The 72,089-nt window shown below is 36.3% G+C and overlaps 1 pseudogene; it reads left to right on the top strand.

The window, feature by feature from the left end:
* The first annotated feature begins 70,344 nt into the window (after positions 1-70,344).
* Positions 70,345-71,610, top strand: LOC123815882 (annotated as a pseudogene).
* The last annotated feature ends 479 nt before the right edge of the window (positions 71,611-72,089 follow it).

Below are 72,089 nucleotides of genomic sequence, written 5' to 3'. Positions count from 1 at the left end.
TTTGAGGGGGGGGGGGGTAATATAGAGTTGTCTTGTTTCCATAATTTATTTTGTGTATGTATATCTCTGAACAAAAAATTCCTCTGTTATTGGCCACTCTTATCCCTCAGTTTACAAACACATAGGCCTATGGATGCATTAAGTGTGCTTATACCCATTAATAGATTCTAAAGAATTGAATTAATTCTCTCTCTCTCTCTTTTTTTTTTTTGGATAACTCAGATTCTAGAAGGTTCTTTATTTATCTCCTTTAATTCTTACAGGAACCTGGCATGGTATATATTATTATGTCCATTTTAAGGGTAAAGGTGACATACCTTGACCAATGTTTAAAGCCTGTAATTGAGCTTAGGTTTGAGTTGAAGCCTCTTATCTCCGAAGTCTGCCCTCTTTCCATTGCCCCATTGATAATTCAGTCAACTCAAATCTAGGTTAGTATTTCTTAAAATAAGGTCTTTAAGAACCACCTTCATCAGAAGCACCTGTGAATGTTTATCAAAAATGCAAACACTTCTGCCTGACTTGTGACCTAGTGCACCAGAACCTTAATCTCCCTGCAGGAATTTCATTCTCCATGCCTCCCTTTCTCCCTTCATTCCTTTCTCTTTCTTTTTCCCTTCCCTTCCCATTCCCTTCCCTTCCCATTTTGCCTCCCCTGTCCCTTCTTTGCCTCTTTTGTTCCTTCGGCTAAATTTGTTTGCGTGTCTCATGCTATATTTAGTTTTTAAAAAAGTTTTTCTATTAAGAACATTTCAAAGATATACTAACATAGAGAAAATATTATGATGAACTGCCATATATGCTATTAAGACTCAGAATGACCAATATTTTGCCATTTCAGCTTCATCTGTATTTTTTTATTTTGCTGAAAAAATTTTAAAATACATGTTTTAAAAAACAAAGGCATTTAAAAATAAATGCCAGGAATTATGTCATTTTATCATGATATACATCAATATGAATTTTTAAAAAATAGTCATCTACTTACATAAAACCATAACCTTATTATATCTGACAAAATTAATAATTCACCATATAGCCCATATATTTTAATTTTTTAGTCTACAAATGTATTTTTTGCAGTTTTATCAAAATTAAGATGAAAACAAAGGCCACACATTACATTTATTTGTTATGTATATTCAGTATCTATCAACCATCTCTCCAAACACCATAGATTTGTTTTGAACTTTATGTAATAGAAACGTATACATTACCATGCTTTAAAAATGTTAAATATGCTTCAGTGAATTACAGTCATTACACTTAGAATGTCTTTTTGATACTCAAATTGTTCTATATTTGGATATTTAGACAATGGGAGATTTTTCTTTGTTGGCTGAATTCTGGATCCTTTTGATAAGACTTTATTAATTGTTTATATGTTCTTTGCTTTCTGGAATAATAATATGTTCCAAATCCTTCTTAAATATTTCATGTCTCAAATCTGGATTTAGCCATTCTTTCAAGGAGCTCTGGTTCCTTTCAGTGGAAATGGTATTTAAATACCACAGTTTGGTACTAGAGAGTCTCATTCAGTTAAGTGGTCATGCTCCCAAGGCTCCGCAGAAGAAAAAGCTTGAAAGATTTCTCTTTGAAAAGACAACAAACCTCACATTTATACAGATATTACCAATTTAATTGTGAAATTACAAGAAATGTATTCAATATATTTCATTTAATATGTGAATCTCTTGTCCTTTACCAGAAATTATGTTTTTCATCAAAAAAATTTTCTACCTTATAATTTGTTTTTTATTGTGGTAGAATACACAAACATAAAATTTACTACCTTAGCCATTTTTAAGTGTACAGTTCAGTGGTATTAAATACACTCATAACTTGCTGCCATTACCACCAATTATCTTCAGAATCCTTTTCATCTTGTAACACTATGTGTGCATATCCATGTGTGTATATGAATGCATGTATGTGTGTGTGTGTAGCTGATCCTGGGACAATATGGATTTGAATTATGTGGGTCTACTTATATATGAATTTCTAAAATAAATATTGCAAGTATATTTTCCTTATGATTTTAAAATAATATTTTCTTTTCTCCAAGTTTACTTTATTGTAGGAATATAGTATACAATACATATCACATACAAAATATGTGTTAACTGATTATGTTGTCGGCAAAGCTTCTGTAGGCCATTAGTACTTAAGTTTTTGAGGAGTCAAAAGTTATATGTGGACTTTTGTCTATGGGGTGGAGGTTGGTATCCCTCACCCCTGTGTTATTTAACAGTCATATATACATATGTTTTGAGGGGTGCAAAATAAATTGACACACAAAACCTCAAAAAAGTCAAGAATGATGTTTTGAGGTAAAATTAATATATACTTAGCTGAAGCTCAAATTCATTATCCTTCAAATCTTTTTAACTTCTCTCATACTTCTAATTTCAAATTTGACAATTTAGAGTTTTCTGGAGATTAATATTCTTTCAGTTTTATTAAAGAAAAATATATTTAAAATTGGTCTATCAAAATATATCTTAATTCCCTATATGTTCCATTACAGACATTTTAATAAATGAAGATTGAATATTACAGTAACAAACTTCTAATAATCAAGATAGCCTGGCCAGGTAGCTCAGTATTTTGGAGAGTCATTCCAAACAACAAAAGTTTGTGGGTTCAATTCCCAGTCAGGGCATTTACCTAGGTTGCTGTTTGATCCCTGGTTGGGGTGCACATGGTAGGCGACCGATCAATGTTTCTTTTTCTTTCTCACGTAGGTGTGTGTGCGTGTGTGTGTGTCTCCCTCCCCCCTTCCTTTCTCTCTAATGTCAATAAATTTGAGGATTATAAAAATAAAAAAATAAGTAACAGGATGTGTTTCAAGCTAAAATTCAGAGAAATGCTTTCTTTTTAATGTGAGAATTTAATCCAGACATAATAATTGTGATGACTATAGAATTTGACTCTGTAAAGTAAAATTTCTGTTTAGAGCAAAGCTGATTTCATCTGCCTGCTCTGAAAATCAGCATGACTGACAGACTCAAATAAATAATCTTAGGCATCATTTTGTCCAATTTCTGTATTTTCTGAGTGTAAAATTATTGCCCATATTGATTTCCTTTGGCTAAAAACCTTCAGAACATGCCTGTTGTTGAACGATTCGGGTTTACATGCACTGTAATGAGGGGTTGTGAAAGACCACAGACCTGGCCACAGGAAACCTAGTGGCATCTCAGTAAGAATGCCAGAAAGGTTTTTAAATGGGATTTCCATGTTGGTTATGTGATTTGGGGGAAGATTTAAGAAACCCTAAATCTTTGTTTTCAGGCTCTATTCCGGATTTGATGTGCTGAAGAAATAGGACTATTCTATGATAGGGTATCTTAATAAATTTTATCTAGGAGAAGACTAGAGTGAAACTAAAGCTATTTAGCAGGACTTATTTTATTAAAGACAGAGAGATGTTTGATTGTTTTTTGGTTTAGATAATCTTTAAACTTCTGTGTTCAAACACAATCATACAGTGGTCTTGTTTCTGTCTCAGTATCATGGTCAGAGACTGTTTTGTCAGATGTTGATGTTCAATGAAAAAGTGTTCAGGGCAGTTTCTAAGTGTCAGGGACTGCTTTTTTTCTTTTTCACTCTAAATAATGCAGAAATTTTCCTTTTCTGTTCAATTTCACACAATATACCTTTATTAGTAAGAGTAACAAGTTCCAGCTGCTGTAGCAAACAATCCCAAAATCTCAGTTGCTTAACACAATAAAAGTTTCTCATGCACAAAAAAATACAATACAGGTATTTATTGGGCCAGTCTTCAGGCTTCACCTGTTTCATGCACCACATATGGCCATCCTCCCATGTGACTTCCAAACTTGCCACAGGAGGAGAAAAATGGAGAGAGCACATTAGAAAATTAAATTCCAGCCCTGGCTGGCGTAGCTCAGTGGATTGAGCACGGGCTGGGAACCAAAGTGTCCCAGGTTCGATTCCCAGCCAGGGTACATTCCTGGGTTGCAGGCCATAAACCCCAGCAACCGCACATCAATGTTTCTCTCTCTCTCTCTCTCTCTATCGCCCTCCCTTCCCTCTCTAAAAATAAAGAAATAAAATATTTAAAAAAAAAAAAAGAAAATTAAATTCCTCATTGCAGCAGTGGCACACTTTACTTTCCGTATATTCCATGGGCCAGGTTTTGTCACAGGATCCCATGTAGCTTGGAGGGGGTGTATTAGTGTTCTCAAGAGAAACAGATCCAGCAGGAATGTGTATGTGTGAGCATGTGTGTGTGTGTCTGTGAGTATAGGGACTGTTACAGCTTGTTTTATTTTAAGGAATTGGCTCTCATGAGTATAGAGTCTAGAAAGTCCAAAATCTGCAGGCTAACACACTGGCCACCCAGAGAAGAGCCCATGTTTCAGTAGAAGTTTGAAGGTTATCTGTTAGCTGAATTCCTTCCCACTCAGGGAGGTCAGTCATTCTATTCAGGTCTTCAACTGACTGGATGAAGTCTACCTACATTGTGGAGGGCCATTATCTTTACTCCAAGTCCACTGATATAATTGATAATTTTATCCAAAAAACACCCTCACAGAAACATGCAGAATAATGTTTGACCAAATATCAGGGCACCGTGGCCAGCCAAGCTGACACATAAATTAATCATCACAGGGAGGTGTGTGATTTCTGTCTGGACTGTTTTCCAAACCACCGGGCACAGGCAGTTCAGAGCATGAGTCTTTGGTTGCTAGCCAGCTTCTTGCCAAAGTGCTCCTTTCACTACAAATGTATATTTTATAAACATTTTCATTCACTCTAACTCAGTGCAAACACCTTATATTTATTTAGCAGTTACAATTTTATTTTCAGTGTAATAGGTAGAATGGGGATTGTTATTTCCATTTCACAGGTGAAAAAATAGGCAGGCTGGGTTATGGAAAGGAACATAATAAGGAAATGAAAGACCAAATCGAGAAGTTCAATTTTCACTCTTTTTATCTGCCATAGACACAGACACCATAGACACAGACACAATAAAACAAATCAAAGTGAGTAAAACAAATTATTTCTGCCATTGATATGTAGAGGAAAAGATTTGGACTTACATCATCTGCTGATAGGAAAAAATATCTGCAGCCTCACATAGCTTTAAAAGTGAAAATAAAAATTGTTGACATAGCATAATACTTTCCATGTCCATCCATGCCGTCACAAAGGGTAAGATTTCCTTCTTTTTTTTACATCCAAGTAGTATTCCATTGTGTAAATGTACCATAGCTTTTTTATCTACTCATCTACTGATAGATACTTGGGCTGCTTCCATATCTTGGCTATTGTAAATACTGCTGCAATGAACATAGGGAGCATATATTCTTTTGAATTAGTGTTCCAGTTTTCTTTGGATAAATTCCCAGGAGTGGAATTTCTGGGTCATAAAACTGCTTCATTTTTAATTTTATGAAGTCATACCATACTGTTTTCCACAGTGGCTCTTCCAATCTGCATTCCCACCAACAAAGCACAGGGGTTCCCCTTTCTCCACATCCTCGCCAGCAGTTACTGTTTTTTAATTTATTGATGATAGCCATTCTGACAGGTGTGAAGTGATACCTCATTATTTTTAATTTGTGTTTCTCTGATGATTAGTGACATTGATCCTAAGTAAAATAAGCCAGTTAGAGAAAGACAAGTACCATATTATTTCACTCATATGTGGAATCTAACAAACAAAATGAACTAACAAGCAAAATAGAGACTCATTTATAGATGTCTGACAGCCATCAAGGGCATGGGGGATGGATGTGTGGGTGGAGAGATTGAGCAAGAAAGAAAAAAGAGAAAAAACACATGGACATGGACAATGGTATGATGACAGCTGGGGAAGCAAGATGGGAAGTAGAGGAGAGTATGGGGAGATAAATGGTGATGGACAGAGACCTGACTTTTGGTGGTGAACACACAATACAGTGTACAGATGATGTAGAATTGTGTACCTGAAGCTTGTATAGTTTTGTTAACTAGTGTCATCCCAATAAATTTAATAAAAAGGAAAAAAATGTAATTGTTATAATTTCAATCCTTATCATAAGTCTAATTGTGATATCATGTACTATTTAGGCTTTCTGTAGTTTGTTTTTATGAGGAATGGTTAATCTGAAAGGAAACAAGGTGGCATGATGTTTGAATTAATTATATGTAGGGATTTTAATAAATTGAGCTCCCTAGCATGAGTCTCCTAAAAAATGCATAGTTGTGAGCAAACCCAGTGGACCTATCAGGCTTTGTAACATCAGCACTAGCCAATTGCCCACTTCAGGGCTTCAGAGCCCATGGCAGAATCACACTGGTGGTTTCTGTATTGCTTCTTAGAGAGTGCCAAGCAGGCCACTGAAACCCGTCTCAGGAGAATCACAGTCTTTATAGTGATTTCAAACATACATGTTATGTAAGTTGAATAGTAACAGTCTGATTTCACTGTCTTTGTAATTCCTTTAAAGGTAGCATATCCCTGGCATATAGAGGGTGCTCGTAGTAAATCAGAAACATTCCAGCAGGAGAGAATTTGGTTCAAAATGACCCCCTATGGCCTTGTGGAAAAAACATATTATAATGATAGCAGAAATTTAAAACTGTCTCTTCTCATCGTATCAGTCTTCTCCCTTGTAGCCACCTTTTACTAGCAAGGCAAAAAGAGTAGGCAATTGATAAAAGATCCCTGTAACTTTAGTAGGAGATAGAAGAAACTGATAGTGAGCTATTAACCCCATTCATCCTGGCATTTGAACTGACACTCAGCATGGGAGGGAAAGTGAGACAGGAATGACAGGGCTGATGAGAAGAGGGAACCAGGTACCAGCAGCTCAGAGCTGTGGAGGACTAATGCTTGCGGATGGATGATTGTGTGTGTGTGTGTGTGTGTGTGTGTGTGTGTGTGTGTGTGTGAGAACTATAAAACATCAACAAATTCCCTAAATTGTCCTTTCTCTCCCCAGTCCTTTTTATTGATTCATGCTTGTTCTGTATTCATATCTGCTGTTAAGAAAGACACAAAGAAAAAGGCGACTGCAGGTAGAGTCAGTACTTGAGATAAAAAAAAAAACAGCATTATTTGCTTTGTTGTCAAGTTTCACTGATTTAGAACAAGTGGCAGTTTCTCTGTCTCCAGCTTTAATTATGTTTGCTGTCAGAGACCAGGAAAGGACAAGACATCAACTTTATTTTAAGGTGGATCGAGTATCACTAAATGTCCCCAATTCCTATGAACTCCAGAATTACAGTTTTCTTTAAAAATACTACATAGTATACTTAAAGTTTTTTAAGTTTGACTTACTGAGTTCTAAAGTTATCAATTTACTCAATTGGTAAGATGTTAGAATGGGGACAGAACTGTAATAATTAGGTGGCATTTCAGGAAAATACACAAAGAGGTTTTATTGTTATGATAAAAAGTCCACAGATTAAAAATTAAATATTTTATTCACAGGTAACATGAAATAGACTTTAGCAACTTTTGTTTAATACTTTCAAGAGAATCACTTTCTTATACATAGAAATTCCATTGTACTTCCAAGTATTTGCTCAAGTAACTAATGTGTAATAAAGATATATTCTTCTGTGGACTTTACTTTTTAGGTCTGTATTTAGGTTTTTGATCCATTTTGAGTTAATTTTTGCATATGGTGACAATTAGCAGTCTAGTTTCATTTTTTTTTCTTGCATGGCTTTCCAATTTTTCTAGCACCATTTATTGAAGAGACTTTCTTTTCTCCATTGTATGTTTTTGGCTCCTTTGTCAAAAATTATTTGCCATATAAATGTAAGTTTATTTCTCAGCTCTCCATTGGTTTGTATTTCTTTTGGGGGGGGGGCAATACCATGCTGTTTTAATTATTGTTGCTTTGTAGTATAATTTGATTACATAGAAAACATAGGTACTAAACTTATGGACCTTGGTCTCAGAGAGGATTTTTATAAATTTGACCTCAAAGACAAAGGAAGTAAAAGCAAAAATAAATGAGACTATATCAAACTAAAATTCTCCTGCACAGCAAAAGGAATCATCAACAAAATAAAAAGGCAGCTAATGAAGTGAGAAAAGATATTTGCAAACAATACTCTGGCAAAGGGTTAATATCCAAAATATGTAAACACTCATACAACTCAATAACAGACAAGCAAATAATCCAATTAAAAATGGACAGAGGACCTGAACAGATAATGGACATATGAAAAGATGTTCAACTTCACTAGTTATTGCGGAAATGCAGATCAAAACTGCAATGAGCCCTGCTTGGTGTGGCTCAGCGGATTCAGTGCTGGCCTGCAAATCAAAGGTCACTGGTTCAATTCTCAGTAAGGGCACATGCTTGAGTTGCAGACCAGATCACCAGTAGAGGGCATGTGAGAGGCAACCACACATTGATGTTTCTCTCCCTTTCTTTCTCCCTCCCTTCCCCTCTATCTAAAAATAAATAAAAAATAATGTCATGAGATATCACCTCATACCTGTTAGTGTGTCTATCATTAATAAGACAGGTAATAAAAGTGTTGGAGAGGTTGTGGAGAAAAAGGAAACCCCATTCTCTGCTTGTAGAAAAGTAAACTGGTAGAGTCACTAAGGAAAACAATATAGAGGTTTCTCAAAAAATTAAGACTGGAGTTACCATATGACACAGCAATCCATCTCCTAGGTTTCTTCCTGAAAAATCTGAAAACATTTATCCATAAAGATATATGTATCCCTGTATTTACCGCATCATTATTCATGGTGGCTAACACATGGAAACAACCTAAGTGTTTTCTGATAGATGATTGGATGAAGAAAATGTGGTACATGTATATTATGGAATACTATTCAGCTGTAAGAATAGATGAAATACTGCCATTTGTGACAACATGGATGGATCTTGAGAATATCAATGTAAGTAAAATAAGTCAGATAGAAAAAGTTAAGAACCATATGATTTTATCCATATGTAGTATATAAAACTGCAAGCAACAAATGAGCAAACAAGATAAGCAAACAAACAAACACAAAGTCGTAGACATGGACAACAATCTGGTAGTTACCAAAGGGAAGGGGGTGGGGTGTAGTTGTGATAATGGGGTCAAGTATATGGTGACAAAAAGAGATTTGACTTTGGGTGGTAAAGACATAATGCAATATACTGATAATGTATACAGATAATGTACCCTTGAAACCAATATAATTTTATTAACCAATTTTACCCCAATACATTAAATAAAAAATTAATTTTTTCTCATGTAAGATTAAGATGAATATTCTCGTTATCTGTTCAAATTTTAAACAAAACATTTAACAGTATGATTGTTAGATTTGGATGGATTTTCTAAAAATTTAAACCATTTTCTTTAAATTGGTGTATGTTAGCCAATTGACCAGTAATAAATTAAACCTTGATTCTGAAAAAAAAATCTATAATCCAGTGTATACCGATGACTATAAAAAATTATGTTTTGAATTTGATTTTATAACTTTTTTGCTATTGGATTTCATAGATATATAGGATATTCCTATTCATATTTTCATCATCTAATAAGAGGACTTATGTTTTTACTCCCCACTCATTCCATAGTTGATGCTATTCAAAGGGAATATCATTCAGAAGAACTCAATATCACATAAGACTACACACAAAATCATTGTAGAAAAACAAATATCATTTTGTTAATGCAAAGACTGTATTCAAAAAGGAGCAATTCAGCCAGTGTGGGTTGAACAGAATGAATGGTAGAAGTTAGAATACATAAGGCATTTAAGCCATGGTTAGGGGTTTGAAATTTCTTCTGAATAAGTTGAGAAAAGGGAAAACATTGGTAACTTTCGAGCAAGGAAGAGAAATGATCTGATTTTTATTTTAAATTGTTCACTCAGGCTACTTTGTAGGAAACTACCTGAAGTGAAACAAAAGTAGAAGCAAGGAGAAGTGATAGGAAGCTCCTGGAATGACCTGAGTGGTGAAGGGGTATGCACAGAGGCATGCTGGATTTGGCATGTTTTTTCAAGATAGAACTGTCAGGACATACTGATGGATTTGTTGTTGTTGTTGTTATTGTTGTTGTTCAAGTACAGTTTTCTGCCTTTCCCCCCCACCCCAGCCCAACACCCCAGACCTCCCCACCTCTTTCCCCTGTTTCCATCCCACCTGTTATTGTCCATGTGTCCTTTATAATTTTTCCTGCAAATCCTTCACCCCTTTCCCCTGAAATTCCCTCCCCTCTCCCCTCTGGTCACTGTCAGCCTTCTCTCAATTTCAGTGTCTGGTTATATTTTGCTTGTTTGTTTGTTTTGTTGATTAGGTTCCTGTTAAAGATGAGATCATATGGTATTTGACTTTCACCATCTGACTTATTTCGCTTAGCATAATTCTTTCCAGTTCCATCCATGCTGTTGCAAAGGGCAGGAGCTCCTTCTTTCTTTCTGCTGCATAGAATTCCATTGTGTAAATGTGCCATAGTTTTTTGATCCATTCATTTACTGCTGGGCACCTAGGTTGCTTCCAGCACTTGGCTATTGTAAATTGTGCTGCTATGAACATGGGTGCAGAGGTTATTTTCGATTGGTGTTTCAGGGTTCTTAGGGTATAATACTAGTAGTGGAATTGCCAGGTCAAAAGGCAGTTCCATTTTTAGTTTTCTGAGGAAATTCCACACTGTTTTCCATAGTGGTTGAATGAGTCTGCAATCTCATCAATAGTGCAGTAGGATTACCTTTTCTCCACAACCTCTCCAACACTTGTTGTTTGTTGCTTTGTTTATGATGGCCATTCTGACTGGTGTGAAGTGGTATCTCATTGTGGTTTTAATTTGCATTTTTCTGATAGCCAGCAACACTGAGCATCTTTTCATGTGTCTCTGGACCCTCTGTATGCCTTCTTCAGAGAAGTGTGTGTTCAAGTCCTTTGCCCATTTTTTAATTGGGTTGCTTGTCTTAGAGTGGAGTCATGTGAGTTCTTTATATATTTTGGAGATTAAACCCTTGTCTGAAGTATCATTGGCAGATATGTTTTCCCATATGGTTGGTTCTCTTTTTATTTTAATACTGTTTTCTTTAGCCATGCAGAAACTTTTTATTTTGATGAGATCCCATTTGTTTATTCTTTCCTTTATGTCCCTTGTTTTGGGGGACATGTCAGTAAAAATGTTTCTGCATGAAATATCTGAGATTTTCCTGCCTATGTTCTCCTGTAGGACTTTAATGGTATCATAGTTTAGATCTAAATCTTTTATCCACCTTGAATTCATTTTTGTATATGGTGTGAGTTGGTGCTCGAGCTTCATTTTTTTGCATGTAACTGTCTAGTTCTCCCAATACCGTTTGTTGAAGAGGCTATTTTTACTCCATTTTATACTGCTGCCCCCTTTGTTGAAAATTAATTGACTTTAGAGACTTGGATTTATTTCTGGGCTCTCTGTTCTGTTCCATTGGTCCATGTGCCCATTTTTATGCCAGTACCAGACTGTTTTGATTATAGTGGCCTTGTAATACAGTTTGGTATCAGGTATTGTGCACCTCCTACTTTGCTCTTCTTTCTCAAAATTGCAGCAGCTATTTGGGGTTATTTATGGTTCCATATAAATTTTTGAAGTATTCTATATCTGTGAAATATGCCATTGGTACTTTAATAGGTATTGCATTGAATTTACTGATGGGTTTGATGTGCCATGCAAAGAAATGAGAATGAGTAAGATGACTTTTCGGTTTTGAGTTTGTGCAAATATATGGAGTGTGGAACTAATTGATTATAAGCCCAGACTAAAAATTTAGTTGACTTAAAATTATTAAAACATGCAAAATATGACATTTTCATTTAATACTATTACTTTAAAAAGCAAGATAGGTCTTCTACAATGTATGGTCAACTAATTATCATGCACTGGCATTAAAGGCATATCATTAGAATGTTTAAGATGGGAAGATCATTTGAGCTCTAAAAGACACCATGCTTTCTTTTAACCCCTCTGTTGGTGATACAGTTAGGATAGGCAAATAAATACATGGGCAATAAGACTGACTCATATGGCATTATGGTCTTTGTTTCTGTCCTGCACTAACTTCATATTTTTCTTTTTTTAATATATTTTATTGATTATGCAATTACAGTTGTCCCATTTCCCCCCTTCATTCCCCTCCACCCTGCACACCCTCTCCCACCCACATTCCCTTCCTTTAGTTCATGTCCATGTGTTGTAAGTTCTTTAGCTTCTATACTTCCCATACTATTCTTGCCCTTCCCCTATCTATTTTCTACCTACCCTCTATGCTACTTATTCTCTGTACCTTTTACCCCTTTTTCCTCCTCCCTCTCCCCTGTTGCTAACCCTCCATGTGATCTCCATTTCTGTAGTTCTGTTCCTGTTCTAGTTGTTTGCTTAGTTATTTTTTGTTTTTGATTTTGTTTTAGGTGTGGTTGTTAATAACTCTGAGTTTCCTGTCATTTTACTACACATGTTTTTTTATCTTCTTTTTCTTAGATAAGTTTCTTTAACATTTCATAAAATAAGGGCTTGGTGATAATGAACTCCTTTAACTTGACCTTATCTGAGAAGCACTTTCTCTGCCCTTGCATTCTAAATGATAGCTTTGCTGGATAGAGCAATCTTGGATGTAGGTCCTTGCCCTTCATGACTTGGAATACTTCTTTCCAGCCCCTTCTTGCCTGTGAGGTCTCTTTTGAGAAATCAGCTGACAGTCTGATGGGATCTCCTTTGTAGGTAACTGTCTTCTTATCTCTTGCAGCTTCTAGGATTCTCTCCTTCATTTTACCTTGGCTAATGTAATTATGATGTGCCTTGGTGTGTTCCTCCTTGGGTCCAGCTTCTTTGGGACTCTCTGAGCTTTGCCATATTTTTCTTTTAGGGACTTTTACATAATCAAGCAGCTATATTTCATTCAGGACCCTATTAGTATTTTATTGTGTTCTCTGGATAATTCAACCTAAGAAAAAACAGTTTCCTATTATAGCTCAGTATTTCCAATCGATACTGCACTTGGCCAAACATGAAAACAAATTCACAGGCATTGTAGATGTCCAGTTCCCCTGTATTCTTAGGTACATTTTATTTTATTTTATTTTGAAAAATATTTATTATATTTTTAGAGAGAGGGAAAGGGAGGGAGAAAACGAGTGAGAGAAACATCAATGTGTGGTTGCCTTTCATGCACCCCCCACTGGAGACCTGGCCCACAACCCAGGCATGTGCCCTGACTGGGAATTGAACAGGTGACTCTTTTGTTCACAGGCCAACACTCAGTCCACTGACCCATACCAGTCGGGGCTATCTTAGGTAGATTTTATATTCAAAGAGCTAAAATAGAAATGTGATAGGTCTCTGTTAAGTTGCAGAATGAGTAGTGTTCTGAATCCCAGAACTGGTTGTTATTTCTGTTCTCCAATTTTACTTTTCTGTAGAAGGATAGCACATAATATGGCTGGCACTATATGTTCTCTCCAGGCTTTCCACAGATGATGAAGAATGGTAAATAGCTCATTTGACCCTACCTTGTGATAAAGATGATACACACTGCCTTGTAGTCTGAACATTGATGTGCAGAGCTATAATCACATCTGACTGGTAGGCAGACCAGTTGTCTCATCTTCAATCTCTCCTGTTGTATTGCTGTAAAGTGCTGTCACAATGACTGATAGAGGGACCGAAGCTATAAATTCAGGAGAAAGATTCAGTTATATCAGTGGAAATGGTATTTTTCTTGTAGAGTAATCCGTATGCATGAGTAGAGTGGAAAACCAAACACATATGAGTGGTTTCAGGATATAAAGGAAGACAGTCTTAGTGTGTTAAAATCTCTTTACTACTCCCTTGTGGATGCTCAAAATTATACAGGTGAAACAGTAATTTTTAATTCGAGCCTAAATAAAGATGCAGACAACTTGAATGAATATCATGTTAAATTCACATGGCCAGGAATCAGGGTTTTGAGATAATGGAGAATATAAACCTATTAGACACCTTACAGCTAGGAAAATGGAATTGTTACCAGAGCAGGGGGAAAGTGTACTGAAGAAGGAAAACCTTCCTATTTCATAATTTTGTTTTGGATTTATCCTATAATTTTTGCCTGGGGAACATATTGCCCCTAGAGTTAAGTTGTCTGCAAGCATCTGTGATTTTGTTCTTGCTTTCTTCAAACTGTGTAACATGTAGCCAAAAAAAAAAGTCATTAGAAAATATACCTATATTTCCAACTTAGTTTATTACTACCAATTTATCTGTTTCTGGAAAGTTTTCTACCAATGAGGAGTCCTACTATACATGGTCAAGTAGTATACTTTACTAACATTTGACAAAATTTCCACCTGGCTAGTTCAGAATATCTTTGCCAAGTCCTTGAACATTGCCATGATAGGCTAAAAACACAGGATATAGAATCATATCTATTTTAGAAGGTAAATTAAGTTCATTGAACTTTTTCTCTAGGCTTATTTCACTACAAAGACAGCTTGAACTCATGAAACCAGTTGGTTGGGAAAGATAAGTTCTATTTCCTGGCATACAGTTGCCATTTCTACACTAACCTGTTTCACCATATTTGAATAATAGAAATAGCATCTCACAGTGATTTTATAGTAATCAGGTAGATTTTTAAAAGGTCATGAAAAGGGGGACAGACACTTCTGCTTGGTAGAGTAAGGAGCTTGATAGACTGCTTAGCAAACAACAATTTGATGAAAATTATTTTAAAAATTAAAGTTTTTAAGCTCTCCTTAAGGCATACACAGAATGATGAAACATTCATTCAGGAAATTTTATTAGATCTCAGTAAGAAAAGGAGAGTTGTGGCATTTGAGTCATCACTTTCTCCCTATCTGCTCCCTGGCTCCATGTTACAGAAACTCTACCCCAGGTGTGTACAGACAAAAAGAGACGGGATGCCTTTTTCTCTGACTCCTAGTCTGGGGCTGAAGTTTCCCCTGGAGGGACAGGCTGCTATTTTGCATTCCTCACAGCCCAGGTTGCAGGTAGGTGCACTGGCTTTTCCTTCCCTCATCTATCCACTGCTTAATGGGCAATAGCTTTACCCCAGCCTGAGCCTAACATTGTTATGAAAATGCAAGAGGCCTGGAGCAGCCAAAATAATTTTGAAAAGGAACATTGGAGTATTCACACTTAATGATTTAAAAATTTACTAGAAAACTACAGTAATCAAGACAATGTTGTACTGGTAGAAGGATAGACATATGGATCAATGGAATAGAATTGAGAATCCAGAAATAAACTCTGACATTTACAGTGAATTGATTTTTGACAAGTGTGCTAAGACAATTCAATCAGGGAAAGAATAATCTTTCAGTTTATAGTGCTGGGAAACTGGATATCCACATGCAGAGAATGAAGTCGGACCCCTACATCATAGCATACACACAAGTAACACAAATGGGTTATAGATCTAAATGCAGGAATTAAAGCTATACAAATCTTAGAGGAGAAAATCTTCATGACCTCAGGTTAGACTATGGTTTCTTAAATGCAACAACAAAAGCATTAAGTGACAAAATCAATTGGACAGCTTCAAAATTTAAAACTTTTGTGCTAAAAATAGTGCCATTAAGAAAGTGAAAAGACAGTTCATAGAATAGGAGAATTTTTTTGCAAGTCATATATCTGATACGGGGTTTGTATCCATTAATTACATAGAACTCATATTTAATAATAGAAATACCCAATAACCCAATTAAAAAAACAAACATAGGATCTTAGTAGACATTTCTCCAAAGAAGGTTTATGGCCAGTAAGCACTTGAAATGATGCTCAACATCATTAGTCATTAGAAAAGAGCAAATCAAAACTCCAATGAGATAATTCTTCATGTTCAATAGATGGATATAATAAGAAAAGCCAATTGCAGCTATTGCTGACAATGTGGAGAAATTGGAACTCTTGTACGTGGCTAGTGGAATTGTAAAATGGTGTATCTCTTTGGAAACAATCTGGCATGTCCTCAAAATGCTAAACACTGTTTAGAGTTCCCAAATGTGATCTAGCAATTATATTTTTAAGTATCAACCCAAGAGAAATGAAAACATATATCCACATGAAAAAACCTGTACAGGAATGTTTAGAGTAGCATTATTCATAATAGACAGAAAATAGAAACAACTCGAAGGTCCATTTACTGATGAATGGAGAACTAAAAGGTAATATAACCATACAATGGGATATTTTCCAGCAATAAAAGGAAATGAGGTACTGCTATACTCTACAAAATGGAAAAAAACTTAAAGACATCCTAAGTGAAAAAGGCAATCACAAAAGACCACATATGGTATGATCATATTTATGTGAGTTGTCTGGAAGAGGCAACTTTACAGAGAATGAAAATAGGTTAGTGGTTGTCTAAGGCTGGGGGTGGAATAGGGTAGAGAGGGATGAAGGTATGTGCTTCTGGGTTTTTTTCTTTTTTTGGCCATACTAAAATGTTCTAAAATTAGATTGTGATGATGGTTACATAACCCTGTAAGTATAGTAAAATTATTGAATTGTACACTGTAAAATGGATGAATTGTGTGTTTATTAATTATATTTCAAGAAAGTTTTCCAAAAAGTAAAAATGCTGGCATTATAAAATTTATGTGAAACAGCCAAGCTTTTAATATTGATGTACTTTTAATAATTATGTTTATCTTACCCACAAGGAGAAAGGCAAAAAGTCTATTTTTCTTTCAGAGATGATTTTTGGCTTTATAAGTAAGTTTAAGTGATTAAACTTTAACTTAAAGAAATTAATTGAAAACCTAATAGGTTTTCTCCTTTGGCATATTTCATATTTTAATGAGGGAGTAAGTATATGGTAAATATATGGAAGAAAAATAAGTCTATTTTTATTATATAGAAAAGTTTAAAATAGCACCTACATCTGTGCGACTTGGTAGAAAACAGATTTTAGTACCTACGACATTTTATTGAACAGACTTCTTAAACTTATTTTTTGAAAAAATGAGTAGCTTTTCATCCTACAAGCAGTTTTATAATTTATTTTCAATTCCAAGATTATGTTTTGCCAAAGCTCAAACTGACTAAACAATTAGAAATGAAAATCTACATTATAATTCTAATGTGATATGATGCTTGCTATTATTGAAATTTGTTGAACTCACAAAGTTAAATCCTTTAAATTTTACCTTTCTTTTCCAGTGTAAGGCCATATACTTATGTTTCTGTGCCAGTCACAACTGCCAGGTGACTGTGACTTCAATATAAACTCAAAGCAAATGAGACCAATTGAAGATTTGAAGAGAATGCATATGATCTAGTTGATTACATTTTAAATAAAATCTAACAATTAAAATAGTAGATATTAAAAATAAGGAGAATTTTCATTTGAAGAAAGACCACCAAAAACAAAATACTTTCAATCTGAAAATATTTTTAATAATCAGTATTTAACTCAATCTGGTGCCTCCTCAAGTCTGACCATAACTCACACTGAAATTTTGGTTATTGAGAAGAAGGTTCAGTTGTAGACCTGGTTGGTGTGTCTCCTTGCCTGATTCTGCTAGGTCCTGCTGGTCAAGGCAGTCTTTAGAATAATAGTTAGCAAACTTGTTTTTTTTCTGTGAAGGATTAGATAGTAAATTGTTTTTGACTTTGTGGGATAGGTGTTCATAATAACAACTCAACTCTGCCTTTATAGTGTAAAAGGAACTATAGGCAATCTATAAATAAATGGACATGGCTGTGTTCTCATAAAACTTTATTTACAAAAACAGGTGAGTAGACCATAATTTGCCAACCTGCTTTAGAGTTGATTTTCCTTGTAATTCATGAATGTCTCCCTATCGTAAGTTGCTCTTAGATGAGTCTATCAGGAGAATGATTGATTCCTCTGAATATGGGACAGGGGAGTGACCTCATGATGATGTTCATTTACTTAGGACAGCTAATATCATCACTGTATACAAAAGCAAACACTTTCTGGGTAAAAGATCTATTAGTTCAGGATTTTTCTGTTAGAATATTCATCACTTTGCTCTTTATTTTCAGGTTCTTAAATAAATTAAAAAAATTCAGATATTATAATTTCTTTCTTTTGACCAGAATGTTTTATATTTGCATTTATTTTTTAGGTCTTTAACAATTGATTGATTCCTGGGCTGCCAAACTTAGCAAATAAAAATATAAGATTGTCAGTTAAATTTGAATTTTAAATAAATATTGAATAGTTTTTTTATTACAAGTAAGTTTCATACAGTCTTTGGGGCAACCAAATATAAAAATCTGTTGTTTGGCTGAAATTAAAATTTACCAGGGCATTGTGTATTTTGCAGAGCCACCCTAGTTTGTCCTCCATCCCAACACTTTCAAAAAATAAATTTTTTCATTTAACATCATAGGGGTTTCATCATCACCATTATTAAAGCTTGCTCCAAATGTGCTTTCATCTACTTTTCACATATTTGGCTAAAGTGTTTCTTTCCATAATACTCTAAGACTCTCTAATGTAAACAAAGTAAGTTATACATGTTATCCTTCCTCAAGGAGATTGCCAATTGTTTCCTATACATACTTTGCTTCCTGTCTCCTAGTTTTCCTAACTACCCAACTAACCAACCAAACACTCTCTTTATATGTGCCAGTGTATTACATCTCCTATTTATTAACTCACCTACTTTTTTCTTAGTATTTTACTTTTTCCTACCTAGACAATGGTTTACACCTTGTACCTCCTGCATCAAGACAAAAGCGAGACACAGATATTATAAAACTTCCATTAATATTTAAATTTTTTCAACACAGTACATGTATATTGCTTAAAAAATAAAATAATCCTGGTAGGCTAGTATTTAATAATAGCAGTCCCCTACCCCTTCTCTTCTATCCTGGTTTCTGCTAACTTGAAATGATCATGTTCACATCTTTTTAGTTGATCGATTATTCTAATATGCCTTCTATTTATATTGCAGTTTCTTGATTTTTCAATTTTATATATTATTTATTAGTCTCATGTTCCTCTTCTTTTTTGTTCAACACAGTTATGCTATAATATTTGGTTATATCAACATTCAATATTTACATTCTTATAATCATTATTCAAAGATGACTCAAGAAGTGTTCTTTGCACTTTTTCCTTTTAATTTTTTGCCTTTTTGGAGTTAATGTTAAAGTTTAATGTTATAATTTATTTCATTTTCTTTTAGTCTATTACTAATTAATCTGCACTCTACAGAGACCTCTACTAAATTTTGTAAACATAGTAGATATTTCAATAGCCACATTTGCATCTGGGACACATCTTTCCTGGGCCTCTGTCCTCCCATTTTAATTGTGAATTGTTGCTTTCAACATCTGTTGCACAGATTTGTCGTGTGCACTTCCTTAACCATCAGCCTGCACAGTCCTTCTGCCTCATCTGCTCTATTTCTTGTTTCTTGGATCATTTTGGTTTATTCCAAAATTTTGTTTTGTTTAGGTTGTGTATGAGGTTTCCATGAGTCACCTACATGGAGATGTGTAGTGAGCAGTTAGAATGAGCTTTAGTGTGAGGTCTGTTGTCTAGGTAAGCACTTGCCAATTATTAATATATAATCTGTGCAGACAATAGAGGTCATGAGTGTATGTATAATTACTGAGAAAGAATGTGTGGTTGAAGAAGATTTTCTAACAAGGATGAAATCTAAATGTATACTGATAGTTAAGGAACTGGAAGTAGAAGGCCTGTAAATTAGACTGAGATAACCCAGGCAGGAATATTAAAGGAAAGTCAAGGAAATGCTGGGCAACTGAAGCCAAAAAGGAGAAAGTGGTCATCTGAAAAAAAAATACTGTTAGATGATGATGTTTGTTGTGTTTACCAGCATACAAATCACTGCATGATGAGGGATGATTTTAGTGGTTGGATAATTAAAAAATAGCGAAGAGTCATGATTGTAGTTAAATGTCAACTTGGAGTTAGAACAGGAAGAGTTTGGAGATACAGGGAGGAGTGGAGAAAATCAACAGTGTAAATTACAAAGAAAAGAATGGTTATTAATGCTTGTAGCTTTGTAGGTTTGCAGTTGGAAGTTCAAAGGGGTTCCCTTATTTCTATGACCAAAAAAAAAAGGGTGAGTCCAGTTGAGATACAGGGACAATGGGAAGTTTTGTGAGGATAAGAGAGTGAGTTAAGAAGTACTATCAGAATTTCCAGGGAATATAGTTGATGTTTGTGAGCTCTTTTTAATTTGATCAATCTATATATTTGTAGGTATTTTATAAGAGAGTTACAGAGGAAGAGAAACATTTTTGTTCATCTAAAGTAAGGTTTTGTTGGGTGTAGGGAAGAAAGGGAAAATGTAGAATGAACACTGAGAATACTAAGTATCAAAAACAGTGAAATCAGTAGTGATTATGATAAAAGGAGATAAAGTAGAAGGGTCACTATCCTAAGGGTCCTAATGAGGTTGAATAATTAGCATAGTAAGGAATGATTAAATGGATAAACTTGGAGGATAAAAGGCTGTGTTCAGAATGTGAGATGAGTGAATCCATTATTTCAGAGGAGAAACCGATTCAGGCAATGAAAATATGTGTAAGTGCTTATGGAATGTGGGGCTGAAGCAGCATTGAAATAATTAAGGTGAGATAGTGAAATAACTGTTCGGCTAGGTGTGTGATTAAAAAACTGATTGGACAGATGGGTCAGTTGATCATACATGTGAACGTTAAGATAATCCAGGTTGATCATAGGCCATGTAAGAGAAGAAGTTTCAAGGGTATATCATCAAATAGCATGCTCCTCAAATGTGTAATGGTCTGTGAGAAAGAGAGCAGATGATAGACCTGGGATCCTGATTCTGAGGCATATTTGAAGGAATAAATCAACACATTGCTCATGAGAGTGCTCAGTAAGAAATGTTATTGTGGAGTGTATTAGAATAGGTGCCATTAAGCTGCTGAAATAAACGGAACTAGATCTCAGGGGTTTACAAAGCAAAAACTTAACACAGAAAAGTCACTGTTAGGTTGACTGATTCTCCAGGACAGCTGTCTCCAAAGATTAAATATTCTGGCTTCCCAAATTCGTGCACTGAGGCTGGCATCAAGAGTTTCAAGGGATGGGCAGATTCATTGCAAATGTTGTAATATATAGGGGTTTTGGGGGGAAGTTTTCAACCTAGTTCACAGCAGTGATATAACTGCTAGCTTAGCTATAGTCTATTCTTATAATTTTCCCATGTATTTATTTCTATTGTGTATTTTTAAAATTAACTTTTACTGTATATTTAAAGACATATTAACTTGTATTTATTTTAGTTTTAATATTTTCAAATTCAATTTTTTGCTTTTATAATTTTTATTTCTACCTTTCATTTTCTCTGTTAGTCTCTATTTTGATCTTTCCTGTATCACTTGGTCCTGCTTCCTAAAACTTATTTTCTTTCCTTTCCAATGACCCTGGGGAAGTTCCATTCCTTGAGTTCATGAAGAGCAATGTAATCAGTAAGTCTCACTTTGACAAGATAAACAGACATGAAAATAAAAAGTCTTGAATCATGTAGGAGGGCTAAATATTAAAAATTTAAAATAAATGATATTATTCTTTTAAATTAATCTTGCCCTAATTGTAAGCTTCTTGGTTTGAAAATACATTTCATGATAAGTTAATACCTTAAGAAAAGTAAAGTGAGAAAAGTTATATGGGTCATGGGATCACGATGTTGTCATCTAAGTCCTTGAGAACCAATATTCCAAAGATAATTGTGTATGGCCTACCCTATACTTTATGCGGTTCTTCAGAATTTCTAAAGTGATTTTTAGCTGTGACAAAGTGCCGTTCTGAGACTGTCATATTGTTAAATGTTAAACTATGAATGAATACATGAAAATCAAAAGGGTTCTAAACTGTACAAATTTTTAATAAGCCTTGATAAAAAATGATTTGTTTTAAAGTCCATTAGAATAATGGATGCAAGTGACTTGTGACACTAATTTTTTCTATACTCACTTTAGTTCATTCTTTGTAACCCATATCAGTCACCCTAATGGTTCAAAGCACTAAAATTTCTGCTAATTAGGGACGACATCATGGTTAGCAGTGAAGAGTAAAGCTGAGAAGGAGACAGTTTAGTAAAGTACTTAACAGAAGTGTGGAACTATTTCCTACCCAATGGCCTAAAGTCTGTGAATTTAGAAAGTTTTCTAAATTGTGTGTACATGTGTGTTATGTGCCATCAAGTCAGCTCTGACTCCTAGTAACCGTGAGAATGAATGATGCCCACAATGTCCTGTCCTCAGCAGCCCTGCTCAGCTCCTATAATTCATGCCTCTGGCTCCTTTTATGGAACCCATACATCTATATTTGGTCTTTCTCTTTTCCTGCTGCCTTCTAAATAGAAGCATTATTGTCTTTTCTAAAGAACCCTGCCTTCTCATAATGTGCCCAAAGTTACAAGAGAAAATATGGTAGAAATGAATTGAAGAAAGAGAAATAGTTCAGTTGTTTCTTTTAGATTTGAAACCAACTTAATATGACTGCCTAAATGGAAACCACTCACTAGAATTGACAATTGGTGTCTTGTCCTCTGATACCACATCAAATTGTTGAGAGGCTCTTGGTAAAGGGCCAGATAGCACATAATATGTAAACTTTCTCCTTAGTATCTCAAAGTGTTTAGGAGCTAGGATACTTGGCATGTGGTTCTAGCTCTGCCAATGATCAGGTAGGGGACTTGTGGGGTCTTCCTGTATCTCAACAGGGAGCCATGTGCTAGTAGCTATAGCCTTTCTGTCAATCAACGCTCTTTGTGCTTCTAATCCAGGTGAAACATGCACAAAGCCTACCCTTCTGCTGGTCAGAGTGCTTTGAAAATATTTATGATTATTTTTCCCTTTATTTTTCCTTTTCTTTTTATTTTTCCTTTTCTTGTCCTTTTATTCACTTTCTCCTTTTAGTCTAAAAATATTTATTGAACAAGTCCTCTGCACTAGACATTGTGCTAGCCTATGAATATTGCATTTAATTCTGAATAAAAAACATATCATTAAACATTTATGACACCACTTTTAGTTATAAGGACTTTAAGGTAGATGGCTCTGTTTCTTTCTATCTCCTTGTCTCTGTATCTCTCTGTCTCTCCCTCTCACACACACACAAATACACACACTTATGCACAGAAACAAAATTAAAGTCAGAGCCCTGCTGTTTCTACCATGCAATCCTGAGTGATTTATGGGATTATATTACAACAAGAGATTGTTGCTCACTCTGCAAGGTAAAGGAATTTATGTAGGACTGGCTTCATATTTTGTACTTAAAACAATGAAAAAGAATATCATTAATCATCTTATCTTCATTTGAATAGTCATTAAAGATGCTATCTGAACTGCCTGCCACATTCCCAGGTGCACAGTGGGCCTGATGACTACACTTAAATACAATTACTCTGTGGCTTCTGTCTATACACCATGGTGCACTGACAGCTGCTGCAGCACCCTGCTCAAATATGTGGTACTTTATCATCATTTTTGATGCCATGGGGGTTTTGCTCTGATGTGTATCACATTTGTCCTGGTAAGTTTGTTTATTACTCATAATCCTGTGCCTCTACTTTTGGTTCATTATGACTTGAACGAGTTCTTGTGTTATTTATGTTAGATCCAAATTCCCTAAATAGGAAACATTGGCTTAGGTTCAGTTTTGGATACAATGATGCTATCTGATTTGCTTCTTAACAAAAGCATTCACTTTTTTTTCTTTCTCTCTCTTTTCCTTCCTTCCTTCCTTCCTTCCTTCCTTCCTTCCTTCCTTCCTTCCTTCCTTCCTTCCTTCCTTCCTTCCTCCCTTCCTCCCTCCCTCCCTACCTTCCTCCTCCCTTCCTTTCTCTCTCTCCATGATACCATTGGAAAGTATTTTGCAGAATTTAGGCACAGTTTCTTTTGCATTGTGTTTTAATGAAAATGCTATGTTCCATGGACAATTTCCTTGATCTCTTCTGGTACTAATGCATAATTGGCAGATTTATTGTCAGTTCATAGTACTGTATTTAACTCTGCAAATCTCTGTATGATTAACAGCACACCATATGCTCACTTTTGTGTACTTGGCCACCTTCCTGGATGACTGGCTTTTGTCTGCTGACCTGGAAAATGGAGATGATAAAGAGCACAAACTCTGTGCATGTGTCTATGCATATGCATGCAGATGTGTGAGATCTTAAAAGTGTGTACAGCTTTAAGGACCAGTACCTTTGTAGAAGTATTTCTTTTTCCAAAATTGGTGAATTTTTGTGCATCCATTTTAATGTTGAAGATAAAAGAAAATATGCAACATTTTTAGCATATTATGCTTTATTATTTCAAGAAAGGTAAAAAAGCACCTGAAATGCCAAAAAATAAAAAAGGATTTGTGCAGTATATGGAGAAAATGCTGTGACTGACCGAACATGTCAAAAGTGGTTTGTGAAGTTTTGTGCTGGAGATTTCTCACTGGACAATGCTCGTGGTTGCATCACTGTAGACCATTGAAGCTGATAGTGATCAAATTGAAATATTAATTGAGAACCATCAATGTCATACTATGCAGGAGATAGCTGACATACTCAAATATCCAAACCAATAAAGTTCTTGGTGAAAACAAAAATGTGTATTTTATTTTATAGGAAAGACCACACGGATTTTTCAGCCAACCCAATATTATACTTGTGTGAGTTCTGAACCTCTCCCAGATGCGTCCCAGTATTGGCTTTGTCTTAAGTGGGTGCTTTTTTGGGGGTCACTTTTTAATTTTTACATTCTACTCACCAATTCTAGTTTTACTCCACCAACCCAAATTTGGTGCTAATTGCACCATCAACTATTATGCTAGCCCCTCACGTAGGAAATAAAACCTATTTAAAATCCAAAAGTTCACTAATAATCCAAAGTTACTAAAACAATAAAGGAAATAATAAAGCCCAATTTAATTGATATTTACTGAACAACATGTGTAACATAGTGAGTGCTAAGTATTACCTGAGGAAGGATAAATAAGTGAGCAGGAGCTGAGGTCAGGCGCAGAAGGGCTGACTTGTGTAATTCATTCTTGCAAGAAGCCATAAATCATGGAGGTGATCAGATATTACTAGAAGTGGGACTGTGGCTTAGATCCTGTGATTAATGACATTTAGGGATTGTATTCTATGTAGATAGAACTCAGAATTAGAACTATAACTATACAAAATAATCTTTAATGGTGAAATTGTAAAGGGTTACGAGAGTGGGTTGACTGAGAAAGGTGATGTAAATGACAGCAGCAGGGTAGAGCTAACGGAGGCAGGAAAGCTTGTGTTCTAGCATTTCCGCCACTCTTTCCAGTGCAGGTGCTCTGTTTGGCGACTTGAGTCACCTGATATGAAGGATATGGATTCTGGAGAAATGGGCCTGTCAGACAGTAGAGTTTGATAAAGCAAATGGAGGTATACTGAGAAACTGATTTTATAATCCAGAAGTGATACTTTGATTATTAATGTATTTTTCTAGATCTCTCTATGAGTCATCCAAATTAATATTTTCAGAACTGACTAGTGAGTCAGGATAAAATGACCAATAAAATATAAAGCCATAGAACTGGGAATTAGAAGTAGAAGACTGCTTCACCTGTTCTTACTGGAAGAAGTCATATAGAAAGATATCTCTATTTTGATAAAAGAACATGACATACTCCACCCATAGATTTCATCTAAAGAATTGTTTTCCAGTCTAAGGACTTTATGCTACAGTGTAGTTTTAAAACATGCACCCCCTCTTTTTTGATGCTTTCTATTCCAGTTATTCCACAGTATATTCCCCCCTTTAATGAACATGCAAAATGTACTACTTTAATATTACATCTTCATCTTGGTATTGAAATTGTAAAGCCAGTAGTCTATTAGTTTGACCATTCTTTGTCCCAACTATCTCAGAAGAAATCGAAGTATAATTTGTAAGTGCTTTCTAAGGCAGACTATAGGATCTTCCTGGAAAAGTTTGAGACGTTGCTATAAAGGAAGAAACTTTTGCTTCTTTGATTAGTAAATACCAATTCCATTATAAATATACATGCATGTTGACCTTTAAGTTTGTTTTCCGGAATAAAAATTAAGTAGAGCCCCCATACTGCTGCACATGCTGTGAAGGTATTTTGGGGGCACTGGAATGCTAATGGGTATATCAATCTACCCACTTTCTTTCAGAGCCTCTGCATGGAGCCTTATTTCTGGCTCCTCTGTTGTCCTACAGCAGAACTCATGCTAGTCAGCAGGCCTGGGGTTTAAAGATTTCTTCATCTGGAGCTCTGCAAGCTCAAAGGAAGAACAGATTAGAGCTTTAGACAAAACAAATACTGAGAGGCTTATAAAGTCTTCCCCCTTTGACTTGAAAATAAATATTCCTGTTTTGTGAGATTGTGTGTACATCCATATAGGTTTACATAATATAGCTGCTAAGTGGAAAAAAACACCATTTTTTTTTCCATAGAAAAGACTAAATTTCATCTGTGTGATTTTGAAGGACTCAAATATGGTGCTGCCAATCAAAACACAAAATGACATGGCATATTATAGCATTTAAAAATGTGTTTTCAGTTTCCTTGTACTGAACTTTACTCTTCACATTCTGCAGGTGCTGCATAATTATTGCTTCCATGTGCTGCCATGTCAGAGTTGGATACTGTGCTGTTGTCTTTATATTTCATTGTATATATTATCTATGCAACTTTACAAGAAAGATCTTATTTTCCCAATTTAAACAGAAGATACAGAACCTAGAGAAGTTAAACATAAATTCTAGGTTCAAATTCTGATCCCCCACATACTCTCGGTATATTCTTAGGGGAATATCTTAACTTCTTTGGGCCTCAATTCTTCATCTGTAAAATGCACACAGAATATCTTCACAAATCATATTTAAGTTGTGAAGATAAAATTAGCTAATTGTATGAATAGACATGTATAAAACCTTTAAAACCCTTGACTCATAGTAAGCATGACATAGTGGCTTTTCTTATTATTATAGCACCATAATTGATTATGTTGTCTATTTCATAAACATTTAATAGTTTTTCAGTTTTTAAATACCCAAGATAGCAGAGAATGAAATGAAACTAAAAATCCTTGTTCTCATGAAGCTTCCATCCTAATAGAGATGGACAGTTAATAAAGAATATAAGTAAACTCAGCATTATTTATAATAGCCAAGTGCTGGAAATAGCCTAAGTACACATCAATAAACAAATAGATAAAAAAACTGTGGTACATTTACAAAATGCAATACTACACAGCAGAAACTGCTCTTCATGACATCATGGTTGGAAATGGAGAGTATTTTGCTAGGTGAAATAATCCAGGCTGTGAAAGATAAATACCATATGATGTCACCTATAAGTGGAACCTAATCAACAAAACAAACAAGTGAGCAAAATAGAACCAGAGACATGGAAATAAAGGACAAACTGACAGTGACCAGAGGGGAGGGGGCAGGGGGATAACGGGGGAGAGAAGGGGAAGGGTCAAGTCAAGGAACATGCATAAAGGACCCATGGACAAGGACAATGGGGTGTGGATTGACTATGGGAAAGGGGAGGGGGGTAGGTGCAGCAGGGGAGAGCAATGGGGGGAAAATTAGAACAACTGTACATGAACAGTAAAAAATATTAACCCCCCAAAAAGAATATGAGTAAAATACATATTATGTTATATAGTGAAAGTTCAAAAGAGAAAAACAAAGCAGTGGGAAGTGATAGGGTCAGAATTGGGTTTTCTGTTTTTAAATATGGTGATCGGGAAAATCTCTTTGAGAAGAGAGCATGTGAACAGAGACTAAACATAAGGAGGTGAGGCGGAGGACTGAGTCCTGAGGATGCCTGGGGAAGAGCATCCCTGGCCATCAGGGCAGAGAGAGCAAACACTCCGACGTGAAGCACAGCTGACAAATCTGAGGCAGAGGAAGATGCCCAGCAGGAAGGTAGGGAAGTGAGGTTATAGCAGATGAGAGTCATCAGAGAGCCATGGCATGAGGTCCTATAGGGCCTGCGAGGCCATGGTAAAAACAGTGCCTCTTAATCTTAGTAAGAGGGGAGATGTTAGAGACTTTTGAAAGAGTGATAAAAGCTGACTTAAATTTTCCTAAGATTCCTGTGGCGACAGTGTTGAAAATTCAAAGAAAGAGACAGGGAGACCACTTGAGAGGCCATTGCAATAATCTAGGCAAGATGTAATGGTGGCTTGGGCCAGAATAGTAGTGGTAGAGGTGGTAAAAGTGGTTGAGGTCTGGATATATTTTGAAGTTGGAGTTGTTAGGATTTGTTGTTGGGTAGGATGAGGTAAAAGGGTGTATATGTGTGAGACAGAAGAGTCAAGAGTGTCTCCAGGGTTTTTGGCCTGAGTAACTGGAAAAATGAAGTTGCTTCTCACTAATAAAGACTGTGGTAGAAAGTTTGGAGAGAAGGATCAATTTGAGAGTTCAGCTGAGGAATTTAATACTTAAGATGCCTATTAGACATACCTGTGGAGATGCTGAGGGGGCAGTTTGAAGTTGAGAGACAAAGACCTGGCTGAAGATTAAATTCGTGAGTCATCAATTAGAGGCACTATTTAACACCTTGAATGAAAACACTAAGGAGTAAGTGTAGAGAGAAAATAGATAAGATTTAGAGAGCAAGTCCTAGGTTATTCCATTATTAAGAGGTTGGTGAGCTGAGGAGAAATTAGCCCACAGACTAAAAGAAGTACTTGGTGCATATGAGAGAGTCAGGGCACCGAGGAGTTCTAGAAACCACGCCATTGAGAAGTAATGATCATAAGTTCAAATGCTGCTGATAGGTTAAAAAGGATGAGAACTGAGAACTAATTTAGTAATGGTGAAGTCATGTTGACAGTAAGAGTAAGAAGAGTTTTGGTGGAGTCATGGAGGCAAAAACCTTATTGGAATGAATTTTAAAAGAAAATAGAAGGAAGATGGAGATAGTAGGCACAGGAACTTTTTTCTATGTGTTTACTGTAATGTGAGGGAGAGAAAATGATCTGCAGTTGGCAGAGGGGGTGAAATCAAGGGACATTTTTTGTTTGTTTTAGTGGGAAAAATAATACCACGCCTGTGTGGTGATGGAAGCAAGGTACTGAATAAAGTAACCTTAATAGTGAAAAAAGGAGAACAAAACAGCTGAAACCATTATTCTCAAGCATACAAAGTAGAGGAGTTCACTTTAGCTAGGAACACATTAACAATTAGCTTAGTTAATTTATAGTAACGGGAGAGAAGGAAGAGAACATAGGCAGATAGGTAGCTGGGTGTAATAGTAAAACTTGTGAAAGTCATCTGGTTATTTCATTTTTCTCAGGTAAAATAAGAATGAAGTTTAGGAAGGAAGGATGACAAGGTAGTTCTGGATTACCTGTGATAAAAACATAAGCAGTGGTAAAAGGCATTATGAAATTAGTCCTGATGGTCCCACGGCTATACCGGACCATGCCTGTGGAGGCAGCACAAGAGGATGGCTGTCTTAGCCGGAGTTGCAAAGTGTGGGTGTGACATTAGGCAATGAGGATATGAAGGACAAGGGTTAGGCTTACTTTTAGCACTTGGGTCCCCCTGGACCATGGAATGAAAAGCTGGAGGAGGGCAGAGAGTGATGATCTTACTTTGATTATGTAGGTCTCCCTGTGTGAGGTTTCCTCTTGGTCTTTGTTGTGGAGAACTCTCCTCCATCCCATGGACCTGTAGTTCCTTAGTACTTGGATTTTTAGGGCAAAATCGATAGATATGAATAAAACATAAAGGGATTTAAATAGTGAAGTGATGCTACAGTGGTAATATTGAGTAGTCAGTGTCCTCGGGCTAATGAAGTGTGCAGATCCAGGGAGCTTCTGTTTTGGATTAGTTTCTCATTTGTACTTATTTGATTCATAGCATGGGACCAGTCCCTTTCCATTTCAATTAAATTGATTTCCATCATTTATCCAAACAGGAGAGAGAATTTTGAAGACTTAGGGAAACTATCTGTCATTAATGAGGGACTACAAGCTATTCACTAAAAGTAAAAATATTTGATTCATAAAGTAAAACAGTATTCAAACACTTCATTATTTAAAAGTAACTAAAAATAATGAAACTAATATTTTTATGCTGAGCAAGTGTCATTATTTTATAGTCAGAGATCTTATATTGTATATTAAATTTATAAAAAAGCAAAGCTTTTTGTGGGTCTCCATATAGAGTGAAAATAACCTTTGATTTTTAAAATGGAGTTCATGACTATGTTCCCAGAGGAGGGGTAATAATGAAGATAGTTAGCAGTTGTTACATGGGTATACATGCCAGATACATTGTCTCTTTTATTTTTTTAAATTATTCTGGGACATGGGCATTATTGCAGATGAGAAAATTTAAGATCAGACAGATTAGTTAATTGCTCAAGCTCAAACAGCTAGCAAATGGTTGACAGGGACTTAACAACAAGTCTGTATGATTTCAAAGTCTGCCAATATCACATTTTTTCAACCCCTTTTGTCTTGAACTTCTCACTGTAGACAAATCATACAGGACAGCTTCATGAGTAAGCAGGGTACATGATTACTTGTGGTCCAGAAATTAACTCTACTTCCTTTCAGTTCATCATTATAATTTCAATCTTTTGGGTCATAATATTTTAGCCTTTGAGAATCCATTTAGTCTTAAGATGCTATTACTTGTGGGAAGGGTCATTCATTCAGCCATTATCAGCTAACATCTTTATTACTAGTCAACTACATAGCATTAATTACCAGACAGTTTGCCTGCGGAGTGAACACATTCACCGAGGACAAGATCTGGAGGTTGGAGAGAATTCTGAGGGAAATGTGCCAAGAGGAAGGAAATGTAAACTGACTGGAAGGTTGCAGGGCAGACATTTATGTACTTTGCCTTTTGACGGAGTATCCTCTACCAGGTAGGTCACAGTAGAGAATTTTATAGCCAGAATAGTCCTTACAGGTCAAGCACTTTAATACTCTTATTTTGTAGATCACAAAGCCTAGCTTCAAGATCACACAGCAGGATGGAGGTAGAGGTAGGATTACAGTACTCAGACCAGAGCTCCTCCCGGGAGGCTGTGGTCAAGTCATTGTCTTTCAATCTTAAGGCAGTCATCCTCCATCCTGTTTTGGAATCTGAGCCGTGTACCTCTTCAAGGTTTCTTTGAAAAAAGAAGCACTGAACTGCTCTTTAGTTTCCAGTCCCTCCCCACCTTTTTATGAGTTCCCACCTCTTTATGTAGCCCAATTTCAAAACCACTAATATATAAACTTTAGCCCAAACACTGTGCAAGAGAGAATCAATTACTGCCACACTTGCAGGTCTAGAAAAAAGGATGCAAAACTAAATTGCACGATCTTGCTTGAAACAGTTCCCGTTGTCAGTATTAGGGATCTTGTCAGCAGTAAGAAAGATTGTGCACCAGCAGCAATTCCAGAAATGCTCAGAGGCAATTAACTCGCATCAGCTATCTCAAATTCACTGTCTTCCAATAAGAACTCAAACTCTTCTTTGTTCTCATTTTCTGGCAAGGTTTTGGCTTTGGAGTATGAACAGAAAACAATAGATTGTACTGGTGCTAAATATACAGAAAATCAGCTTTTGCTTTAGAAGCTATATATGGAAGCCTATGAAATCTTTTAACCAAGCAGTTTTTTTTTTACTTTATTTTTATTGTTGACTCTATTACAGATGTCCCCATTTCCCTCCCCCACCCTTTGCCTGCCACCCTCCCTAAACCCCCCCTTCCCTCTCGCCATCACCGCACTGTTTTTTGTGTCTCTGGGTTATGCATGTATGTTCTTCAGCTAATCCTTTTACCTTTTTTCATCCAGCCCTCCCTTTCCTCTCCCCTCTGACATCTGTCAGTTTGTTCCATGTATCCATGCCTCTATACTCTAAACTCCCACATAAATTTTATTGGTTTCCAATCTTAATATTTTGTTCATATTCTACCAAACAAATAATTGAGTTGATGTCTACAGTCAACCACCATTCATGTAATGAGGTTTATAAATTCTCATTTATCTACTATGGATACTAAACAAGACAGAGATAAGTAGAATTAATGTCCTTTGAAGTTATGCGGAATTTGAAACTGTTGATGGGAATTTACCTATGGGTTAGTCACAGGTAGTTATAGCCAGACAGTTATTGACCTTTGCATCTACATCTAGTCTTCAACTTTGAGTCCAGCTCAAAATCAGACTGAACAAATTGACAAAGGGGTCTAGCACTCCACTGTCATTTTATATAGATGGTTAGTCTGCACAGAGAAGGGCATGGGAAAGTTGAGATGTGGATTACAGAGTTCTAAAAAATGGTAGCAACATAATCTAATCTCATTCTTGAAGACATTTTTGATGGTAGAGAAAAGGGAAGGTAGGATTTTTCTTTGTCCCTAGTAAAAAAGAATTATTAATAATGGTGGAAAGTGGTGTCTATTTCCTCACATGATTGACACATGTATGTAAGTGTAGTTCTAGTTGTGGCTATTGGCCCAGTATTTCTGCCCAGTTAGCTTCCTAATTCCTAGGACATCTATGTTACAAGCTGACCATTGCATTGGTACTTAGATATTCTCCTAACTCCTTTTGGAAACCACCCTGCCTTTCTGCTGTTCAGGACCTCATGCGATCCCCTCCCGTTTAGTGTGTTTAGATCCGGTGACTTATTTCTAATGACTAGGATGTTGCAAAAGTGATGGATGTCACTTCTGTGATTAGATTACAAAAGATTGTGACTTTCATCAGGCTGGCTTTCTCTCTAGTCCTCTCACTTGCTTGGCCTGATGAAGCAAGCTGTCATGTTGCCCATGTGGCAAACCGAAAACAACAGAATGAACGACAAGGGAGGCCTTAGGCAAATGTGCAGGAAAAACTGACCTCTCAGTCAAATAGCTACAAGGAATTCAATTCTTTTAGCAATCCCATAAAGGGCTGAGGAAGAAGGTTCTCAGCTGAGGCTTGAGATGACAGCAGTCTTGTGAGATTCTCAGAGAACCAGAGAACTCAGATATCCTTCCCCAGATTCTTGAATCACAGAGTCTATGACATAATTAATGCTGTTTAGAGCCATTAGGTTTTTGTAGTAATTTATTATGTAGTAATAGATAACTAATGCATGCTGTAATTAATATTTCTGATTTCTTATGAAGGATATGGAAAATATAGTCTCTCTCAAAATCCACTTTTATCCCTTAATTTAATAAATGTTTATTAAACACCTGTTGTGTGCTAGGGAGTTTTAGATGCTGGATGCAGCAGTGTTTGCACAGACACAGAGCCTTGTAGAGTGGGCATGATCTACTTAATCCCAAAGCAAGACTTTTGCAGTTATCAGTATTTTCCTAGACACATTCAATTTTCTTTATTCATTCACCAAACCTTTATTGGATGCCATTTCCAGGAAATCAATGATGAGATTACTGTATCATGTGAAAAATAAAAATTAACACACACAAATTACTTGTAGTAAGACAAGTATTATAAGAAATAGGTGTTTAATCTGTGATGTCACTCTGTTAGATGTTCTTGACTTTAGTGATTAAGTAGGTGCCTTTTCTGAAAGATGATGAAAGAGGAAGAGCAGATTTAGGTTTAAAGCAGATGAGTTTGTTTTTGATCTATTTGAATTTGTGGAATATCCAGGATTAACTGAAGAACATACACGCATAACTCACAGACAGAGACAACAATGTAGTGATGGCCAGTGGTGAGGGCCAGTGGAAAGGGGGTAGCGAGGGATGTGTAGGGGCAGGCAAAGAGGGGAAAATGGGAATATCTTTATTAGTGTCAACAATAAAAATATAGTGAAAAAGTTTAAGTAATGGCATATCAAGAAGGAACTCAAGAATGGACTTTGTACTGGAGATAAATATTTGGAAGTTGTCAACATGTAAATGGCAGTTGAAGCCATAGTGTGGAGGGGCTTGTCCACAGAAATATACAGAATATAAAGGAGCACACATATTTAAAGAGTAGGCATCTGTGCCTAATAAGTGTTGAATAAGTATGAGGGCAACCAGGAAGGAGTATCTTTATATACCAGCAGAAAAGAGGATTTCATGAATGAGAAAGTACAGTGTTCAATGACATCAGGGATTCTGGAGAGTGTGAGGTCAAGGCTAGGTGTGCTTTTCATGTAGGAAAGAGGAGAGATGGATGCCCTTGACTGATGGTACTTTAGTGAAGTGGTGAAGGCAGAAATGAGAATGGGGTGGTTTGAAGCATAGGTGTACATGGAAAAGTTTATAAAATGAAGCTTAAAAAGTTGGATTTAATAATCATAGGTAGGTCTACATTAGTTGATTATGGAAGCCTTTTCACATTTTCTGCTTGGATGGAAATGTGTTATTTTAGTTGCAGAAAAAGCAGAATATGACAAATTTATGGTTTTATATAGTGAATTTCATATTTTTTTGAAGTTTTATCTTGCTTCTGACAATTAAAATACAATATTTTGATTGGTGCCTACACTGGATAATTACACTGAAATTTAGCAATGTTATTTTATCATATGAAGGCCCTCCTCCACCTCCCTGACTCTATGCTTAACAAAGAGTGATAGGAAAAACTTGAATTTGGTCTTTTTCATCCATCCTTAACAAATCTGAATTCATTTCTCCAGATAGATTGAAACAAACACACCTAGAATAGGAGGCAGGCAAGTCTCAAAAGAAGATTTTTGTGACATTATGAATAGTTTCTGTATTTTTTTTATAGTTAAAATGCAATTGATTTAACAATGGGGGACTGATGGTAAAGAGAGGAAGTCAAACTCTGTTCAAAATTAATTTAAAAAATAAAACAAATAGCACCACAAGTCTGCTGTCAGTTGGGAGTGACAAATCAGCACTTAGGAGTAGCAGAGACAACATCCATCTGTACTCACAGACATAGTGTAAGCTAGTGTTCTACAGCTGACTGACATCTAATACTTAGATACTAAGTGGTGTTTCCATTTTGGGTGTGTGCTTTAGAGCTAAATGGGTGGTTATACATCACCAGAAATTAAGGGAGAGCCATTTTATAGAGAGGTGTCAAGGTTGCTTCAGTGGTCTCTCAGGTGCCCCTCACAGGTGGGGTGATATCACTGCTGACAGTGTGGGAAAATGAGGACAGTGGGTGGAGAGACTAGTGAATTAGTGTATCTGTTAAAATACAGCTTTTGATTTTGTGTGAACAGGAATAGATTTTTCTCCTCAGAACCCACCATGCCAATGGAAATGGACTTGACTAGGTAATGGGGGACCTTTATGTGTTTGCACAAGTAGAGAAAGGAGCCTATATCCTCATGTCTTACAGAGAAGAATGAGGGAAAGGTAATCGTAGTTCTATAAGTGTAAACAGAGGAGATGAGAACGTTTTGGAACTAAAATATGTACAGGTTAAATTATTACTAGACAGAGGGGGCCAAAAATAATATAAAGAAGGGTTTTTCTACCTCCCACATTTTTATAAAGCAAGCACTTATTTTTAATTACACATAGTTTTCTTCTTTGTTAAAAAGTTTTTTCTTTCGCTTCCCCTTTCCTCATCCTCATCTCTGTTTTATTGAAGGTGGGGTAGCTGAGGTACTGAGATACTGGTTGTCAAAATAAGATAGACAAGAGGGCAGATGTGAAACCTTTTTCTTCCATTTTACTTGACAGAAAAGAATAAAAGGTAGTAAAGGAAGGTAATAATTATTGACCCTCAGTATTAACTTTGTTCTCTTGGGTAAGCACATAATTAGGTTGTTCTTTAAAATGTATATTATGTAGTTGGCAGCAGGCTCTAGTTCAGATGGGATAACTCCTTATGCAGACAGCTTTTAAAATTCACATCATGTACCAAAGGAACTTTTCTGGTCTATTGGGTAAATATGTATTAAAGTAATTTTTAAAATACTTATGTACTCAGTAGGCTGGAAGTGGTCAATGGTTTAATGAATAGTCATGCATTTTTAAACGTGTATTATTATTTATGCACTGACCCAAGTGAGAAAGTCTTTTAAAAATGGCATATTCTTGATGACTGTGTAATTTTGCCGTAAAATCTTGAAAGTGTTTCATGAGAACAGGAGCCAATTTTAAAATTGCATTATCTCATCGTCCCTTCACCTCATCATTCCTGCCTGTTCTTTCTCTTATGGGATGTATTCTAATAGGCTCATTTATGGCTTCCCTGCTGGCCTAATTTCATTTTCATAGATTAAAGCTGATTTACATTTGAATTGCAATTTTAGTGTAGAATTTGTCCTATGTTGATTCATAACATCTGGCACATAGTAGGCACTCAATCAATATCTATTGAATGAGTTGTTTTTATAGTTTGTAGCATTCTTGCAAGCAAATAGCCTTGCACCTACTATGTATAAGTGCACTGCTGGGTATCAGTCTAGTACAAAGTGCCCACTGTATGCTAAATGCAGTGCTGGGTATCAGTCTAGTACAAAGGTAAGACATCTGCAGGTCATAAATAGATCCAAGCTCCACTTTCATTCTCTTCACTTGCCAGCTGCCTCTTCTTTGACAAAGTAGCTCTCTCTGCATCAGTTTCCTCATCTACAAAAGGGGAACAATAGCTCCAATCTGGCAGGTTTCTTAGAGAGGTCGGTTGAAACTTTATACGTAAAAAGCTGAGCACAGTACCAGATACCCAGTGAGCTCTCAGTCAGTGCTTTTTCTCTCTTAATTTGAGTTTCTATGCAGAAGCATGAGAAGCAGTCATTTCTAAACAGCAGAAGCTTCCAAGCTCCATAGTGCCCTAATCACAAATATCAAGAAGAACATTTTGATAACTCCTTAAACAGGTGCCATCCTCTAGTGTCAGGAACAGGAGCATTCAATAATTGTCAACATCCCATTTTCAGAAAGGGACCTCCTATGGTCACTGAACTCTGTATTAACACTCATCTGAGGATCCTAGATTCATGTGTGCTCATTTTACTTCCACCTCCCAAGGTGTCTTCACCCCACTGTTTGGGTTCTCTCCTTCCCATGCTCACAATCTGTGGAAGAAGAGGAAGTCAGACCTCCAAGTTCCTTCTGAATTTCAGAAAATTCCATGAACAAACAACCCTCCCAAGAGCAAACAGGGTAATGATAAGCACTGCAGCACAGCACAGTAAATAGTGCCTTGAGAATAAGCATTATTAACATGCTCACTGAGCTGCCTCAAATCCTATTTGGAGGGAGGCATGGCATAAATAAATAAACATGCTCCCTGGATCTTTACAGTTGGAGGTTTAGTGCTAGAACAGAAACTATTCACGTGTAACTTCTGAGCCTCTTGCTTCAGGATAAGAAAGGGGCTTTCACGGAGTGTTCTTGAAGGGTACGAGTAGAGGTGGTAAAAAGAACTTAACATACATGGCATGAATGTGTTTAAAATGGGGGCATGCAAAATGTACCTAAGAGAAGGGATAGAAAAAATTGTTTTATAAGAAAGGCAGGTGCATGCCAGAGGCAATGATATTGTGTGATACGCAGGGATGACCTAGATGCACTCAAAATCTATAAGCTCAGATAAGAAGGGTGGTTCTGGAAACAAGACCAAGAGGTCATAGGTAGCCCTAGGAGATCACGATTTCTTAAGATAAATGTGAACAAAGCAGCAAGAAGGTAGAGATGTGTCTGTTAGTGGAATACTGATAGGCATACTTCAATGCAACTTGCAGAGTCTTTAGGGTAAAGCAAAAATTGAATGCACAATTGGTTAGAAGTAAATCATGCCTTGAACAACCTCCTTGGACATTTCTGGAATCTTGTTCATTAGGCAGTGCTTTCTCTCCTGGCTTCTGCCTGGCTGTGGAGGAATCAGGTTATAACCTCAGATTTGATTTATTCCCTTCCTTCCTATTCATGGGAATTAGCAATTTCTGCTTCCTTTAAGAAAGAAGAGATTTGTTCCTTTTTGTTTAGCTGAAGAAAGAAATTATATCAACAAGAATATTGTCTTTACATGGCTTCAGTGATTTACCAGGTATGTTTGAACCATTCCTTCCTTCTTAATGCTGGAGGCCTCACACCACAGGGATGCTTAACAACAGGAAAATAAGAGGCCTCATCTGTTGGGGAAGAGACTTTTATATAAATTACTTGTCCCTGGCAGCCCTTCTGACCAGTCTTGTTTTTATGGTATTTATAGTTTCTTTGGTCTAGAAAACAGATACCCAAATATCTACTGGCTAGTTATTTTTTTAAATGTTTATTGATTGATTGATTGATTGATTGAGAGAGAGAGAAATGCTGATTTGTTCCACTTATTTGTGCATTTATTGGGGATGGAATCCAATATACCTTGGTATATTGGGATGACACTCTAATCAGCTGTGCTACCTGGCCAGGGCCTAGTTATTCTTAGTTAAGTCTGACAAGGTAAAACACAATCTTCTCTGACCACTAGATGGCAAGGGCCTGGATGGTAAAGTCAGCTATTAAGTAAACCCTGAGACTGATGGCAATTTCTGAACCTTCAATGGCTTCTATTGGTAGAACTGAGAAGGCACAAACTAGCCAAAACCGAGGTAGGTCTAGGGCAGTATCTCTGTTCTTTATCTGTGTTTCTGTCCCTTCTTTATTATCACTTAGGGCTGTGCCACCATAATGGGGAAAATAGGGCAGGCATGCTATCCCGTGAATTATAAGAGGTTGTGGGTTTTGCAGTAATGGTCAGAAGTCACAGAGTATAGAAGTGAGTGGTAAGACAGAGACTGAGCTACGTTTAATTTGAAAAGAGTGACTAAACTAGAAATACAGGGAATATGTACAAATGCCACTTTTTTTTTTAAGGCATGAGATCCTTTGCACGTTTGAGGGCAGAGGAGAAGCTTGTTCACAGGGTGGTTGGGTGAAGGTGTTAGCATGAAAAGGGAAAAGTAACTCCTAACTCTGCTGATGGTTAGTTCTGAGACCATAAGAAAAATATCTATTCTCACATATTTTATTTTTAATTTTTATACTAAAATTGGTTGTCATTTTAGGTCAACAGTTTGTGCAAGGGGTAAATATCAGAATCTCTTGGGATCTTTTTTTGAATTAGTGTGAAGTTTGAGGTTGAAGCATGTGTATATTTATAAAGCTTCCTAGATGATTTGGATATGTCGTTTCTGTGGGTAAGAAGTCCAGGCCTATTAGCTTGGTTGGGTCATCTCCAAAGACTTAAATCAAGAGGCCAACTGGTTTGGTCTTATCTGAGGCTTCCCTGGGGAAGGACTGGCTTCCAAGCTCATGTGGTGTTGGCAGCATTTGGTTCTTTGTGGGCCTCACTGCCTTCCTGACTGCAGGTCAGGGCTGCCCTCAGTTCCTTGCCACATGGGTCTTCCCCACATGACTCCTTCCCTCCTTGAAACCCTTCAGAAAGAGAAAGTCTGCCCGGAAGATGGGCATTACAATTATATGGAGTGTACTGCATATTTATAAACAAATACATCTTGTCACCTTTGCTATATTGATTGGTTACAAGCAAGTCACGCATCCAATTCACAATCAAGAAAAGGGAATAAGCAAGGTGTAAACACCACAAGGAAGGGCAGACCTTCGAGTCTGTCCACTGTACCTGTTATCTAAAACCCTTTCGCTGCCTCTCATTTTAATTACCAAAAATGAGTTAAAGTTTGTCACTTCTATGTTCAGTGAATACTTCCTGTTCCATATTCCAGGCACTGTCCTGTAGTGATAGATATGTAAATAATTATAATAACGATAGTGAACTGTATTAGAAGCATCTGGAGAGACTAGGTATGCCTGACATAGACAGGGGTCGGTTTTCATCAAATGTGGGCACAGTTGTAGGAGACAGGACTAGAGGGACGGCCCATCGGTGAGCTGTGAGTGGGAAACAGCATATACCAAAACCCATCAAAGCTGAGTGGCTCCAAATTAGGCCACACAGGCCACATTGGCTTTTTTTTTCCCTGCAAAAATGATTATCAGGGTAATCATAGTAGACTTAGAATGTTTAAACCAAAATATACGGAAAGAAGTTCTTATTTTATGTCCATTTGAAAATAGTGGATAAATGTGGACTGGAATGTAGTGAACTAAAGTAAGGGTGCCAAACTCATTCTCACCGGGGGCCATATCAGCCTCGCCATTGCCTTCAAAGGGCCGAATGTAATTTTAGGGCTGTATAAATATACCTTCTCCTTTACAGTTAAGCGCGAGCTCTGTGCTGCCACAAGGTGCTGGGCTGAATAAAACAAAGTGGAGGGCCGAATTCGGCCCGCAGGCCTTTGGTTGCCACAGGTGAACTAAAGAAATTAACAGCTAGTGGGAGAAAGATGCTCAAAGGACACCAGTCAGCACCGCTCAACCGTTGAACCCGGGTCGGCCTGGAGGGCAGTCCCTACTGTCAGACCAGAGCTGGGTCCTTGCCTTGTTCCCGCTGAGCACGATCATCAGTGATGTGAATGAACAGAGATGAGACTGGAGTCGAGAGGAACAGTGACTACAAATGATGAAAGAAAACCCAGAATGGGGATGTAGTAACAATAGATCAAAATAATACAGTAGATACTTCTAGGGATAAATGAAATATCCTTCTACTAAGCCAAAAGTTGGGGGCAAGTATCAGTTTGTGGGAAGTGGCTTGGCAATTTTAGGAATTTTAGGTTATTTAGGTTAAACCTAAATAAAGCTTTTTTTAAAAGGTTAAGGCTATTTTTTATATGGATGCCACAGAAAAGAGTACAAATAAAATATTAAAATACATTTCTTGAAGTATAGCATCCAGATTGAGAAAAACCTAGTTTTATCTCCTGGGTTCTAAGAAGATTTCACATGAAGGATTTCATTTGTTCTAGGGATGTCTTTTAAGAGCAGATACAGAAAAGCTGCAACATATTCAGGGGACGGGAACAGAACTGGTGCAAGGGATTGAAAACTTCTCGAGGTAGAAAAAGGCTGAGGAGAAGAAGGTGTTGGGTCTAGAAAATGGTGTTTCAGTAGGGAATGTACTTGAAAAATTCGGAAGGCCATCTTGGGTGAAATGGATTGGACTTGTTTTAAACAGCTTTATTGCAAAGACATGGGACCAGTTTCTGGAAATTGTTGTGAGGCTGATTGTAAAGGAATCTCTCCTACTCTAAACTGTGAAGTTGGAATAGTTTGCTTTTGAAAGTGTGTCCACTGTCATTCAGGGAGTTCAGTTACATGTTGGACGACTTGATAGTGTGTTTTCAACAAGCTCAAGAACAAGTGTGTAGTCGGGCTGGAAAAGGGCACACAAGATCCTTCACCAGCCATGACTAGCAGTTTCACGTCACTGTTCTCATGGCATTTTAAAGGGGTTATATACGTCTATGTTCTACTTCAGCCCTGTTGTATAATCAGAATGATTCTATTCATTATTCCTGCACAATTATTTCTACAGTTTAAATAAATTTCACAGGTAAATTTACAGAGCAGTAAGAGTTGGCTGGAGAAAGGTACAAAGGAACATTTTTAAAATGTTTTGCACTTTATTCTTACCACAGTGTTGAAAGACACACACCATTTACTATTTTATCTTATTTCCCCTCACTTACTTTGGTGATAAATGTCATGTAACTATCTGTTGATTCCAGTTCTCCCCAACAGAAGACTGTAATGGAACAGGCATCTGAACAAAGAGGTTTGAACTGAGAAGGAAAAGATCAAGCATTCCAATTGTTTAAGAGGAAGAAAAAAAGGAATTCAGAAAGATATATGAAGAAATTTTTAGGACAAACCAAACTTTCCTCCCCTGTGAAGTGTTTTCCCAGGAAACACGTATTAGAACAATGTGCTTAATTAAGTAAAATGAAGCTGTGACGACTTTCTGGGTTCTACAATTCATCAACTAATCTAGTGTTTTTCCAACTGGCTTCCCTGTGCCATTGGGGCACAGAATTGATGATGTGCTTTATTGTCTCTACTGTAATTTATGTCTTCTCTGTGCTTTCCCCTTCTGTAAAGATGACTTAATGCAAGAGTTGACATATAAAAGACTAGAGGAAACAAAATTGTTTAAAATAACCCATAAAGAATGAAAACAATTTAAGAAATTTTAAAAATTAATAGGAACAGTTCTTATGCACTGAAGGGCTTTAGAAATTATTTTAAAAAAACTTTTGACATTTAGAACTTTTACAAAATTAGAAAGGTTTATAAACTACTATCAATCAGATTATTATAACTGAATGCAGGTCCAGCTGGCTGCTACTATGAAAGCCAATACTCAAAAGGCAGGTGCAGATGTAGAAGAAAGTGGTTTATTTGCAGATGCCTGCCTTCTGGAAGATTGGGGACTCACACCTCCAAGGCCATCTCCTGGAAGAAGGGGACTCCTGTCACAAAATCCATCTCCTGGAAGATGGGGTACTCATGTCATAAAGCCCATTTCCCCCTCTCAGGGGAGGCAGAGGTTTTTTTTAAGGAGGGAAAAGGGAACAGAACAAAGAGATCAAGGGAAGGGGTTGAAATGTTCTCTACGTGCAGACTAGCACAGTCCATTCCGATAAGGCAAGTAAGTGATGGTCTGGTGTGCGTCATCCTGGTTTAGTCATGCTGGCTTCACGTCATGCCAGCTTCAGCTCATCCTGGCTCCACTGTTGAAGGTCAGCAATCTCCCCGAGCTGGGATGATTAAAGGTTAGAGACTGTATCTTTTGAAGTTTGTTCCTAAGATTCTTATACAAACATGCATTTCATCTATAAGCTACATATTAGTCAGAGTCAGCACTACAGAAACAATGTCAAAAGAGTGGCAGGGTGGGTTACAATGTCCCACTGTTATAATTTTTCACTGTTACATGATCACATTTAGAGTTAAAAGGGAATCTAGAAATTATCTCCAGTGACTATACTGATGTTTCTTCCCCCGCCCAGCCCCCCGCCCCCCCAGAAGTCTTTCTTGGTGAAGTAAGAACTTTCTGGTGTAAGTTCCTCGTCTCCTGGTACATGATATAAACAAAACACTACCACCTACTCTGACTAGCACTGATGGAGTCAACACCCTTTGATTTATATTTGAGGACAGAAACTGAGACAGGGCTTAATGACCTCGAAATAAATTTTTATTCAAATATCCAGCACTCATGTAAAAGCTAACTAGACCATTTTGCATTATCTAAGGATTTTTGAAGGTGAAAGTGGGGTATTATTTCCTATCTCTATTTGGAAAAAAAGAAAATTATAATGTTCATGAATAAGAAAGCTTAACATTGTAAAGGTGTCATTTCTTCCCAAATTAATCTATAAGTATAATGAAATTCTATTGAAAATTCCAATGTAATAATTTTGAGAATTGAACAAAATAACACTAAAATTTTTGGAGGACTGAATGTCAATGAATAACTACAATAGAAGTAAAAGTAAAGAGAGGGGATTTATCTGACTAAGTAATAAGATATTGTTTTACCAGAGAGATGTGTGTATGCACACATGAACAGTTGTGGTGGCTTCATAACTAAGTAGAAAAAGGATTCTATAATAAATGCATTGGAAAATGGACTTAATCCTTGCAACCATAAAAAATTAAAATGAAAATATATTAAAGACATATGTATGCATGAAAGGAAGTATTATACATCTATTTAGAACAAAATTCAGAAGAAAATATTTTGACTTTGGATCTGAGAGAAATTCCTTAAACAAGAAGTAAATGAAGGAAGCAAAACAAGAATCACAAATAAAGGAAGATTAATAAATTTTATTATAGTAATATGAAAGACACATTTAACAATGGGTACCATATATAAACATTAAAAGCAAACAAGTAATTGGAAAAATGTGTTTTAAAAATATATAAAGGATGATTAAAATTTAAAAGTGTAAGCAATCCTTGTAAATCAAGAACAAAACATCAGACAACCCCAAAAAGAAGGGAATACAAGGTATTAATGCACGATTCAAAAAAAGAAAATTTGAATGGCTAATAATTATAAGGGGAAATGCTCATATTTATTAGTAATCAGAAAATTAAAAATTAAAATTAGATATGATTTTGTTCACTTATCAGAAGAGTAAAACTTAAAAAACGGACAGCATTAAGTGCTAGGGAGGCTATGAAAGAATCACTCACTATCAGAAGGAAAGGGTACTGGAGCAACCATTCAGGGAACCAACTTGAATGTTGAATGGAATCAAATATGCACAATTTACTAGGAGCAGTAGTACTGCTCCTTGGTACACTTCTCAGAGAAACTCTTAGCTAGGTGCTCGGGTAAGGCTCAGTAAGGATACATATCAGAGCACCACCTGTAACAGGCAAGAGTTTGAAACAACGGAAATGTTCATTTTATGTTCAATTAGACAACATTGTAATACATGCAAAAAGAATAATACATCACAGTTAAAAAATGAACTCGACCTGTAATTATCAGTATGTATTTGTATAACATGTGTATGTATTGTGGAAAGAGTCAAGAGTTAGATGTATAGTACAAAATCATTTGGGTAAATTTACTACTCAAGTTCAGGTACTTAGAGTAGGGAAAAGAATATATTGGGATATTGTGGCTATACAGATGAAGGGAATGAATATGTTTTTAAAGTATGAGGACATTGATTATTAAAAATAATATGCCACAAACTGATAATTTATAAATTTGGGACCTAAGAAAAACAATGCAAAACCATTTATAGGGCCAACTCTCTATGGGAATTTTGTAGACTCTAGTCCCTGAGTTTGTAAGGGAGTCTTTTTTTTTTTTTTGTATAACTTCTGTAACCATGCAAGGGTACCCATAATTTCAAAGCTCACTTGCATCAGGGAAATAGAAGAATCATATCTTAGAGGTAATCTTGGTAGACTTTACTCTGGAGAAAGAATGTGTAGTAGCTTGAGAGTTTAGAAAATGTCCATATTAGTTAGAATAAAAACCAAGGAGCAAAATTCAAAAAGGGACACTAACATTCCAGGTCCCAGTTACAATAACTGGACTGGACCCAGGAACTGTTAAAAAATTATTTGAAACCAAACCTAAACAGTTGGGGCAAGTGATTGCAGATGGAAGTGTTAGGTGTTGAAGTCTTTTAAGGATATTTATAAAATTAGAGAAGTGTATAAAAATAGGGACAGGGCATTGCTGGATTATAGGCAGGATAGCTGCAAGAGCTGGAGAGAAAGAGAAATATCTGCACAGATGGAAGGAGGTGCATTGGGGAGGCACAGGAGAAGCAATATTCTATTTTTCTTAACCCAAACTCAAGCCAGTTTGAGTGGAGCTTCTTTTCCTTCTAGGTGGCTTGTTGATTTTGGAAACTGCAGTAAAGTAGTTACTTCTCAGGAATTTGCTACTAAACTTTGTAACCTCTAAACACAGAGTGATCCATTACAAAGGTCCTGCCTCCTGTTGACAAATGCTCTCTCCTTGACCAAACTTTAGACAGGATCTTCTGAGCCTTCTTTTTGACCAGGCCCTGTCCTTGGGCTTTCTCCAGTTTTAGTAAGAACCCTGTTCCGTTGGTTTAGCTAGAATCCTCCCACCCTTGATTCCTAATTACCCTGGCCTGATCATTCTTGCCTTCATCAAAAATACTATCAAGTTGATGCAGCAAGAATCCCTTTACCTTTGATGTCTCTTCCTAGTAAGTTTCCACCCACTGACACCCCTCCCTCTGCTTAATGGCTGTAAACCCTTAGCTGTCTTTGCTGTATTCAGAGTCTAGCCTGATCTCTCTTCCTGTTGTGATAGCCTTGATGTCTATCACAAAGAGTTTTGAATAAAGTTTTCCTTACCATTTTAACAAGGGTCAGGATAATTTTTTCTTTAACATCCTGAAACAAGAAGTTTCAATGAACAATAGTAGTCACTGTATGGGATAAGGTTATACTGGTCATTGTGGGCAAGAGACCTAACAAATTCCAGCGGAACTCCTCTTCCAGGGGTGTCAGTATTAGGCATGCCACGACTATAAGGGGTGGTGAATTACATTACACACAGCTGCTGTTGTACTTCCTCTGACCGCTGGAGAAAGATATATGGGCATAAGGATTGGCGACGGAAGGCATGGTTTCCTCATTCCTTCTGCAACAGGAGCAAATGCTGTCACGTGTTATCTCTGGTCGTCATGGTTTTTGTCTTCATATTTACCGTGACAGTGACCTCTTAAAAGGAAACAGCGTTAGAGGCAGTTACAAAGAAGCCCTCCAGAGGCACCCTTTGACTTTTCCTGTGGTGCTGTGGCCTGTTGACAGGGAGTCTCTAAATGAAAGGAAAGATTCTGCCTCATCACCCTATCTAATTCAGAATGCTTTGTTTCTGTGGGAATGCCTGTATTGAGCTCTACCAGTGGAGCAAGGGACTGGGCTCTCCACAAAGGCTATGCACCTCCAGCTCAGTTGTGAGCACCTGTCTGCTTTGTCCTCTTTCTAGAGATAAAGGGGGAGGAAAACACTTCTTCCTACTGAGTCTGGTTTATGTGATTGATGCTGGGACTTCCAATTTCCAGGACAAATGATCCATTAGTGGGAATGGGCACACAGGAAACCTCAGTGCCAACAAGTAAAGTACCCATCACTGCACTCTGTGAACAGTCGGCTGATCGCAATTGTAGGCAATTAACAGTGATTAGCAAGTGCTCGCTTGGTGGGTGGCACAATGAGATTCTTCTCACTGATGAGATGAACTCACAAATGACCCAGAGAGACATGGCCATGAAAATGCCACAGAAAAGCTCAATCATTCTGTGAGTGGGTCTGACCAAAGGAGGACTCTTGTGAATGTTCTAATTTCTCCTCTTAAACCTCTCATTAACTCTCAAATAATCCAGTAATATGCAGGGAGGGCCAGATACTCATTTAGAAGCTGATACTCTGTATGCATCCTGAGTTAGAGAAATTAGAATGAGAAGAAAATAAATCTCCACAAAATTGTGCAACCTGGTAGGACACAGCTATTTCTTATTTACCTTGGTAGTTCCTTCCAAGCTGGCATGGTGCCTAGCACCGTGGGGAGCTCAGTAAATGTTAGCATAAGTGAATTAAAATCAGGTTTCCTCATCCTAGCTACATGTTTATGATTATGTTACCCTTTTCTTGTCTCTTTCATTATTTTATTGTTTGCTTGCTTATTTAATATTTTGGTACCTTTTTCTCTTCCTTTTTAAAAAATCACTAAGACTATGTTTGTAATGTGTTTTTGTATTAGATATATTTAAGAGGTTTGTAAAGTAGAAATTAAATAGAAATTTTTATTTCCATATAACTTTTTATTATCAATTTTATAGTAGTATTCTCATGAAAATATTTGGGCTCCAAGGCATGGTAAAGAACAACTAATATCCACTGCAAATTATATTTTGCTACTGGCCATACACAGTCACTGGGCAATTATTCTCCCATATAGCAAGAAATAATAAAGTGGACAATTAATCCACATGTTTTTAAACACCCACTTATTAAATTACATCATACAATACCCATTTCCTTGTGAGTTCTCACTGACTTTACGAGACTTGCATGTCTAATCAACCACATGAGCTATACTTGGTATTCAGAGAAATTCACTAATTCGAAGAACCTCACAGAGATACTGTTTTCACAAAAAAACAGCTATATCATTCAACTATTTGGTACAGAATGCTGTGTGAAGGCAAGAATTGCTACATGTTTACATAAACTCCCCAGTGTCTAGCACAGTGTGTGACGTGTAGTATGGAGTTGAAGAATACAGTACTTAATATGGAAATAACACATGAAAACCCACATATACTCATTCTTATTGTTTCTTCTTAGAAATTAAGTAATCATTATTTTCAAGTTTCATTTAAGTCTGTACATAGCTCCATAGTAGAAAACAATACATGATGCCACCAAATCATAGGAGGTCATGCTTTGAGAAAGAATGCTTCCTTGTGTAAAAGATACAATTATGCAACATATAATTTGAATAGCTGATGATATGACCTGCAAGTAAACTGTGCATCTGCATATCTAAGACCAAGGTGAGAAAGTGACCTTAATTAAAGCTAACAAGAATCAATGCCCAAAGGATGGAAATAATTGTGACATGACTGTATTTAAAATTTGGGTCAGTTCATCCTTACTTTAATGTAACACAACCTTACCTTTGTAATATTATTTTATTTTCACCAAGCAGTCACGTATAAGTCCAGTTTTCATATTATTTATATTTTTCTTTATTTTTAACTACTTTATTGAAGTATGGTTGACATTGAGTATATGCAACCTGATGTGTTTGGAGATAACTAGAAACCATTATCACTATCAATGCCACAAGCTTATCCATCACCTCCAAAGTTCTATGTCTCTCTCTCTCTCGTATCCTTTGGTGGTTAAGATCACTTAAGATCTAACCCATTAGCAAAACTTTAAGTATACAACACAATACTAATATTAAAAAACAAAATTCAACTGAGAAAATTTGAAGATTTAATTGTCTTTATTAAACAGTTTATGAATCTGGCAGCATCCCATCTAGTAATTAGAACGCACTTGGAAAGGTTGTACAAAATAGAAGTTTTGCATGGGAAGGAGAGTGGGACAAAGGCATTATTAATAAAAGAAAAAAAGGATTATTTTTAGACCAAGACATCCTTGTGGGGGGATAGAACAGTACAGGTTGTTATCATGCAGAGTGCTTCTTCTATGGGAGTAGGGAATGGAGAGGACCCCCTGACAGGATACCTCATTAGTGTTGACCAGAAAATTCCAGACTGGTTGATTAAGATATTTCTAGGAAAGGTTAAAATAGCAACTGGGTCAGGTATTGAATCTGGGTTTGGTAACATGGGCTTCAGCACAAGTGACACTATATTGGGCCTGTGGTTTTCTCTTCAACATTAATCATAGGCTCTATGTTGCCTGGAAGAACTCCAGAACTTATTTATTTTGCATAATTGAAACTCTATCATTTGAGCAACACCTCCCCATTTCTTCCTCCTCCCAGCCATTGGACTCTTACCACCATTATACTCTCTGCTTCCACGTTTCACTATTTTAGGTTTCACATATGTGGGAGATCATACAGGATTTGTGTTTTTGTGTCTGGATTATTTTACTTAAAATAATGTCCACTAGATCCATGTAAATTGTTGCAAATAGCAATATATCCTTCTTTTTTAGGTTGAATAGTATTTCATTGCATATGTATACCAAATTTTCTTTATTCATGTGTTCATTAATAGGCATTTCAGTTTTATACATGTCTTTGCTAGTGTGAATAGTGCTTCAGTGAACATAGAAGTGTAGATATTTGTTTGAGATCCTGATTTCAATTCAGTATATGTACCCATAAGTGGTATTATTAGTGGATCATATAATAATTTTACTTTTAATTTTTTTGAAGAACTTGCACATCGTTTCCTATAGTAGTTGCATCAATTTCCATTCCCACCAGTAATGTATAAAGGTTTCCTTGTTTGCACATTCTTGCCAACACTTGCTAATGTTTGATTTTTAGATAATAGTCATCCTGACAGGTTTGAGTTATATCTCATTAAGGTTTTGATTTGGATTTCCCTGATGATTACTGACTTTGAGCATCTTTTTATATATCCATTGGCTGTTTACATGTCTTTGGAGAAATGTTTATTTAAGTTCTTTATATATTTTGAAAAATTGGATTTTTTTGAGACCGAATTATATGAGTTATTTTTAAATTTTGGATATTAACTCATTATATATTTATATACATAAATATACTTAGATATCTACATATAGATATATCTCAGATATTATAATTATTTTGAAAATCTTATTAATATAAATGTAAATCTTGCCATTAAATTTTATAGTTAGTCAATTTTGAATGTGCTTAGCATTAACCAGTGTTTTAGACATCACATTATCCCTGAGTGAACTGAATAAAATATAAGGGTATTTTTTTGTATGTACAAAATTAAGGACAAAACATACCAAGACACAACTAATTTATTATTCTGCCCCCAAATTATTCAGAATGGACTATCTTGCCTTTTAAAAATTATCCATCTTAAACATATTCATTAACCCTTGATCATTATTTAATGCAAAATCATTCATGCTTGCACTGTGTCAAAGTCCAGTGTTTCCACAAATATCACCAAGTCCTGCTTTTGAATAATCTGAGGTCAGATTAATGAGGATTAATTTTATGCCTTCCATGATGTTCTTTTGGCCTTTTCATGTGAATGAATCACTTTAACCTCTAGCCCTTTTGATTTTTATAGAAGTCTGCAAATTTCTAGTAATGAGGAGCTTGAAATTGAACAAAGGTGTTTCAAGGATCTTGTTATTGGGGACAATTAAAATTTTCCATATTTATCACCTAATACTATTTAAATATGATTAGACCAAAGATTTCTTTTTATGTGCTTTAGAGATGCCTATTTGATGGGTGGGCTGAATAAAAATGGTCAGTGGTAATAAAGCACTTCCTCACTTGCTCCAAAAATATTTTCTATCAGGAAGCAATAATAAAAGTAGTTCAAACACTAGTTCAAACAAAACAAAACAAACTTCATTATTTAAAATATTTTTTTACATTTATTTTCCTCCAGTTTTAATGAGATAAATAATGAGATATAGCACTGTGTAAGTTTAAGATGTACAGCATAAATATTTTACTTGCATAGATTGTGAAATGATTACTAAAGTAAGTTTAGTTAACATCCATACAGACACAAAGAAAAACAAAAAAAGAAAGACAATGTTTTTTTTTTTGTTTGTGATGAGGACTCTTAGGATCTATTCTCTAGACAAATGTCATACACCACATGACAATGTTGACTGTAGTCATCATGTTGTACATTACATCCCTAGTACTTATTTGTCTTGTAAATGGCAGTTTGTACCTTTTGATCATCTTCATCCAATCACCCCTCTACCACTCTGTCTCTGGTAACTACAAATCCGATCTCATTTTCTATGAATTTGTTTTTTTTTCTTTTTTCTTTTTATGTCACACATATAAGTGAGATCATAGAATATTTGTCTTTCTCTGTCTGACTTATTTCACTTAGCATAATGCCCTTAAGGTGCATCTGTATTGTTTCAAATGGCAGGAATTCCTTTCTTTTTATGGCAGAATAGTATTTCGTTATATATGTTACACCTATAATATATATATATATATATATATATATATATATATATAATATAGTATATATTATGTAATGCATATATACAAACATACACAAGAAGTGTGTCTGGAAAAAGCCCAGCCATTGTTAACGTAATGAGAATGGTTTTTGCAACATCAATGTAACGTGGAAGCTGAGGAGAGTAGATTGGAATGCACATACATGAGCAATGATGACTTCACTGTACTAGTCAATGTGGGCTGTAGATGCTGTTGAGTGAGCATGTGTACTGTGTGGCCATTGCATTCAAAATGACCAAGCAAGTAGAGCAACAAATATGCATCACATTTTGTGTTAAGCTTGAACATTTCTCCATAGAAACTATTTGGATGATTCAGAAGGCAGCAGTTAGGGGCAACTAGTGATTGGCAGCTTCATCAGAACAATGCACCCACTCATTCATCACATCTCATGGAGGTTTTTGGCAAAACATCAAATCACCCAGGTGTCTCAACCCACCTACAGCCTAAATTTGGCACCATGTGACTTCTGGCTTTTCCTAAAACTAAAATCACCTTTGAAAGAGAAAAGATTTCAGACTACTGATGAGATTCAGGAAAATACAATGGAGCAGATCATGGCAATTGGGAGAACTGTATGAGGTTCTCAAGGGGCCTACTTTGAAGGGGACTGAGGCATCATTGTCCTATGTACAATGTTTTTGCATCTTGTGTCTTCTTCAATAAATATCTCTATTTTTCATATTATGTGGCTGGACACCTTCTGGACAGACATTGTAAATATGTCAAAACCTCTTTGTCCATTGATGGATACTTAGGGATTAATGGGTTTTATGGTAACTTTGTAAGAAATTGCCACACTGTTTTCCAAAATGGCTGTACTATTTTGCATACTCCCCTGCAATGTATTAGAATTCTGGTTATCCTTGCCAAACTTTGATATTATTAATCTTTTGAATTTTAGCTGTTCACATGAGTATTAATGGTATTTCACTGTAGTTTTAAATTTGCATTGCCCAAATTAAACCAAATAAAAACTTAAATTCACTTTATAAATGATAGTTTCATGTACTGTTTAATTTTTAATCTATTTTATATATACAACTATAGATATGTATTTGTATCCTAAATTAATGGAGGATTGCTATAAAAATATATTAACTTCACAGTTTACATTGACTGTATTTTAAAGTATATTTTCTTCTCTAAGTTATTTAAAGACCTTTGGAAATTCCTTCAGCATTTTCGTATTCTAAGCCACATTGATATTTTTAAAGGTCTACTAATTTCTTACCTTTGGAATATGTCACCTCATTCCTTAAAAATAAATTGCTTTTTCTCTACTATCACCACCCACCCTCTACTACCAGCTTTTAAAAGATAATGTATTTTTTTGTCATTCTTATTCCTCACAATGGGTTTTTGTTCTGTTTTGTTTGTTTGTTTTTACATTTCTCTTTAACGTTTTTGAAGTGAAGGTAATTACTTATTGTTCTTGATTTTCTACAATTAAAAAATAGTACTTCTAAGTCACTTTGGCCTAAATTAATTAGCAAATATGATTCACTACTCTTGGAAACCTGAAAAAAATGCAAGACAATTTAAGTTGGCACACTTATCAGAAACAAGAAGGAAGAATAACAATCTGCTAATAGTAATTCCTAGTCCCTTTGAAATAGTGCTTAGTTTATTTCTTATTATGTTCATAATTTCTTTTCATTTTTTATGGACTGAAATTAATATTACATGGTATTTGAGAAGTGATGGTAGGTAGATGGTTCTGGAGGTTTGAAATTGTCTCCAAGTCAGTCTGAGAACCAGCCCCTCCCAGGAGCATCAGAGCAGTGGCCTGTAACCAGCGTGAGCAAACTGCTAAAGGAAGACGGGAGGGTGTACACAGATGGGCAGGGAAGTGGTAAAGGTGAAATCATCCCAGAGATGAGCAATTTTAGATTATGCATATGGGAGAAGAAGGGTGTTAATAATACTTAAAAGGAAAGATGATTTGAAGAAATAGTGGTAGAGATATTTAGAAGAACCAGAAAGCACTGATTAAAGAGGGATGTCATAATGATACTTAATCGTCAGAGAAAGCATGAGGGAGAACATAATCTCTTTTGAATGTTTTTCTTTTTTATAATGGCAATGGGAGACTAAAAATTAAAACATTCATTGGGGAAAATTCAGGAAAATACTGAGTTAGAGTGTGTGCAGTTTTGAAGAGTTTTCATTTTCAAATCAGGGATTAATTTGTGACTCAGGTAGAAAGAAAGAATCTTAATTTCACAGAGACTAAATAAATGTTTAATGACAAATTTCCTAGAATTGGAAGTAGAAGGAAGGGCTAACTGGAAGTAGAATTGGGAGAGGTGTGAAAATATTATTTCATTAACTCATAATGAATTTAAGTTAGTAATTCAACTGAATTCAGAATTTTATTAAATAAGTTACTTTTATTTAAACTTACTTTTACTAAATTAATGCTCTCTAACTAGTTGGTTGAGTAGATTATGCTGCAGTTCAATTTTATTTTGGTGGGGGTAGAGTAAAGTAGTAAGGAGTAAATCAGAAAGGTTGTAATTCTTGAGGAAAAGCCTGTAAAGTAGACATGAACACAAATGCTAAATTAAAATGAGCAGCAGGAAAAGTGCCAGGGGAAACTTCTCTTTGAAACTGACTTTGGGTTTTCTTTTCATTCCACTAATGGATATCCAACAGTGTAAGGGACAAGTGGTACTACAGAGGAGTCAGGGGAAGATTTTAGGAGAGTTCTAGCTGTACATACACACACATACACACACACATAAATGTTATTGTGCGGGCTGAGATTTATGTAAAAGTACTTGGAAAATAGTTTAGAACATTGTTTAGTTTTTTGGATTATTTTCTTCAAACTTATAAACTATGTAAATAAGCACATATAACTATACATTTGCTTTTCAATTTGGCTATCACATTACAGATAATTTGTACAAACATTTTAATTTCTACAAAGCATATATGTTTATTCACAAATAATCTACAAATCTACAAAGTTTATAGATGTATTTTTTGAAAAATAGAAAAACACAAGAAAATAAAAATCATTGATATTTTTCCACCTAGAGATAATTATTATTAGCATATTTGTGTATATCTGTCTAGTTTGTCCTCTAAGTATATAAAGGCACAAATGTTTTGTTTTACAAACTACATTCACATTATGTATTCTATTTAGAATGTATCCTGCTTTATTCATATAACACGAGAAAATGAGCACTTAGTAGAGCTTGTCATTGGTATTTCATAATAGGGGAGGAACCCGTGGGGTCTGTTATTGAGCCAGGGAGCCAACACTTGTCTGAAGAGATCATGAGATGCCTCATTCACTGTTTACTTAAACTATTGGGGAAAATTGGCCAATATGGGGGCTTCCTGATAGGTTACATTTTTAAACCAAGAAAAGTTTTTTCAGACCAAATGTGGACTTATTGATCTAATCTTCATCTCAGTTGTTGGCCTTGCTATAATTTGTTTCTGGTGTTTGTGGAGTTATTGTGGTCTGAAACAGCAACACTTCCAGAAGTATGAATATGAATTCCCATTGGAAAAGTGGGCTTGTTTGAAAAAGTCTCTTCAATGTTATAGCTAAAAATACTAATGAAAGCAGTCTCATTGATTTTTGCTCACCCAAGGAAGAGAAGAGTATTGTGAAATTCATACTTTCATTTAAATTCGGTGCCTACCATGTGCAAGGTACTGTGTAACATGGGGGACACAGACCAAGCCTTTCTCCCCCCAGAGCTCGCAACCTACTGAGTGTGATGAGATGCAGATAGTCCATTACAGTGGAAGGTGACACCTTACATTTGCGTAGCTCACCAGAAAATGGCGCAGTGGGGGGTAAGGTCAGGGGGTGGAGGGACTGAGCAAAAAGGGAAAAGGACTCGTGGGCTTGGACAACAGTGTAGTGATTGCTGAGGGGAGATGGGTATAAGGGGGCTAAAGGTAATGGGAAAAATATAATAAAGATAAAGAAATGAATTATGAGTGATTTAGAAAATATTTTCAATATTTTTCTGGGCTTGAATAGAGATTATTGAGAACTTAAAACTTTAAGGTCCATTTAAAAAATCAAGCAGCTTCTATTATATTATTAAAAACTCATTCTTTATTTTAGTAGATCCAGATATTTAAGTAGAAATTTTATTATGAACCATAATTTTTACTTATGATAAAATTTTAGAGTGATGGAAAGTAGGCAGTGATCACCAATGAATGGTCAAGTCATTGTAATAAAATGAAGACAAATTGTTCTGACACTTTAAAACAATTATAAAGCTGACTCATTGCTGTACTGAAGAGCTGAGCCTAAGTATTGGCTTGGTCTTTTCATTCTAATTAGGTTTTATTTATTTTCAGTATCTCTCAAGGACACTGAGAAAAGATCACACAAAAATGGGCCATTATGCCACTACATGATTTGAACTTTTTAAAGATAAAGACATTCTCGATGTGCCAGAAATCCATACAACATCCGGGCTTCCTTAAGTAAATATATAAACAAATGGTAGCAGTAACATCTTTAAATCATTTTCTTAAGTACATCTCAGTTGCAGCTTTGATGAATATGTGCTATACCACTGATTGCGTAGTAACTGGGGAAAGTATTTCCAGGAGGCAGATGGGCTCATCAAAATTCAATTCAGAAAAATACAAAACAAAACAAAAGAAAAATAAAACACACAAATTTCAAATCAATCAATGAGGAATTTAACAACTTTTGGGAAGGATTATATGCCAATTTTATTGTTGAGTATGCTTATAAAGAAATATTCTGCATGCACTCTTTCTGGTCCTTGATTTAGTACAGTAAATTGGCTTAGTGTCTGCTGTTGCCTAATGTAATATCAACTAAAAGTCCTTAACTAAGACCTTTGTTTGAAAGTGCTGGAAATTTACATGCTTAAATAAAGCCTTGGATCAGAGAACAGTAAGATGTGTAAGCGTCAAAACAATGAGTGTGGCAGCGCTGGTACATTCCAGCCTGGGTGTCAGCTCTCATTGTCTGGAGTTTGTGAGATTTTGCCTGAGGTGGCTTTTGCTCTGGAGAATTACAAGAGATTAGATTAATGGGAGGTAAATCAAACCTCACTTTTTCACACAGAGGAGGTTTGCCAGAGGCTTTGGTGACTACCTTGTTTTAAGTACAGAGAAACAGTTTGGAAATAATTTTTTTAAATTTAGTAAACACTAAATTTCTATGTGTGTTAACCTGGGAGTCCATTTATTAAACTTTTCCCATTATATTATCAATTTTATTTAAAATACTTAATAGAGATGGAGAAAATTTAAGAGTCATCTAATACAGCATTTTTATTTTACAAATGAAGAAACTGATACCCAGACTGATTAAATAACAAATATTTATTGGGTATCTACTATATGCTAAGCACTTTTCTAGGTGCCAGGGATATAGTGGTGAATGTATAAAGTGTAATAACATTCCTCTCAGGAAGTGTACATTGAAGAGCAGAGGGAGAGAAAATAATTAAGAAAATGAAACTTCAGACAATCATGAGAGCCAAGATGAGGAAACTCTTGGATAGGACAGAATGATAATGGCTGAGGATTGGCCACTTTAGAGTTGTTGTTGAGGAAGTCCACTTCAGGATGCAACATTAATCTAAGACCTGAATGAAAATGAGAGGCCAGGCTTACAAAGATATGAGGCAGAACATGTTAATCAGAGGAACAGCAGGTGTAAAGACTGAAATTTGCCATGCAGGGAAAACAGAAGTAAGGCCTGTGTCTCTGGAGTGTCATGAGTAACCAGATGAGGCTGAAGAAGTGGGAGGGCCCAAATCACAGAGGGCTTTTAGTTCTTGGTAAGTAGTTTGTTTTTAATTCTAAGTTCTGTGGAAATATACTTATGGCATATTATTCATAGCATATATATGTACCTACATATACATGGTGTGAGAATGGTAAGATCTGACATTTATTTTCGAAAGATCATTCTGAAAGAAGGGGAATCACTTAGGCTATTACAATCAAGTAGAAGGTGATGACATTGTGGGCTACATGGTAGATGTGAATTTGAGAGAAGAGGATGGTTACAAGATTTATAAGATATGTTTTGAACAGCAAGGGTTTATCAAAATAAAGGAATTAAGTTGCCTCCTAGTTTTTGCTTCATTTTCCAGACTGATGGTAATGCTGGTAGGTTGAGGTGGGTACACTGGGGAAAGAGTAGGTGCTTTAGGGGAGAAATCAAGAATTATCTTCTGAACACATGAACTATGAGATGCCTGTAAGATATCATCAGAGAGATGTCCAGTGGGCTATTGAGCTGTTGGATTATGATTCTGGAGCTGAATGAGGAGGTGAGTGCTGGAGATAAAAGTTTGGGAATCATCTGCATATTGATGGTATTTGAAGTCACCTAGGGGAGGGAGAGCAGATAGAGAAAATGACTGAAGGCTAAGCCCTGGGGCCCCGCAAAACTAAGAAATTGAGCTGAGGCATAGCTGGAAATGAAGACTGAGAAGCAACAGCCACTAGGTGGAAAGAAAACCAGGTGAGGTTATGTCAAGGAAGCCAGGAGGTCCAGGTTACCCAACTCTCAGACAAGTCCTGTTTATAATGTTTATAATCCATGCTGCTTATCTTTTTGCTTATGTATGGCTTATATTTTACTTCAAAATAAATAGTGAAATGCTAGATAGATTCGTGGCTAAACTTTTAACTTAATGTCCTGCCTGGTGACACTGTCTGATATGCCAGTTTGATTTGGTTTACATCTTTCTTTGGTCGTATTTTTCTCACATACTCATATTTGAAACTGTAGACTTCTTTAATTTACAGTGCCTTCTGGGCTCTGCTTAATGTGCCTATTAAGGCCTGTTGATGGTCAAGCTGGTGATATTTGGAACCAGGATAAGATGTTATTATTTCTTTTTCTTGTTCATGTCCTTTCCACTGTAATTATCTCCTTAATAGTATTTCACAGGAGGCAGCAGTTTCAAGTTTCAGCCTTTTTCTCTGGCATCAAGCCCCATACAACACTGAAAGCTTTATATATCTCTGCCCTTTCCTTGTTGCATCGATTGCCAAATCTTGCTGCTTCATTTTATATTTGCAGCTTTTTCTCTCCATCCACTGCTGCTTTAGTCTTTACCTGAATGACTCTCTTTATTGAAACACTTTGCCTGTAAGCAGTCCATCTGTTCCACTTCTGCTGACTGCCACTGTTCAAATGGTTCTTTCTGAAGTTCTGGCGTTTCCATTCTTACTCTTTAGTCCCACATGGGCTCTCATTCCCTAGTTGGGGTGTGCAACTTTCTGTGTCTCTGGGCCACACTGGAAGAAGAGTTGTCTCAGGCCACACATTAAATACATTGTGAAATGTAATCACAAAAAATTTTTGTAATATTTTAAGTAAATTTACAATTTTGTTTGGACCGTATTCATATCCATTCTGGGATGCATGCAGCCCACAGGCTGCAGGTTGGACACCCCTGAAAAGAATCAAGTTCACAATTCTTGTCCATGTCAGGTCTTCAAGCTCTGAATGAGTTTGTTTTTTATTTCCACCATTCAACATGTCTGACTTTCACTTTTTCTAGGTTTTCAAAATTCTCTTGTTGGCAATTGTTTTAAATTTTCCTTTAATTGGACCCATTCTTTTAGAGAGCCATTAAAAAATTAAGACAAACACTACCTTTGACATTCTTGCTGACGTGTAGTTCAATTAGTCATGATTCATGTTTAGTGTTAAATATTTATCTAATAAACCTAATGTGCACATTCATAGTTATTTTACTTTGTGGACCCTTTAAAAGGTTGCCATCCCAAGACCAAAAGGAAATGACAGAAAAAGATCTAATGATGCCCTCCAGATGGTTCAAATAAAAGCCTTGCAAAAGTTGTGGGGCTCTGGAATGAGCCAATAGGGCAAATGGAAAAATGTTCTTTATTACAAAGTGCCCATTTCCATCTTGACCTCTGATTTTGTTAGGCGGTGTTAATAGATAAGCAGCAAGATGCTTGAAGTGAAAAGGGAGAACTGTTAGTAAGCACCAGTTGCCATATGAGCAAAGAGCTGCTTGTGTCATAGGTCCTGGGAAAGATCAAACCAGAGATTGAAGGCTTTCATAAAATATGACTGAGCAGCTCATCACCTCTTCGCACAGCTGTGGGGAGTAGTTTGTGACTGTCTGCTGCCTGACGTGTGCCTCTAACGGGAATCACATTAGAGACGCTGGCTGGGACTGAGGTCAGTCTGGATGGTAATGATGATGATCTGGGCTGATAGAAGAGTTGAGATGCCAGGTTCCAGCCGGAGTTAACATAACAGATACCAAGGTGTTAAAGCAGCCAAGCTAGCTGTGATCTCAGACAGATGTGACAGCAGCTGGAGGAAGCTCCAGGAGCAAAACAAGCAGCAGTGGCTTCAAAGACAGCTCAAAGATTCCAGCTTTAGGTCACTGATTTTGGGAAACTCTCAGAGAGAAGAGGTTTGGCCATCTATTTTTCTGTTTCTGCCATTATTTTTAAAGGGCTTAAAGTTAGTTGACTCCAACTATTTCTTATTCTTTTACACACCACTTTAACCCACATCTAAAAGACATGTACTTACAGGGGCCTGGTATGGGTAATAAATGCTTGGCATTCATTCTCCACGATATCTATTGAAGGAAGAAAGAAAGTGGGAGCAAAAACTGATTGGAGGGTAAAACTTACACATACATTTCCAACTAAGTGGTAATCTTATGAACCAGACTGGCACTGTGAGTAGATGGCCCATAAAATGACATTTGAAGAGATAAATATTTCCTTATTTTCTCCCTAGCACCTGTCTGGGAAATTTATACTGTTACATATTCATCCCCAAGTGTCATGAATCTTTTCGGGCTTCAAGAATTTCTTGTCAAAATGTAAATACTGCTTCTGAGGGAATGTACCTAAACTATATGTTTGACTTATGCTTTAATTGACAAGCAGTTAAGCACAGGGACATTTTGGAAAGGGTCACAGACCAGGTATCTCGGTAGGTATATCCAGATTTCAGGAAGAAAATTGATTTCAGTTCACTCAAAAGAGTTAAGAGCCACTCCTTTCTTCTATTTTGCAGTTCTGGATAGAGTTAGCACCAACAACAATCTGTTATTACCTAGCATCACTATGTAAAGTGACATGTAACCTGATTTTAAATGATACAGTTCATTTATTCCATAGAACCATTTTTGCCTTACTGCAAAGTGCACCCATAGAAGCAAAGGTACACATATATGCAAAATATACAGGCAAATGTATGTGTGTGTATGTGTATTAGTAGTTGGGAAGAAAGTTAAGAGGAGTTTCTTTGAGCTTGTTTATTGTTGTTCAATAATTCAAAGAACTCACATAGAGTTTCCAGCACCATTATATTATTTACTTAGGAAATTAACCTGGTGAATCAGCACCTCCAATGACATGATGAACTATATAGCCAGCCTCATTTCTCAGTCTTATTCTTACCTTTTAAGAGTCATAGAAAAATACTTAGATTTACAAAATGGATGACAGAATCATATTCTATTTCTAGACGCTAAGGTGTCTCTGAAGCCGCATCAGGAAATCTGGTTGGACTGCACTGTCACTATTATTTTCTGAAGGCAGTTTGAGAGCCTAATAAGGTACAGAAATTAATGCACAGTGAGTATATATTTACATTTCAAATAATCAGTATCCTGTGAAGCAATTCTTCACCTTCAAGAAATATCCCAGTACTCTCCCTGTTATTCTGAGGAAAGCCAATTGAGCAAGACTCTGAATTGCTTGGAAAAAGTGAGTCTTGAATAACCCCATCAGAACGTTATCATGGGCGATTTTTTTTTTTTTGCATTGGATAGGACAAGTTCAGCTGGAGTGGGTAGTGACTGTGAAGCTGGGAGTCCTTACAATTCAAGACAGATTGACAACCATGTAGTGATCTCAGTAGTAGCAGTGAGATAGATTTAGTTGTTTAAGAGAGCTTCTACTACCCAGTGATGGAAGAAGTGCAAATTTGTGGAAGATCTAGTCCTGGTTATCGTCCCTTGAAAGGTAGAGATAAAACATGAGTAGAGGGATATTTTAATTATGTATGAGATAAAAGTATAAAACAGCATTAGAAAAATGGCAAAAAAAAACTAGAGTACTGTTAATTACTAGATTAATAATATCAACCATAAGGGGTGTTGGAGTTCACATGTGAAGAGATCATTGTGGACTGGGTTCGTCTGAGAAGACAGGCAAACCTGAGTTGCATCTTAATTTTTCTTTTTCTGGAGTCAGAGTATAGGTTGAGTAAAAGCACTAGGTGAGAACAATATAAGATTTGTTTGCTAGCGTTGAGAATTCAGAAGAGAATAGTCAGAGCCAAACAAAGAAATACTTGGGCTGTTCAAGCTGCTTTTTTTCTCTAGACAATGGGCAGTCCTTGAATGTATAGCTTATGAGTGACAGTATCAAAGAAAATAGATTTTTTTAAAGGAATAAACTGTTAGAATGACATACCAGTACAGGGATTGATAGTTTTCCTATAATTCATTCCCTGAATTCATTATTTAACAAAATCCTCATTCATAACTTGTGAGAAAGGCAAGCAGGTGTAGTTCTTTTGATTTTTACAGAAAAAGATAGGATCAAATGACTAAGCTAGTTGCCCAAAGTCACACTACTAGTGAGATTCTAGTCACTAGATAGAATCCAGGTGTCTTCATTTTCCATCTAGAGTTGTGTCCATTGTATGTCAGTATATCTTTGAGAGGTAGAGCTTCTTAAAAATGATGAGATGTTTCTGAGTGACTCATGCACTCTTTGATCTACTGACTGCGGCTATTGAAAGGGATTATTTGACTTGGCCTATCCCTGGGCAATATTATCAATATGCAAAGTGGGCCATTGGTCCCTTCACTTCTTTAAGTTTTTCAAACTTTCTCTATCCTTTCATTAAACCCAAATTTCTAGGGTCCCCCTAATGTAACCAGAATGATTAGAACTTCCTACTCTGGGGCCAAAATCTTACCTTTTGACCATCATTCTGGCTTGAAATGTATCTGTCTTTTGTCTGAAATGATACGTTCCGATCTTGAGGTATGAGTCAGTAAAAATACTTTTGTCCCTCTGTTCCCACTCTGGATGGTTTTCTCTCTTCCCTGCCATGTGCTGCATGTTACACCACTTACTGAATTCTGTCCAAGTGCTAGCCTGTGTTCAAGCTCCATTCAAGGAGCTCTACACACATTTGTTTTTAACCCTCTAATTATCTAAGTTAGCTATTGACCAGCTGGCATTTATCTTGGTTCAAAGCCCAGGATCTGCCCCCTTATGTGAGGCTGCTCAGTGAAGTTTCCAAATGGCAGCTGCTCCAGGATCTTCTTAGCCTGATTATTTTAAGTCAACAGGCAACAACTGGTTGTCAATTCCTACTCCTAATTTCCAGCAAAAAGAATATTTTGGAGCTAGACAGGTATCCAAATCTAGGCTGTGCTCTTTTTTAGCAAGAGGCTTGAAAATTGTTGTATTTTTCTAATTAAATTAGGGCCCCTAATACATTGTCTGACACAAAGAATGTATGCATTACTTGATAAGTGGTTTTGCTATCTCTACCAGTAATAGTGATGGCATTATTGCTGTCACCATCAGTATTTCTATTGGGCCCACATTCTCTAGAGCCTCAATACAGGAGGGCTACCTTGGTAATTCTCTTTTATTTTTTGAATCTACGCATTTTATTTTATTTTTTAATTATTTTTTAATTGATTATGCTATTACGGTTGTCCCAATTTTTCCTCCTTTGCCCCTCTGTGCCTGGTATCCCCCTTCCCTCCAGCAACCCACCCCCTTAGTTTATGTCCATATAAATTCTTTGGCTTCTCCATTTCCATACTGTTTTTAGCATCCTCCTGTCTATTTTTATCTACCAGTTATGCTTCTTAATCACTCACTGTACCTTTCCCCTATTTCCCCCTTCCACCTCTCAGCTGATAACCCTCCAAATGATCTCCATATCTATGATTCCATTCCTGTTCTGGTTGTTCGCTTCTGTGTTTTTGGATTCAGTTGGTGATAGTTATGAATTTGTTGCCCTTTCAAGGTTCATAGTTTTGATCTTCCTTTTCTTAAATCATTCCCTTTAACATTTCATGTAAAAATGATTTAGTGATGATGAAGTCCCTTACATGGTAAGGTGAGCTAAAGCTTTACCTTGTCTGGGAGGTACTTGATCTGCCCTTCTATTCTAAATGATAGCTTTGCTGGATGAAGTCATCTAGGCTGTAAGTCCTTGCTTTTCATCACTTTGAATACTTCTTGCCAGTCCATTCTTGCTTGCAAAGTTTCTTATCAGAAATCAGCCAATAGTTTTATGGGAACTTCTTTGTAGGTAACACTCTGCTCTTCTCTTGCTGCTTTTAGGATTCTCTCCTTATCTTTAACATTTGGCATTTTAATTATGATGTGTCTTAGTGTGGTCCTCTTTGGATCCATCTTGTTTGGGACTCTGTGTGTTTTCTGGGCTCATATGTCTATTTCCTTCACCAAATTAGGGAAGTTTTTTTTTTCCATTATATTTTCAAGTAAGTTTTCAGTTTCTTGTTCTTGTTCTTCTCCTTCTGGCATTCCTATGATTCAGATGCTGGTACATTTAAAGAGGTTCCTAAGCCTATCCTCATTTTTTTTTAATTTCTTTTTTCTTCCTCTTGTTGTGATTTAATGCTTTTTGGTTTCTTGTGTTTCAAATCATTGATTTGATTTTTGGCTTCATCCTCTCCATTGCTGGCTTCCTGTAGCTTTTTCTTTAATTCACTTAGTGTAACCTTCATTTCTTCCCTTATGTTTTTTTCTGTACTAAATGAGTTCTTTGAGCATCATGATCACCAGTGTTTTGAACTCTGCATCTGAAAGATTGCTTATCCCCATTTCACCTAGTTCTTTTTCTGGGGGTTTGTTCTATTCTTGCATTTGGGTCACATTTCTTTGTCTCCTCAATTCAGCAGCCTCCCTGTGTTTGTTTTTATGTATTAGGTAGAGCTTCTTTGACTCCCTGTCTTAGGAACAGCACCTGTAAATTGTGTGGGGTGGAGCTTAAGTAATCACCAGGGTGGGGCAACCCACTTCACTGCTTTGTGTCTTTGTGAGGGCTTAGAGAGAGGACAATGCTGCTACCTGGTTTGTGGAGGTTTGCCCAGCAGTCACCCCATTTCTATTTACTTTGTCCACTTCTTATATGCAACTGGTGCCCTTCCAGCTATTGCCCTGGTGGTGAATCCCAGGGTAGGTGGGTTGACATACATTCTAAGTCCATGTGAGGCCTTTAAATGGACTTTTCTGAAAATCCAGCAGTTTATTCCGCTGCTCCAACCCTACTGTTTTTTAGAGCCAGAAGTTATGGGGATTTATCTTCCCAGTGATGGAACCCTGGGTTGTGCAGTCTGGCCTGGGGCTGGGATCATCTGCTACAACGTGTCCCTCCTGATTTTTATGTGCCACATGTGAGTGTAGGAACACCTGTTCAGCCACTTACACTACCTCTCTGCATCACGCCGTGTCTCCTTGCCTTTTCTCCTGTCTCTGCAACTTTACCCCTCCTACCTGTCTGGGTGAATGTGGCTTCTTTAAATCCTTGGTTGTCACATTTCCATGCAGCTCAATTTTCTGACAGTTCTGGTTGTTATTTTGTTTGGAGATATAGTTCTAATGCTCTCTGTGGTTGTGCAAGGAGGTGAAGCATGTCTACCTACACCTCCATCATGACTAGAAGTCTACCCTGGTAATTCTTAATGTTATCTTCCAGGGAGGAAGGGAAGCACCAGGTTATTGACTTTTTTTTTTATCTCAGAAGGTGTGTTGGCCTGGTCATCCTCAAACTTATAGTTAATGCTCTGCATAGACATTCATTCATTCATTCATTATCACATGGCAACCATCAGCTTATTCTCTATATCAACAGGTTTGTTGATTTTGTTTTTTCATTCATTTATTTATTTTAGATTCTACATATAAGTGAGAGCATAAGGTGTTTGTCTTTTACTGACTTACTTCACTTAGCATAATGCTCTTCAGGTCCATCCATGTTCTTTCTCACAAACGGTAACATTTCATTTTTTTAATTGCTGAAATACATATATCATACATATGTTATATATATCATATGATGTATATCATATATACGAAACACCTTTTTTATTCATTCATCTGTTGATGGACATCAAGATCATGTTCATATCTCACCTATTACTAGTAATGGTGCAATTAATATATATAACATTGCATACATCTTTTCAAATTAGTATTTTTGTTTTCTTTGGATAAATACAAGAAGTGAAATTGCTGGATCATATGACAAGTCTGTTTTTAATTTTTTGAGGAATCTTTGTACTGTTTTGTATAGAGGCTACATCCATTTGCAGTCTCAACAGTGCGTGAGGGTTCCCTTTCTTCACATCCTCACTAACACTTGTTATTTGTTAATTTATCAATAATAGCCATTCTGACAAGTGTGAGGTGATATTTAATTGTGGTTTTAATTTGCATTTCTCTGATAATTAGTGATATTGAGCATGTTTTCATATGTCCATTGGCCACTTATATGTTCTCTTTGGAGAAATGTCTATTCAGGTTTCTAACCCATTTTTAAATTACATTTTCATGCAGTTAAGATGTATGAGTTCTTTATATATTTTGTATATTAACACCTTTATTGGATGTATCATTTGCAAATATCTCTCCCCATTCATCATGTTTCTGCAGTGATGTTTAAATACTTGTCCTCAAAGATAAAGGTGGCACCTTACACATCCATCCAAGTTCTTTTATGTAATTGTAGGGAATATTGTACACTTTAGAATTCTCAGAACCTCTCTGGACTCATTGAGGTCAGTACATATTCAGGCTGAAGAAATCCTCTGCTCACATCCATTACCACTGGACATATTGTAGCAGTAGGGAAAACTAATGTGTGGGTTTTCAAAGGCAATCCTTGAAACTGTCCTTTATAACTATACATTCTCAGTTTTACAATGGGATTAGGATTATCTCTGGTTTTATAATGGACCATGTGCTACATCTGCACCCCCTTCAGGACTGGAGGACTTTTCCTCTAGCTGTTGGGAGTGCTGCTGTGCTGGCAATGAAGGCCGAGTACCATTCCCTTGCAGCAGCACTCGCAGCTGTGGCCTTGCTCAAATTATATCCCTTTCCTGGGAGAAATTTATGCTTAATGACTGACCTAGCTTCAGAACTTCTCTTTTTTGAGAATCTACTGCACTAGAGCACTCCTTTGCAAGTTTCCTTCAGGCTAAACCTTATCTCAGAGTTCACTACCCAGGAAACCTGAGTGCAGTAACAATTTTTTGCTTTTGAGTTCTAATTGAATGTGTGGATTATCTTAGATTTTGCACGTTCTGAGTGTGCATATAATCTAGAGTTGACTAGACATTTTCCAGTTCAAATAATTCTAAGGTGATTGCAGAAAGAGGATAAAAGACTAATATATACACATGACACACACAAAATGATTCAAATAAACTAGGGCTATAGATAAAAGGTTCTAAATAGATGAAATTATAACATAATATTCTTCATAGAACATTTACATTTATTTAGGAAATATTCTATACTCAATTTATTTAGTTTTGTATTTATTAATAAAGTATTATTATTATAGTGAAAATAATAACTTCCTAAACATAAATTGAGCTCTTCACATGTATATCTGAATCTTTTATTACATTTTTTAGAGAAGCCTGCCCAGGGTGTTTGCTCCCTAACATTCATGTTAAATGTGTTTTCTAGAAAATACAGTGACAAGGGACATAACGTGGCTCTCTCTCTCTATCTCTGCCATATGAGGACATAGTAAAAAGCTGTTTTTTACCTTTTTGAGATCTTTTACTGCTAGCTTATTTTCTGTGAAGTAATTGCCTCTTTTGAAAAATCAAAAATTTCTTTATCCAAAATAGAAACTAAACATGGTTTAATAGGTTTTAGTTTTAGTTCCTTAATAAAAAAGAGCATATTAGTTATAATATCTTTCTTAGTAAGAGGTAATGAGCAACCTGGTGGGCTTTGTTAACAAAATTTCATTAGTGTAGTATTATTAGTTTTGTGAGAAGGGAATATTCCACCTATTTAAATAATGCCAGGGTCACATCTCCTAAAAATGTGGACTTTATTATGAATGGCATTATTTGAAATAATTATCCATACAAACAATATTACAAATGGGAATTAAGCTCTAAGGGAAATGCACTTTTATTATATCATAAAATAAACTTTTTTATTCACTGTGGTAATTACCTCACACTCACTCTTTCTTCAAACTTCTAATTTCACCCCCTCTTCTTTTACTCAGAAGAGTAAAAGAAGAGGGAACCTTGTATCTCCTCTAACAAATTTCCAAAACATACCTAATATGAACCCATTACTTGACTTTTCTCATATTGGCTTCAATGAATTCTCTCTGTTATGGAATGTGGCAACCTCCCTCCTTAGGCACAGGATTTCTCACTGTTACTTACTCAACTTCTTTTCTCTGGTAGTTATTATCTGCTTCTCCTGCTTTAATGAATTTCTTCTCTCTGGAATACTTCTTATAAGCACACTTGGTATTACCTCCCATTAAGGACATTCTCCCCTGACCCATTATCCTTCTTCAGCTGCTGCCATACTTCTCTAATCTCCTTTAAAGCAGAAATCCTTGAAAGAATAGTCTCTACTTGCTTTCTTCACTTCCTAATTTCCAATTCTCTTTTTACACCATTAAAATTAGCCTTTTGTCTTCATTAAAACTCCTGTAAAAATGGATGCAGTTATGGACCTCCATCTTGTCAAGGCCAATGATTCATTCTCTGTTCTTTTCCTATTAAGCTCTCAGCAGAATATGACACAGCCCAATACTTTCTTCTATTAAATACATGGAACCACACTTATGGAACCACACTCTCTGTGTTTTCTTTTGATAGCTCTACCAGCATTCCTTCAAACTCTTTGTTGACTTTTCTCCCTAAATGTGCAGTGCCAGACTTCAGGTATTGGTCTCTTCTTTTTGTAGGCTCTCTCCCAGGTGATCTCATTCAGTTTTATAGCTTTAAATACCACCTTTCTTTTGATGACTTCCAAATTAGATGTTCATCTTCAACTCCCCCTTTGGCCTTCCCAACATCCAGCCTTGGATATCTAATTGGCGTCTCAAAGTTTATATGTTAAATTGAACTCTTAATCCCCTCCTCATCACTTCTCCTCTCCCTGTCTAATCCATCTCTGTAAGTGATGTGGTTTCTTAGGGGTAAGGCCGAAACTTAGGAGTAAGTCTTCATTTCTCTTTATTTTTCCTTTTTAGTTTAGACATCTAATCTATCAGCAAGTCCTTCTGGTTCTACCTTCCAAATATGTACTGAATCCCACCACCTCTTACTATTTTCACCACTGTTAAACTAAGACTTTTTTTTTTAATTTAATCTTTTCCAAGAGCCTCCAATCTAGGATGCTTTCACCTTTGTCCCTTCAGTCAATTCTCCCCATAGCAGATGGACTGATTTTCTTTTAAACATGAATTAGATCAAATAACTCTCTCCCTTAAAACCTTTCTGTGTCTTTATATTATATTCAGATTTATCTATAAATTTCTCATTGCTCTTGTAATATCTTATATGCCCTGGCTTCTGTCTGTCTTTCCAAACTCATTTGCACCACTCTCTCACTTCCTCATTATGCCTAACCTCTACTGGCCTTGTTCCTCAGACACTCCAAGCTGGTTCTTGCTTCATAGCATTTGCACTTACTATACACTCTACCTGGAATATTTCTTCCACCTGATTGTTACTCATTGGCATTATTCAGGTCTCTGCTATGTAATGTGTCTTCATCCAAATTTATATGTTGAAATTCTAACATTAAATGTGATTGTATTTGGAGTATGGTCTTTGGAAGACAATTAGATTTAGATGAGGTCACAAGGGTGGGCCCTTATGATGAGATTAGTGCCCTTGTAAGAGTTACCAGCAAGCTTTCTCTTTCACTCTCTCTTCACCATATTAAAACACAGTGAGCAGGTGGCAATCTGCAAGCCAGGAAAAGAGCTGTCACCAGAAACTGACCATGTCGGCACCCTAATTGGATGTCTGGCCTCCAAACTATGAGAAAAATAAATTTCAGTTGTTTAAATCACCTAGTCTATGGTATTTCATAAGGATTCTGTTTAAATAATGTTTTAAAAATTCACATGATAATCTACATTAATGTGATATTTAAAAAGCTTATATAATTTAGTTCTAATATTACTGTTGGGTCCATTTTCATTATTCAGAAGTTTATTAAAATCTAGGAGTCTCTTATACCTGGGGGATTCACTTGTGTACATGATCTCATGCTGGAGAACTCACTATGATCCATGGCTGCATGTTTAGTTCCTAGAGAGTTTTAGCACCATATAAGACTCCATCATGTGAGCACTGGATTTTGCCATAAAGGACCAAGACAGTGTAGTGTACAATTAGTTGAACACAAGAGTTGTTCAATTGTAAATATTTCTGTGTGAATTATAATGACAATGCTTGGTGGTTCTATATTGTAGTACTATATGCCAAAGCAGTTTATATTTCTAATTAAAACCCATATTAAACTATCTTTCTGAGTTCAATGTAATTGTGAAATTTATATATTTTCCAAGTCTTTCATTAATTAAATGAAAAATGTTTTGAAGTTTACCCCTGAAATTGTTTGCATATGGTGTAATGATAAAACAAGAATGCACACCAAATCTTGAACATTCTGTCTTGAGTTTAGATAGATAACTCTCAAAGTCTACCATTCAAACATTTTTCCTTTGGTTTTTCTAAGACCATTTGTGAAAGAGTTATCTTATGATTATGGTTTAAAACAAAACACCAGCCTCGTTCATCTACTTTCTTAAGTCTTCTTTTACCTTCCTTCATCAATTGCTCTTTTCTATTCATTGATTGTAGTGACTTTGTAGGAAGCAATTACATTTTCTGGACAGTTAGAGGGACAAAAGGAGGCATGAGGAGTTTCAGTGGTATTGTAATGGCCATGAAAAGTCTGGGAATAAATATTATCATCTTCTTTCTCCTGATCACACAAATTTGAAAAAAAAATTGTTTTAAAAAGAACAAAGGAGACAGGAATTAAGTTATTAATTGAATTCCCTTTTTGGCTACTGTTATGTCTAAAAGTATATGAAATTGCATATCATTATCTCCCATTTATGATTGTTAGAAGCTTGAAATAACATATCATATAGCATCCTGATGAGTCTCAGAATTAAGTTAAATAAAGGCATTTACAGAATACAGACCACACACAGAGAATGAACATCTAGAGACTCCCTGCCCCTCCCACAATGGTAGACCTTGGGATACCCCTGACTTGCCTGCCTGCCATGACTGACAAGGAAGCAACCTTTGATAATACAGTAGATGAATGTGTGATTAATGAAGAGTATAAAATATGGAAAAAGAACACCCCTTTTCTTTATGATTTGGTGATCACCCGTACTCTGGAATGGCCCAGCTTAACTGCACAAGGGCTTCCAGATGTAACCAGACCAGAAGAGAAAGATTTTAGCATTCATCAACTTGTCCTGGGGACACACACATCAGATGAACAAAACCACCTTGTAAGAGCCAGTGTGCAGCTCCCTGATGATGATGCTCTGTTTGATGCTTCACACTAAAACAGTGAGAAAGAATTTGGAGGTTTTGGCTCTGCTAGTGGAAAAATTAAAATAGAAATCAAGATTGACCATCAAGGAGAAGTAAACAGGGCAGGTTATATGCCTCAGAACCCTTGCATCATTGCAACAAAGACTCCATCCAGTGATGTTCTTGTTTTTGACTACACAAAACAGCGCTCTAAACCAGATCCTTGTGGGGAATGCAGCCCAGATTCATGTTTCCATGTGCATCAGAAGGAAAGCTATAGGCTTTCTTGAAACCCAAATCTCAGTGGGCACTTTCTTAGTGCTTCAGAGGATCATACCATCTGCCTATGGGACATCAGTGCTGTTCCAAAGGAAGGGAAAGTTGTGGATGTGAAGACCATCTTTATAGGACATACAGCAGTAGAAGATGTTTCCTGCCTTCTGCTTCATGAGTCTCTGTTTGGGTCAGTTGCTGATGATCAGAAATTTATGATTTGGGATACTTGTTCAAACAATTTCCAAACCAAGCCACTCAGTTGATGCTTATACTGCTACAGTGAACTGCCTTTCTTTCAAAACTTACAGTGAGTTTATTCTTGCCACCCGATCAGCTGATAAGACTGTTGTCTTGTGGGATCTGAGAAATCTGAAACTTAAATTGCATTCCTTTGAATGACATAAGGATGAAATATTCCAGGTTCAATGGTCAGCTCACAATGATCTATTTTGGCTTCCAGTGGTACTGATCGCAGACTGAATGTCTTGGATTTAAGTAAAATTGGAGAGAAACAATCCCTGGAAGATGCAGAAGACGGGCCACTAGAATTGTTTATTCATGGTGGTCGCACTGTGAAGATATCTGATTTCTCCTGGAATCCCAATAAACCTTGGGGGATCTGTTCTGTGTCAGAAGATAGTATCATGCAGGTGTGGCAAATGTCAGAGAACCTTTATAATAATGAAGACCCTGAAGGAAGTGTGGATCTGGAAGGATAGGGATCTTAAATACATCTGCACTTCTTGTGATTTTAGACTCCCCTTTATTCCTTTCAACCTTGATATTGATTTAACACTGGTTTTGAGACCCAGACTTTGCTCAGCTATCCCTTTACAATAACATTACAATAACATTAGCCTAAACTGAGGGTGTTTTCTAAACTGGGGGATTTGATTCAGCAAAACCACAGACTGGTATTTAAATTTTCTTCAGGAATTTTCTAGTAACAAAGATCTAACATAGACACTGAAAAGGTACTATTGTGTGTGGTTATATTATTTTTTTTCTAATACTATATCCCTAAGTTTTTCAGACTCATTTAAATAAAGTCAAGAAGTAAGTAAGGAATAGAGCCAACTGGGATAGGTGTCTGAGCCATGAAGTACAAGTACTGCAAGATGTTGTTTTTATTCAGGAATTAGGGGAGATTCAAGTCATACAAATTGCTACTCTAAAATCCTCACACTTGACTTTCCAGGACGTACAT

Source organism: Phyllostomus hastatus, unplaced genomic scaffold (assembly GCF_019186645.2).
Source record: "Phyllostomus hastatus isolate PE091 unplaced genomic scaffold, TTU_PhHast_1.1 phas_contig_196, whole genome shotgun sequence".
NCBI classification, from domain to species: domain Eukaryota; kingdom Metazoa; phylum Chordata; class Mammalia; order Chiroptera; family Phyllostomidae; genus Phyllostomus; species Phyllostomus hastatus.
Note: the sequence above shows the minus strand (reverse complement) of the source record. Positions and strands in the feature narration are given on the sequence as shown.